Source organism: Paramormyrops kingsleyae, chromosome 23 (assembly GCF_048594095.1).
Source record: "Paramormyrops kingsleyae isolate MSU_618 chromosome 23, PKINGS_0.4, whole genome shotgun sequence".
NCBI lineage: Eukaryota > Metazoa > Chordata > Actinopteri > Osteoglossiformes > Mormyridae > Paramormyrops > Paramormyrops kingsleyae.
Genome location: NC_132819.1, coordinates 11,846,122 through 11,918,210, shown reverse-complemented (window position 1 = coordinate 11,918,210; position 72,089 = coordinate 11,846,122). Strand labels below are relative to the sequence as shown.

At 43.3% G+C, this 72,089-nt stretch overlaps 2 protein-coding genes across 3 annotated transcripts; one reads left to right on the top strand and one right to left on the bottom strand.

The window, feature by feature from the left end:
• Window positions 1-48: 48 nt before the first annotated feature.
• Window positions 49-14,106, top strand: gnrhr1 (gonadotropin releasing hormone receptor 1). 2 transcript variants are annotated; one of them, XM_023790491.1, is made up of 4 exons: window positions 49-515; window positions 7,824-8,352; window positions 10,347-10,548; window positions 13,040-14,106. In XM_023790491.1, the coding sequence occupies exons 2-4, from the start codon at window positions 7,825-7,827 to the stop codon at window positions 13,444-13,446; spliced, it is 1,137 nt and encodes a 378-aa protein (XP_023646259.1). In that variant the 5' UTR covers window positions 49-515; window position 7,824; the 3' UTR covers window positions 13,447-14,106. The 2 variants fall into 2 exon arrangements, with proteins under 2 accessions (XP_023646259.1, XP_023646258.1); XM_023790490.2 differs by lacking the exon at window positions 49-515 and adding an exon at window positions 4,060-4,245.
• Window positions 14,107-38,653: 24,547 nt separating this feature from the next.
• LOC111832797 (immunoglobulin superfamily DCC subclass member 3-like) lies at window positions 38,654-64,983 on the bottom strand. The gene is made up of 14 exons (XM_072705961.1): window positions 64,940-64,983; window positions 61,374-61,679; window positions 59,485-59,629; window positions 58,670-58,800; window positions 57,279-57,416; window positions 56,454-56,612; window positions 51,039-51,204; window positions 50,048-50,298; window positions 49,623-49,787; window positions 49,185-49,373; window positions 46,667-46,780; window positions 45,163-45,292; window positions 43,967-44,102; window positions 38,654-43,112 (listed from the first exon to the last, which is right to left on the bottom strand). The coding sequence occupies exons 1-14, from the start codon at window positions 64,980-64,982 to the stop codon at window positions 42,999-43,001; spliced, it is 2,187 nt and encodes a 728-aa protein (XP_072562062.1). The 5' UTR covers window position 64,983; the 3' UTR covers window positions 38,654-42,998.
• Window positions 64,984-72,089: the final 7,106 nt, after the last annotated feature.

Here is a 72,089-nt window from a genome sequence, read left to right as displayed (position 1 = left end):
TACGAAGAGAGAAGTTGCGCAGCTTCAGCACTGGCGCACGGACAGCTCCTATAGACGCTGCGGCTAGACTGTCCGCGCCTTGCGGCTTTAAGGGAAACGCGCTATTCGCGATTCTGTGGCTGGCAGCCTGGGCGACTCCGCTCAGCGTGGAGTCAGTGCTGACTGCGGCATATCAGCGTCACAAGCCCACTCATCTACCGGAGCTTTTGCTGCACTAAAACGCAGGCAAACTGACACCCACTGGGGTAGTTTAACCCTCGAGAAACAAATGTCAGTGAATAATTTGGCAGAAAAGGGGGAGAATAGTGTAAAAAAAATCTGATGCGGAGCTCGCGGAGACTTGTTCGCTAGTGGTTATTGTTATTGGGTAACCCTCGTGTGATCAGCAAACGATTGTTTTTTTAATTTGGGAAGGAAATTACATACGCAGGAATGGACAACTGTTGACAAAATTAATAGCAAACATCAAATCCCTGGAGCTAACGGATTTCTTCAGGAGTTGAGGAATATAAGAGGTAAGAGTTAATTTGTCTTTAATATACTTAAGAAGTGTTTACTGGCATAAACTGTAACTTCTGACGTAAAGTGTCGCCCGTGTTTTTTCCGTCAATGCGGGGATTTCTCAAGTTGCATGTACTGGAATCTAACCCAGATTCAATACACTGCCAAATGCATTCGGTTGCATATTGACATTTAAACTAGATGCAACAACTATATATTATAAACACGTGATCCTTCTTAAGTAGTTACGACCTAAGTAGTATAATTGCTTTTAGATTGTAAAGGCGAATCTGGATTTTCTTTATCGGTGTTTTCGAAACATGTTTGTTATTCAACACACACCTAACAAATGGCATCCGTGGATGGATGAATGGTTGGATGAATGTGATTATAGGTGAATATTAACCGGCAAAACCATCAACAAAGCAAAAGTTAAACTTGAAGGACCTAATGTAAGCTAATGGATTGATCTGGTCACTTCAGGGTAGGAAGTCACCTATAATTGGGGTGAAGGCACACGATGTAATAACACAGTGGGTGTAAATATGGAAAGATGCAGTTGCTGTGTAACAAGCAACGACCAACGTATCGACAAAATGTATAGTAATCAGGATTTATTAATATAATATTGCGCACTCATGCTCAGTTAATTCATTGAGCGTTGTGCAAGCTTTTTTTTTCTAAATGAACCCAATTGCTACCTTCCACTTCAGGTGGGTTGGGCCTTAACTTCCACGACGTTTTTAGTTACCTTACTGTGTGAGAGTAGGGTAGCCTCTTTGAACTTCCAATAACAATTTTAACTTGAAACAATGAAAACCAAATCAAAGACGATGGGAATTTTAAGCAAATCTGGCTATATAAAATAGATAACAAGACATGGATAATTAGTTTACAGCCGCCGCCCTGACCTTTAGAGAGCTCTGTTGTTTTACAGATAATGTTCATTTAGCCTGACAACGGCATAGTTCAATTACAAGCTTTTAATCAGTTATCCTAGTCAGAGTCGCAGCAGTGCTGATGGGGTGCTACACATGCAAGTTGCAGGCCTCTGCCAAAAACCCATAAACATTTGGCATTCAAATAATAGAGGTTGTACTGTATGATACAACCATCATCCAGTTATTTATTGGCTAAAAGAAAACACAACAAACAAACAAATGTCTGATATTTGTTTGCAGGCTAATTTAACAGGTATGCATGTATGTGCTCGTGTGTTTGCGTCTGTGTGGGTGCTCATGTCTGTGTGTGTTTGTGAGTGTGTGGGTGCTCATGTCTGTGTGTGTTTGTGTCTGTGTGGGTGCTCATGTCTGTGTGTGTTTGTGTCTGTGTGGGTGCTCATGTCTGTGTGTGTTTGTGTCTGTGTGGGTGCTCATGTCTGTGTGTGTTTGTGAGTGTGTGGGTGCTCATGTCTGTGAGTGTTTGTGTCTGTGTGGGTGCTCATGTCTGTGTGTGTTTGTGAGTGTGTGGGTTCATGTGTCTGTATGTGAATCTTTGAGTTTCTCTCTGTACCTGTTCTGTAGCACTGCATTTATATGACGAATCGTGAATAAACTGCTGACATGCCCTTGTCAGTAATATAGTATGATTAAAATCGGTGCAAACGAAACATTATAAGTGCGTTTCTGGTTGCTAGCGCACAGAAATAACCAACCTGTAGAGTGAACAAGCCCAAACCGCCGCAGAGGTGTTTATAAAAGGACAACAGGGCTTATTTTCTCGGGAAGATACGGGGTTTTGTACAAACACAGGCCATAGCTGCTAAAACAGTGAGTCTGTCATAAAATTGGAGCAACGGTGATCAAGTTTTGCACCTTCTTCACCGGCGCAGAATGCTGCTGTTGTGATTGAATTTTGACATTTGAATTACATTCCCAGAAAACTGCTGGCAGTCTGGCAAAGTCTGATATGTAATAAGACAACGCCAGTTACAAAAGAAAGGCTCTCAGTGCCACCTGTATATTTTTACACTGTGAAGAAGAAAACGTTGTCCATTAATTTAACGTAATATGACATTCACAATAGTGTATAATGTAATTGCCACTCGCTGCACGTAAAGAATGAAGTTCACTGGGGAGCAAGCGGAGAGCCATATGCGTCAGTACTCAGCACAACGCCTCCACGGTTCTGACCCTTTCCATAACTGGTAAAATGTGCTTACACGGAACGTCAGACTTTCGCCTTCGTTAGTGAGGGGTGCTTTACCTGGGGTCCATGGACCCCCAAGGGGTCCCTCAGTGGGTCTTAGGGGGTCCGTGGCCATTCGTCTTCCAAGAAAAAGAGTGAGAGAAATATTTTTGTTCAGATTGTTTATCTATGTTTTGTGCATGTCATGCACCGTCTGAGCGTAGGAGACAAAGTTCAATAAAATATATTCATTGCATATACAATTGAGTTTATGTGCTTATGTGCACATTTTCAGAAGGAGGTTCTTAGCATTCACCAGATTCAAAAAGGGGTCACTGACACAATAAAAGGTTAAGAACCACCGTGCTAGATGAAGCGCTACAGAAACATTGAAGTATCTGCATGCAACGGCATAGGAGAGAGTTTGATATGGGGGGGGCGGGGGGGGGCACAACTTAATTTCAAAGCTGGGGTCTTGTTTCCTACACCCTCGACTGCATATTATGATGCATATAGTAATCATTCCATCCACTTTTCTTGCTTGGGTCTCTGGGAGGAAGATCTAAAGTTCATCCCATTCAGCACCTATGTCATTAACTGCCAGGTGCAGGAGGTTGGATCCAGGTGCAAATCGATGGGGTTTAGTGAACAAGGCACTCCACAGATATAAGGGGTAACAGTAACGACACAGACACTGCCTCCAACAACAACAGCACTTACAACGACAAATGCTCAACTGAGAAGCCAGGACTTAAACCCTTAAATATAAGGTGCCACACATGAGGACACTCAGGGCAGGATACAGTGGGTAATCCTAATAGTACCCCACTCCCAAGGTATGGCAGATACCCTAAAACAATGTGGACTTGTAGGTGATTCCTTTGAGGCAGCACGGACCGGCCTGGTGTCTGCCTGAGGTCCCTGGAGACCTGACCTGCGGAGGCCACAGAATGGAACAAAGAGCCGACTGGTAACGAGGCTGGAGCAGACCAGAGACAGGACTGGGCTGGTGACTGGAGGCAGAACTCTTCAACACGACAGGAGAGGCAGTGCAAACCAGTGAGAACCCGACTGGCATCAGCCTGGGGTCCCTGTATTACCAGCCTGCAGAGGCCCCTGGACTCCTAGACACAACAGGAGACAAGACCTCAGGACTCGAAAACATAACAGAGGACAGGACCGGACAGGTCAAGACACAGGGCTGTGATCAGGACGTCTGAATATGGCTGGGATCTACTTGGGGTCCCCAAATTACCAGCCTGTTGAGGGAGACCTGAAATACAGCAGCTCCTGGCAACGCAGAAGTGTGGAGGGCACAGGCCCATGGAGAGGGACGAGCTGCAGGACTGGGCATAGGAGAGCTTGGGACACAGGCAATGAAGGACCAGGCTCCTGGGCTCAGGACCAGTGGGAACAAGACTCCCACACTCGGGGACCAGGGGGAACAGGGCTCCAAGACTTGTGAAGCAGCAGGAACAGGGCTCTCCTGAGTCAGGCTTTGGACTCAGGAAGAGGGCTCTGGGACTTTGGAACAGATCACGCTGCATCCCTTGGCTTGGAGTCGAGCATAATGCCACAGACGGTCAGGCACAGGTGAAGGGAGATAGGGATGCAAGTGTGAGTACATGGGGTTTAATAAACAAGGTATAGTATGCACACACGAGTGGTAACAGCGAGGCCATGGACACCTAGGAGGGCAAATGCTCAACTGAGAAGCCAGGGCCTAAGCCTTACATAATTAGGGCAGGATAACTAGTAACATCCTGGGCAAACATTATCGGTAGGCCTGACAGCCTGACTGTGGTACACCCTGGATTGCAATGCAGTGCATCGCAGTCCACATACACATAGTAATAACAGGGGCGCCGATTAGCCTAAGTGCCGGAGTAAACCTGCATGACATGAGGCGACATCCGCACACACAGAAGGGAGGTGGGACTCACACCCCAAAGCTGGGAACATGAGGTAAAAATGCCCCCCTCAGACCATCCACAAGCCTGAACAATAATCACCCTTATAATAATAATGCCTTATGGTACCTGCTCCCTCATCTGCTCTGCTGTGTAATGTGTGTTTGTATCTATCGTAAGTTGTTCCCATTTTAGAGGTTCATGTACTTATTCCTTGACGTATTTTCACACAAATGATTCTCAGTGCCTGTAAACAGCTCATCTGCTTCGCACCTCAATAGTCTGCTGTAACACGTCACTTTGTACTTTTCACAGTAACCAACACTCCAGAGTAAATGTGCCTTTATCGGCTTTTCCAGCAGTGAACTTGAATTAATACATGAAAACAAAATATATAAAATTATTGCATAGACTGCTAATATTTATCACTTGTAAAATGGCTTGTGTTTTAAGACACAAGCAAATACCATCTGCACAAGATCTTTTCTTGTGTCTTTTAATCTGGAGCTTTCTCGTAATCATCACTGGAGAAAGATCTTTATGGGATGGTGAAGATTTAGTCCATTTATGCCCATTTTTTCGAGACAAAAGACAGGCAGACAAAGGCAATTGTCCTACTGAAGATTAGCATTTTGCTAAAACCAGCAGCCTAAGTGGCCGTTGTAAACAACACGAATACTGTACGTTGCAGTTTGATTAAAAGAATTCACTAGTGCCCATATATTTTTTGTCCCAGTATAATTGTAAAATATTTGGCAGCGAGCAGAGGTGGACATTTCAGGTCCGGAAAGTAAAAATCCAGACCAGGATTTTGTTTCAACCAACCTGCTGAGTATAAAGATTCACAGCCATATAGTACTCAGCTGGTTGGTTGAAACAAAATCCTGGTTTGGATTTTTACTTTCTGGACCTGAAATGTCCACCTCTGGCAGCGAGATGTGAGTAATCATTTTCAGATTTAAATAAATCTGGACATTTTTTTTTTACGGCATCACATTTCCTATTAGTTAGAGGAGTCTTAGATAATACCCACCCTATTATCCCTGTTGTTTTTCCCGGTGGCTTCATTACACACGTACTGTTCAGAAGAACTGCAGCCTGAGATCCTCTCATTGAAGTTTCACTGCTTCCGCACTGGTGCATTCAGCTGCTGAAATTATTTATGAGACTTCAGACCAGAGGATTACAAATGATACCACAGTTTGTATTGGCTTGGAATTTGTAAATATAAAAGCAGAAGTGTATTCTTGAACTAATAGCTAAATTATATTATAGCAGGTATTGTTATAGCATTTCACTACTGAATAAGCCAGACCACAGGCACGCCTTAGACACCAATGCGCCCCTAAACCAACCGAACAACAGTCTGACGGCCAAACGGCAGGCGGGTTCCCCCTTCAACAGCCTCCCTAGGTGCCCCCAGCCAGCAGGTACAGGGGTTCAGGCTCAGGTACAGCCCCCCTAAATCATACTTTGCCAAATAGGGAGCTCCTCAAGAACAACAAGAAGGAAGTATTTACAGTGGAAATATACCCTCCTCCCAGACCAGGATGCCGCATTACTTTTTCTAATTAGCCATTAGTGTCGACATCAACTTCAGCTAAGCTGCTTATACAGGTTTGGTACATAAATCATAAATCTGGGATGCCAAAAGACAGCTGCCATAAGGATGGTTCACAGGGGACTTTTATTCGGAATAATGCATTTCTGTTTGCTAATTTCATTAGCCCATTGAACCTATGTAGATAAGCACAGATGCTGATTGAGGTGGCCTCATTTAGGAAGGTACTGTTAAATTAGCACGGGCAAATGGATGCTTTCCTGCAGCATGTCAAAGTGACTGATGCATCTTCGGAAGCATCCAGAAGCAGCGGGCTTTGGCTTTCCGAGTGGGCACAAGGTAGGGACCAATGAGCTTTGGTACTGCCAGCCCTGCCCACGCCTTCTGGGAGAGCGCTGTCTCATCCCTGCCCCTGCCTGGCGCACTATAAGGGGCTGGCTGGACGGCATTTCACATCCACGTTATGGAAAATTGCCTGGAGAGGCAAGGCCATGCAAAAAGTGACAGTGACAGTGACAGCTACAGCTACAGCAGCAACAGATTTTGAAAGTTACAATGAGCTGTGGCATTTTCAGTGATTATTTGGTAATGTGTCACATTAACTGCACCTTCATAATGTATGCATAATACATGCATAGAACATTTAATGTACCTTTATAATGCATCGTAGAACATTCATAAGCAGCATGTAAGTATACCTTAACATGTCTTAAGGCGTCGCATTCATAATACATTCAATGATCAGACATGACAACTGTAAATATAAATAAATTAATATACATCACAGATAAACATTAAAATCATATAATCATATAATGCTTGTTATCAATATATATTAAAGCTGTTAAGGTATGTTAGGATGTTAAGGTATACTTACATGCTGCTTATGAATGTTCTATGAATGCATTATAATGCATTATGAAGGTGTGAAAGTTCTATGAATACACACCCGCTAGGACCAACAGAGGGACATTCAACAGAGTCTTTATTGCACAATGCTGTGGCACTAGAAACTTGGGGCGGGCAGAATCGTGGTCGTACAGGCAGGGTCGAAAACCAGGAGATCGGGAAGGCCAGGGTCAGGATCCGGATTTGTTATCGGGGTCGCAGGCAAATGGGTCGAGAGCCAGGATATCCGTCCGGTGACACAGACACTGCACACGGGGGGTTCACGAAGAGGAAGAGCGAGGGGAGGAAGGGCAGGAGGGATGTCGAGACGGGTTGTAGGAAGAGTCGGGCAGGGCAAGCAGGGTGTAACGGAGCTAAACGAAAGACAGGGAAAGTTATGCTCAGTTTGTATCTAATCATCTACAATACCTGCACCGGGCTGCGGTGCTTTCGGGTTTATATCCAACGTGGAGTCCCGGTATTGTTTGGGGCTGCCGCCTCCCATTGCCGGTTCACCGGGGGGGGTGTGACACTGTTTTTCTGCTATAATTTCAAAAATATTTATGTAAAAAACATTTTTTGAATTCTTGGTATGCTACTGTTTTCCCAGTAATATGTCTAAACAGTGAAATGAGATGACACTGAATGTCCTTTTGTCACCACTAATTTAAAAATAATTAGAAAGATAAATTGTGATTTTGAAAAACTTGGCATGCTACTGTTGATAAACACTAATAATCCATTAAATCACTGAAGTGGCACTAAATGCACTTTTATTGTCACGCCAGAGGAAATGCAGCGATTATAAAACAAAGGCTGTTTTATTTCCTCCACAGAATGTCTGGGAATCTGTCTCTGTTTTTGGCGACACCCCCAGAGCTGCAGGAAAACACATCCTCCAACTCCTCCTCCGCCCCGTGGTCCCCGGACTGGGCGGCCCCCACTTTCACCAGGGCGGCCCAGTTCCGAGTGGTGGCCACTCTGGTGCTCTTCCTGTTTGCGGCCGTCAGCAACCTATCGGTGCTGGGCAGCGTGGCGTGGGGGCGGGGCCGGAGACTGGCCTCCCATCTGCGGCCCCTCATCATGAGCCTGGCGGTGGCCGACCTCATGATGACCTTCGTTGTGATGCCGCTGGACGCCGTGTGGAACGTGACCGTGCAATGGTACGGCGGAGACGCTCTCTGCAAGCTGCTCTGCTTCCTCAAGCTCTTCGCCATGCACTCGTCGGCCTTCATCCTGGTGGTCATCAGCCTCGACCGGCGCCATGCCATCCTCCACCCCCTCGACTCCTTCAACGCCAGCCGCAGGAACAGGAAGATGTTACTCTTGGCCTGGTCCCTCAGCCTGCTTTTGGCCTCCCCACAGGTGGGTGGAACATTGAGAGTGCGGTGGCTGCTGATTGGCTTATTTTATGTTCTGAAAAGGTAAACAACTGGATTGGCACTAACAGGACCCAATCAGGTGGTAGAGAAATCAGTGGGAGAGGTTATCCTACTGAATGACAGGTGTTAAATCCATCTTGAGAAGGTCAACTCCTGCCTGCTGTGACCTTCGAAAAGCAAATCTCGTCCCCTATTCTCTAGCCCAGCATCTCCTGCACCTTGACATTTTGTGAGTGCTTGCTTTTTTCTCAGCAGACATACGTAGACTGCCTTCATGCTGTCAGGCTGTGTCAGAGCCGGGACCTCTCTCTACGCGGCTACGCCTGCTCGCACACACACAGGCTCTGGCTGTCAGTGCAGGAGACCTCAGGGTCCTCTGGGGCAATGCAGCATATGCAGGAAACAGGAGTCTAGCTCATTAAAACAAGCTATGTCTGCAGTGGAGGCCCACAGAGCATGGAGGAAGATGGGGATTGCCCATCCATGGCTTTGTTTAAGATGAAACATTAACAAACACCAAGACATTTGTTTCACTGCCAAATGCAAATAGTAACTCCTAGTTTTGTTTGGATATATATATATATAAGTTAATAATATTCATCACTTCCCCAGGAAGCCTGGTGTGAACATTCAAGGTGACTTCCAAAGCAGCAGAGTCAGCCAACTAATAATACAGACACTGAAAAAAATGGATGGTACATGGATCAGAGATTGATTATCAATCACAGAGTGATAACTGTTCTGGGGGGAGGGGGGCATGCGTTTGGTTAAATTTATAGCTGTGCGTCTGGGTATCACTTTTCCTTTTTCCTTAGTTTAATTATGTTTAAATTGCAATCCATTGGCAATCTGGCATTAAACTAAAAAGCGACAGGGGCCATTAAATGGAGACTTTCCACACGCCACATGACTTTTAAAACGTACAGATCCCCCTGGTTTGCACCATGAGACAAATGGCCTTCTCTTTTATTCCCTATTATTGATTTGTCAGGGGTAGACAGTATGTGTTTCAGTCATAGACAAAGGAACCTTTCGCATTTATATGGTGATAAAAATCCACCCTCCATATCAGTGGGATATTATTTTAATTTATTACCATTTATGTCATTGTGTCTTTCTGAAGAAAATCAAAATTTATATTGTGAGAAAGTAGCATCTCTGTGGCTGTATTTCTACACATGGACACACCTACCCACAGAAAGGTTTAGTTGTGCTATTCTCTACATTTTAGAATAATTATAGGCACATAAAAATTATTTTAAAAATACAAAAAACAAAAACCTACTTAAATTTATTTGTTGGGGGCAGGGTCAGCTCTGTGGGTTGAGACTCAGAAGGTTGCCGGTTTAAATTCCTGGGTCAGCAGAGTGATTCCACCATTGGGCCCTTAACCCCAATTACTTCAGGGACTGGTTGACCCTACGGTCTCCTCTACGCCAGTTTCATGAGGTGGCCTCCTGGGATGCTTTTCCAACTGTCCTGAAGGAGGTTCCACATAAATGCTGAGCACTCATTGGCTGCTTTTCCTTCACTCTCTGGTCAAACTCCTCCAAAACCACCTCTTATGGGTTTAGCTCAAGTGGCCAGGTCATGTGATGCGACTGTAGCACTCTCCTTTTGCAGGTATCTTGGCGAATCCAAACTTTTGACTGGTAGAGATCCTGATGAAGATGGTCTCCCATCCAGGGTGTCCCCTGCCTTGTGTTCTGTTCTGCCTGAGCCAGGCTTCAGGCCTAGCGTGAACCAGAACCAGGCTAACGACGCCCAGACAATAGATAATACAAATCGATCATATCAGTACTAATCGAAACGTGTATTTACGTTACGAAGAAAGCGTGAATTTGTGTCATTCTATGACAGCTTAGATCTTTCACAGACCAGCACCAGTCTTCATACTGTATTTGTGATTTCTCACCTGAGCACTGTGGGTGATTTTGAGCCAATTGCATGCCACCTTTTATCTTGTCAACACCACAGCTCTTCATCTTCCGGGCCATCAAGGCTGATGGTGTGGACTTCACCCAGTGCGTGACCCACGGGAGTTTCCGGCACCGCTGGCAGGAGACGGTCTACAATATGTTCCACTTTATCACGCTCTATGTTGTCCCCCTGCTGGTCATGAGCGGATGCTACACCCGCATCCTCATTGAGATCAACCAACAGATGCTCAAAAGCAGAGGTACCTATTTCTCTTAGTTAATTGAGAAATAGTCCCATTGCATTTACGAGGTGATGATAGTGTGTAATGAATTATCCCTCAGCTGATTTAAAAGTGACCTCAAAAGTAAAGGAACCACCAATCTAAAGTATCTTATGAGACTGCTGGGCTACTGTCAGATGCCCTGCACAGATTCAATGTGTTCACATTGTACACGTGGTGTGAAACCAAACTCATAGTCCATTTCTGTACCTTAAAAGGTACATTTACATACAGCTATAGGCTACAATTAGCTGACCCTTGAGGGTACAGCCCTAGTGACAAGCAAAGGTACAAGTTGGTACTCTTTTTTCTGACAGTGTGGTACGGACTTCAGTTTACCTATACCATGACAAGAAATACATCTTGCACCATAACAGAGTTGCCAGAACCTTTCACCATTTGCCGAAGAGACACGGATCTGCAAACACCTTTACACAAAGAACGAAGAGTCGTTAATTTCCAAATTAAAAAACCAACTGCTACGTGGAAACACCATCTACCAACTGACTAGTGATCTTAATAGCTAAAGGATCTTAGTGGCTGTGTTGTTGGTGTGGAGAACCAGGGCTTCATCCTTCTCTCAGGCAGCCCCTAGCAGAATTGCTGAGGTATTCTGGAAAGTATATGCAGTGGTACCTTGGAACACAAGCTCAATTTGTTCTCAAAGGCTGGTCAAGTTGCCATTTGGTTGAGGTCCAAGTCGCATTTCCCCATAAGAAATAATGTAAATGAATTTAATCCATTCTAGGCTCCCCAAGTGATTGCTTATTTAAACTTATCTACCTACCTGACTAATGATTAAAAAAAGCATTGACAATCAATATAAAATAACAAATGAAAAATCACACATACAAAAGCAATAAATATGAAACAAATGACAATTTATCAGCACTTTACCTGTATTGAGGAGGGCTGATGGCATACTGGACATGGCAGGTGGAGAGGAGAGGGATGGTGGCACAAGTCCCAGTCCATACAAATTTTAGCAGGTCTGTTTTGTTTTGTGCTGCTCTGACACTTTGGTCGAGCTGTGGCTAGACTTTTCTCAACTGACCCATCAAGGTCTAAATTGGTAGAGTTGAATGCATCTCGACCTATACAAGTTTTAGCAGGAATGGTCGAGTTCCAAGATTTCAGGCAAGGTACAAGTCGAAAAAGATTCGACAGACCCGCTCGACGTCCGAGTTGGTCAAGCTGAGAGCTGTTCGAGTTCCAAGGTTCTAGTGTATAGGAAAATATACTGTATAAACTAATTAATTAGGAACGAGAGCATATACAGCATCATTCTGCTATGAGAACAGATTAGTTATCAACATTGTTAAATGTGATGAGAGTTGTAAGTAAAACTTAAGTAAAGCAACTGAGGAGGCATCAGTGTGTGAAGCTGCATGTAAAGGTCACTATCTCCTAAAGATAAAGATGCAAATGTTCTTCATGTAAAGGTCACTATCTCCTAAAGATAAAGATGTGAATGTTCTTCATGTAAAGGTCACTATCTCCTAAAGATAAAGATGTAAATGTTCTTCATGTAAAGGTCATTATCTCCTAAAGATAAAGATGTAAAGGTTCTTCATGTAGAGGTCATTATCTCCTAAAGATAAAGATGTAAAGGTTCTTCATGTAAAGGTCACTATCTCCTAAAGATAAAGATGTAAAGGTTCTTCATGTAAAGGTCACTATCTCCTAAAGATAAAGATGTAAAGGTTCTTCATGTAAAGGTCACTATCTCCTAAAGATGAAGATGTGAATGTTCTTCATGTAAAGGTCACTATCTCCTAAAGATAAAGATGTGAATGTTCTTCATGTAAAGGTCACTATCTCCTAAAGATAAAGATGTAAAGGTTCTTCATGTAAAGGTCACTATCTCCTAAAGATAAAGATGTGAATGTTCTTCATGTAAAGGTCACAATCTCCTAAAGATAAAGATGTGAATGTTCTTCATTTAAAGGTCACTATCTCCTAAAGATAAATATGTGAATGTTCTTCATGTAAAGGTCATTATCTCCTAAAGATAAAGATGTAAAGGTTCTTCATGTAGAGGTCATTATCTCCTAAAGATAAAGATGTAAAGGTTCTTCATGTAAAGGTCACTATCTCCTAAAGATAAAGATGTAAAGGTTCTTCATGTAAAGGTCACTATCTCCTAAAGATAAAGATGTAAAGGTTCTTCATGTAAAGGTCACTATCTCCTAAAGATGAAGATGTGAATGTTCTTCATGTAAAGGTCACTATCTCCTAAAGATAAAGATGTGAATGTTCTTCATGTAAAGGTCACTATCTCCTAAAGATAAAGATGTAAAGGTTCTTCATGTAAAGGTCACTATCTCCTAAAGATAAAGATGTGAATGTTCTTCATGTAAAGGTCACAATCTCCTAAAGATAAAGATGTGAATGTTCTTCATTTAAAGGTCACTATCTCCTAAAGATAAATATGTGAATGTTCTTCATGTAAAGGTCACTATCTCCTTAGGCACAGAGCCATGCTTGAGACGTAGCGGCACAGACATGATCCCCAAGGCACGGATGAAGACTCTTAAAATGACCATCGTCATTGTGGTGTCCTTTGTGGTCTGCTGGACTCCCTACTACCTGTTGGGCATCTGGTACTGGTTCCAGCCAGAGATGCTGCGAGTGACGCCTGAGTATATCCACCACATCCTATTTGTGTTTGGAAACTTCAACACCTGCTGCGACCCCATCATCTATGGTCTGTACACCCCTTCTTTCCGTGCCGACCTGGCTGCCTGCTGGTGTCGTCGGTCCCGGAACTCCTCCCCAAGATCACTGGAGCACCTTTCAGCCCGAAGGGGGGCTGCCAGCGGCGAGGCCGAGTCTGATATCCCCAGCGGTGACCAGCACAGTAGCATTCAGCAGTAGAGATCAACAAGCGACCTGCGAGAGTCCTTCACTGTCATGTCATGCCCTCCCTGTGGATGCAGATTCTGAGTGTCTATTCATAGAAACTTCCATGACTCAGTATCATAGGATTATGATTCACTTCTCGTGCCATAAAAAACGATGATATACATATTTCTTGGATGGAAACTCATAGTTTCAATATCACTCGTAATTCTGGAATGGAATTTTACCTCACTTCTGTGATTAAGCATTCTGAAACTGTGGTTCACTGACTACTTGTTACGTGCTGGTGAATATAATATTGCCTTCACTGGAAGCTCAATACATATCTCTTAAGCTTTGTCATTTGTGCTTCACGCCTTCTTCCATTATCATCAATATAGAGTAATAAACCTTAAGCAGTTATTCAAAAGTTTGTTATTTGCTCAAAGTGACCCTACGAACAGAAGTGCACTTGTAAATGAATGAGCATTAGGTTTGGTAAATTATAACACAAAATAAATGAATAAATCATGAGGCATGATAAAGACTAAAAAAACATAAAATATTCAGAGAATACAGTGTTCATCTTGCTTTTCATTTTGCAAAGAGAGCAGTGTATCCCTTGTCATACTTGTGACAACTCATATCATTAGCGATGTAACCAGTTTTGTAAAAATAAACTATTAATATGAACAATTTATTGTGCAAACATATGTGCCTAATATCTATTATTTTAATATTGTTTGTTGTGTTATAATTTAACTGCTTGATTCTTAAAAAGGAGATATATACAAATAAAACAGTGAACTGGCAAAACTTTTTAAAACTAAAAAATGAGTAGATATGACTGTTTAGCAGTTATTTATTATTGTTATTTTTCCACATTCACTAGCAATTTGTTAGACAGCAGGAAATTATACCTATGATGGTCCAAGTATTATACCTATGATGGTCCAAGTATTTAACCTTTCATATTATTTGTGAAATTTACCTGTGATATACATTACCAGTCAACATTTTTTTTGCACATTTGTATGTTACTCACTTAACATTTACTAAAAATACAATCGATATTTTTTGGTAACAAATAAATGTACATTATGTTCGCCAATGAGAATACCATCATTAGCAAGAAAATGTCATGTCTTTGATTCATAAAAGTAGCCTCCTCTAGCAGTTGTAACAGCAGAGAAAATTCAAGGCATTCTTTTATACAAGGGACATTAAATACTGCTCTGTTTTATGGGATGAAACAGTTAAAGGACAGTCTAGAATTCAACTCTGCCATCACCACACAACCAGGTAACAAGATGTCAGACATGCAGTGTTACATACTCTTTCTATGCTGCAAAGGAAACTTCTTTTATTTGACTTAAATTTTCATTTATAGTTTTTCACTCAACTTTCCAATACTTATCAAGAACAAAAGTTCTGCAGTTTATGAATCAGTGGAAAAGTAAATACCTGTGTTGTGTAAACACGTTGACTGGTACTTTATAACTTAAAGCAAAGACAATCCTCAATCCAATACCTGCAGATTATTTGCTACCTGCACTTTAAAACAGGTCATTGCTTTTATTTTGCTTTCTCACCTCCTAAATTTATTTCAGGCCATGTCACAGCGCTGTGTCTTTGTTTTCCCTAATGAATTATTTATTTCCATCTGCTTCACTGGTCATTTGAACTAGCTCTGCCATATAACAGGTTCAATTTATTGGATTTTATTTGATTGACAAAAGATTTCCAGTCAAAAAGTGATGCTTTAGTTCAGCTAATGCTAACATTTGCCTATACAGTATGTAGTCTTTTGGCAATAAGATGTATCGAAGGTGGACATTTTAAAGACAGATAACTTCTATGTGGAAGTGTTGTCATGCTTTAAATTTCTTGCCTTATTTGAGGGTTTGTAGCTTATTTGAGGGTTTGTAGCTTATTTGAGGGTTTGTAGCTTATTTGAGGGTTTGCCTTCTGTTATTGTACGACAGCACCTTGTGTAACAGATGCAGGCAGTAAAATCAAAAAGCCTCCTCTGATTTGCTACTTGTCCTGTTACCCTAATTTACTGATTGACTGGAAAAACTCAATGACAGACAGAACACTGCTGTCTACAGTATTTACAGTTTTGGTGAAGTTGTCTTTGTGTCTTTTTGTGCCTGTTGGCTGCCATATATGTGAAACAAACATTCAAAACTTCCAGTGTGGACCTCTGTGAAATTAACTAGGGGTTCAGAATAAAAAAATTATAATACTATAAAAATTATAATTATAATAAAGTATATTTGTGTCCGCTATCATGTTTGTACATGAAATATTGATTTAGACAATAAAAATATTGTTAATATAATTAAATTTGTCACTGTGATTTCAGTTTAAATCACACATTTTCAAGAACCGCTTATATAATTGAGATTAAGTGTTGTATAAAAAATTGCCAGTAATTAATTCACCTGCCAGGTGAAGGTAAAAGGTGGAGGTTGGATACTGGAAATTCCAGGTTTTCCTCGTCTTGGTCAGTCTATGTTGCTCTGCTAGGGGTCCCACCAGCCATGCTTACAGGCCAGTAGGAGAAGACTTGTGGGCCAGCGCTCTGTAGTTAGCATGAGAGGATAACGGGAAGAAAAGGAGGAAGGACTTGATTATTACTACTTATTGCTATATCCCTTAATCCAGTTTCTGCTATCTGCACACCCTGATCCCCATGAGCGTTATACCTACAGGACTGGTTCGTCTATATTCCACTGTTAGTAATTTGACAAAGACTTTGAAACTGAAATAAATCCCTCAATAAAATGCCGGACCAATGCAAATGTATTGGTCTAGAGATAGTGAAGAGGTGGTGATGACATTCAATAAGTGGAGAAGTTGGAAATAATTAATGTCAGCTACTCAACACTGATACAGGTAACTAGTGTGACACTGATCATTCCACAGATTGTGCTCATTTTGTCATTGTTACAGCTTCTTTGTTTTTAGGAGATGACTACTGCTCAGGAGAAGGACAGCGGATGCTGTGCAGCGTGTCAGAGCTGTGCTGTCAATGAGTCTGATGCCGCTCTCAGCTCAGAAGGCTGAAGAGGCTCAGGCTTCATAATGACGTTTAGCTACGTGTTATTCTTTATGGGTACACAGCTCATATTTAAATATATTACATTGTTATTTGCCTGTGTTTTGCGACTGCTTTAGGGATCGCTTGTGAGGTTTCAACGTGTTTGAATGTTATGTCTTAATTTTCTTCATTCATTCATTCATTATGTTAATAGTATGGGCAAATGAAACTGATTTATTTTCATGAGCAGACTGACTTTGAAAAAAAATCATGATGTTAACCAGTACAATGTACAGGAATCTATCAGTGAAATGAGATGGATCAGCCTCAAGGGCAGAGGTTTGGTTTCAACATTAGTAGGGAACCAAATCAGTCCCCAACCCCCCCAAACACATACACTTCAAAATGCCCGTTCATTGAATATTCAAAGACCTTAATTAAGCATTAAAAGTCAACAATAGATTTGCCAAAAAATGTGTTTACTAAAAAATTAGGTTTTCGAAATTAACATATTATAAAAATATATAACAAAAATATCAAAGTCAAAGACAAGAATTAAAGAGAATAGACTAATAATACAATAATTATTTGGGAAATAAAAGGAAAATCATACTGGCTTTCACATAAAACCACAATACATTAGTTAGGCCTATTTAATTTGTTGCCATCCATCTTCTGTAATCACTTGTCTTATTCAGGGTTGTGGGGGGTCCAGAGTCTATGGGCATAAGGCGGGGGCCCACCCAGGATGGGGCGCCAACCCATCACAGGGCACACATACCCCATTCAATCATGCATGCAGACCTATGGGCAATTTGGCAACTCCAATTAACTTCAGCACATTTTTGATCTGTGGGGGGGGGAATGGCATGCATAGAGGAAACCTCAACACGACACCCGGAGAACATGCAAACTGCACACACATGGAGCCACGGTGGAGACTGAAACCCTGATCCCAGAGGCGAGAGGCAACAGTGCTAACCACTGCGCCACTGCGCCAGCCAACTTTCTGCCAGTGTAGTGAATGCTGAATGAAAAAATTAATGAAGCTTGTGTGTTACTGTGTGCATAGCTATCATAAAACAATTAACCACTGAAACCAAGCCACGCATAAAAATTGTACCAAACAGTGATTTGAAATTGCCATGATGTGTGGATATAATAAACAAATCAAATGGTATCCGTAATCACTCATTGCGCTCTCATCTCCAGTAACTGCACGCTTCCAGTTGCTACTGGAAATCACAAACCTCGCGCGAATGTTTGCATAGAGTAGGTCTGTTTTTAGTTTACTTCTCTCACCTCCTTCGTGAACTTAAAAGAGGATGACAATGAGCTGGTGAGAAAGATGAGGAAGGAAATAAGACATTATTGGGAGGCACGCTTGATTTTGCACAAGAAATGGCAGCAGAAGGAGACATTTTTCCTTTCATTCTACTCTCAGGATCTTAATGTGAAAAAGTTTTGAGGTTGCCATAAATTTTGGCAGGGACAGTTTGGTACTCCCTTATATTGGCTGGGACAGTTTGGTACTCCCTTATATTGGCAGGGACAGTTTGGTACTCCCTTATATTGGCAGGGACAGTTTGGTACTCCCTTATATTGGCTGGGACAGTTTGGTACTCCCTTATATTGGCAGGGACAGTTTGGTACTCCCTTATATTGGCAATGACAGTTTGGTACTCCCTTATATTGGCAGGGACAGTTTGGTACTCCCTTATATTGGCTGGGACAGTTTGGTACTCCCTTATATTGGCTGGGACAGTTTGGTACTCCCTTATATTGGCTGGGACAGTTTGGTACTCCCTTATATTGGCAGGGACAGTTTGGTACTCCCTTACATTGGCAGGGACAGTTTGGTACTTCCTTATATTGGCTGGGACAGTTTGGTACTCCCTTATATTGGCTGGGACAGTTTGGTACTCCCTTATATTGGCTGGGACAGTTTGGTACTCCCTTATATTGGCTGGGACAGTTTAGTGCTCCCTCATTTTTGGTAGGGAACTGTCATTACTGTCCATACCGAAATCTACACTCTTGATCAATGCTGAGGTGGTGTAGCACTTTTCAATCAGACCGACCATCCTGTTGTCAGGTCAGGCTGATATCCTGCAGTCCCAGCTATTATCTAATGGATCACGCTGGATATCTTACCCTAATCCAATGTGCTCCTTCTCTTTCTGAATTTTTCCTCCCAAACCAGCTATTGGAGCAAATGAGATATCAGTGAGTCACAGGAACAACTGATATTTTGAATTTTTCATGACTGATGGAGGTCAGGAGAACAAACAACTGAAATCCACTACAAATCCCATTTGAAGATGCTCTAAAATATAGCTCACTGTGTCATAAATGTTTATGAAAACTGGGTGATACAAAGTGAAGAGGCAAGTTCAGATCAATGCTGCAATAATAAAAGCACTATGCAAAATCACAACTCAGACATGTTTTAGTATTTGCACTGTTAGTACCGCTATATTCTAACATAGCTCAGAAACTTCAGATGTCTGTATTACTTGAGCTGTTTGGGGCCACTTTGTAGTTCTGCACCAGAAGTCATTGGTGAGGTTCAAGAGGAAGTGGATCTACAGGTAGATGTATCGCTTTGATCACTGAGCTGCAGAATGCATCCCATTATGCTAATGAGGTAGAGTTTTTCACTAAAGGTCTTACAGTCCATTCAAATCAAACATACTAAACTGCGTATAAAGTTTTAGCAAATGGTGTTGTATAATTCAACATTCATTAAAATGCATGTTGTATGTTTTTAATTTAGGAAACATGTAGAAGAAATATAAAGCACTTACCAGACTTTCACCTAAAAAATAGTAACGTAAAATATATTCCATGGATGCTAAACACATTGTTTGGCCTTTTAGGGACCCCAGTCAAAGGCTGGCAGGATGTTCCTCACTTCAGGAGGCACCATTAACCCTGCATGTGGCTCAGTAACTAGAGTGTTATGCTACCAGTGCACCGTAGGTTCAGATATCAAGGAGCCCTTCTGTCAGCTGTAAGTCAGCTTTAATAAAAGTGTCAGATAAATGCATATGGGAAATGAGATGATGCCTAATCAGCAATCACCCAGCTCCTCGTGGTAATACAACAACAACTCCCATTAATGACCGCACAGTTATCATAAAAGAAGTATCTAAGCAAAGGTGAACTTATAGACTGAGAATTCAAAATAACTACAAAAAAGTGGGATCTAATTTCACCTTCTTATAGAGAACAGTCTTCTTTGTATATGTTTTTTTCCCCGTCGAGACACTATTTGCCTAGTCAGTGCTTGCAGTGCTGATCTACAGGCCACCTACCAGTGCCTTAATCTGGTTGCCAAGCAACAGTGTTCGCTCACTGAAGTTAAAATCTAAATGGCTGGATGTTGGTAATGGTGAAGTTCAATTGAACTACTTTAATAATACTTTACAATAGTTTACATATGTAATGCAGTTTGTAATATAATACTGAATAATACTTTCTTTTCATAAAACAAAGTTAATGCTAGATTCTTGCACCCAACTGAGCAGCTCTGAATGTTGTAAAAGTGATGAATGCTGATGATTCGTTAGCTGTTCTGCATTTAAACAAATTGCTTATATCTTATGTGAGGTGGGAACGAAAAATGACAGAATGTCATTATTCCTCAAGGCTTCTGTCACGAGTGAGTCATAGCTAAGACTCAAAATATATATGCCTTTTAGGAGCTATGGCAGTGAAACACAAAATGTACAGAAATTACCAATATGTTTGTAATATAGTTAACCTGTTTCATTATGCAGTGTTACATTTTCATTACTGTGCATATTGATGATAATCATTTAAAAATACATTGGTGATGATCTTTTTTTTTTTTTTTTTTGTAGTACTAACCAAAATTCTAATTGTTGAGTACACTTGAAAATGAGTCACCTTTACTTGGAAGAAATGTGCATGGCTTTTCTGTCATATAAAGATGGGCAAAAAGCTCTGGAAGGCGCATTACCCTCTATCCACAGTCTCCAGTGTACATGTTTACCTGGAAATGTGTATAGAACTGGTCTCCCAATTCCAGCTTCTGGGAGCCTATATTAGACAATTTACAGCACAGTGAGAGGGGAATTCCTTGACAGCGGACTGCGGCTGAAATGAGAGCAGGTGATTGGTTACAACCACAGTCTGCTCTGTTAGTGTACTAATGTATCCTACTCGAATATGTGAGACAAATATGTCACTTTTAGTATATGTATTATGTATCTATCATCTGAAATATGTTTAAAATTGCCTAAATTCAGCTGGCTGCATTGTTTGTAAAATAGGAAAATGGCAAACCATTTAAAATGTGTATAGTTTTTAGATAGCAAGTTGACCATACCAAATCGACAGTAAGTTTCCAAAATTGTAAACCTGTCTCATTACACAGCTGTACATTTACTGTAATAATCATTTAAAAATACAAGGCTGGGAATCTTGTAGTTTTGTTTCTGGTACTAACCAACATTCTGTCAGTCATGGCAGAAGCCTTGACAGGAGAACAGTCCTTTACACTCTCTCATTTTTAAGTCCTTAACCACTGAACGTGTGCTGCTAAAATAACAAACCAGAAAAATAAAAATCATCGGACATTTGGTAACGCAGATGTATTTTGCCACCAATTAATTCCATGTCCTCTTCTTCTTGCAGGTGTTTTGAGAAGGCGGTTTGTGAAGAGCAGAGTTCATTTCCCTCCAGGTCAGGAGTCACATCCAGCTCAGTGCTGTCAGAGATGTGATGGAGCGTTCAGAGGTTACATGGGAGAGCTGCCCCATGCTGGCCAAACCAGAGCATGTTTTTTCATGAGAAATGAACAATGTGATCTTCAGTGCAAGTCAGGCTGAAACCTGCTTGTGAATTTGGGAGCTGTAAGGGTCACACAGAGGTCAGATTCATATCAACCTCATACTGGTCCATTATTATCAGAACCTGTAATGTCTGCTAGTTACAGACTAGCTTGCAGTATCAGTCAAAGTAAGGCATTCATGCACTGTCCATGCATGCATACTACTTATAAGAAGTATTCTCGCTGGTGCTTACCAGTTAGAGTGCCCCCTTTGTGTGGTTTTGCACCTCTGTCTTAAGGGACTAAAAGAGCAAAAGTGAGTAACTATCATTATTAACACACTACAGCACTGAAATGCGTCCTCTGCATTTAACCCATATGAGACATAGCAGTGGACAGCAAATTCAATACCCAGGGTAGGACGTTGCTGATCAGGGTTTCAAACCAGCAACCTTTCAATCACAACTGTGCTTCCCTAACCATTAGGCTACCACTGCCATGAAGTTTACTTAGTAATGATGGTTGCCAGATTACAGCCCCACTGCAGGTGTTTTCTGGTAAATCTTACATGTTACCATGGATGAATGGTGAAACATGAGTCTAGTGTTTGCAGAATCTTTACCTATCGCCAGCGGCCTTAGTAATTTTTTTAAGAGCTAAAAATGAACTTCAGAGAAGCACAAAAAGAAGATGCATGTGTCCAGGGGACATTATCTGAGGCAAATTGTATGGTTGCATGTGTTTAGAAATTGTGTTTCAGCCTCCTTTGGAGTATATACAAGGGTTAAAATTTGTGGAAAAAAATACTCTTTGTTTCTGCTGAGTTTTCAAAGAGCAAATGACTTACAAGAGCCTTGAAAGTATTGATTCTCTATTTTCTCCCTTAGAGCCATCTTAGATGCCTCTGAAAGACACCATCGGATTGGGCTTCCAGCCAAACCTTGTTAACAGATAGACTTCTGCATGTGGTATCGATTCAAAATTAATTAATCCAGAATCCATTTTTAAAAACATCTGCGAATTCCAGGATGTTTTGCTCTTTTAACTTTTTTTGCCATTGCAGCCAAGGTTAAAAACAGTTGCCTGAAGACACTTTATCTGAGAGCAAAGCTGGAGAAGTCTGACTTTCTGTTGAGCTCATATAGAAATTTAGTTTTTTACAGTAAAAATCTGGTGTCTCCTCCATTTTCAGTGGTGGTGTTCACCACTCAAACCACGTATTTGCATGGGGTCCCCAAGGTTTGGGGGACAAAGACGCACTGAGATACACACCCCCATACTGAGACACCACACCCCCATACTGAGACACCACACCCACAGACTGAGACACCACACCCCCATACTGAGACACCACACCCACAGACTGAGACACCACACCCCCATACTGAGACACCACACCCCCACACTGAGACACCACACCCACACAGACTGAGACACCACACCCCCATACTGAGACACCACACCCACACAGACTGAGACACCACACCCCCATACTGAGACACCACACCCCCATATTGAGACACCACACCCACAGACTGAGACACCACACCCACACAGACTGAGACACCACACCCACACAGACTGAGACACCACACCCCCATACTGAGACACCACACCCCCATACTGAGACACCACACCCAAAGACTGAGACACCACACCCCCATACTGAGACACCACACCCCCATACTGAGACACCACACCCACAGATTGAGACACCACACCCACAGACTGAGACACCACACCCACACAGACTGAGACACCACACCCCCATACTGAGACACCACACCCCCATACTGAGACACCACACCCACAGATTGAGACACCACACCCACAGACTGAGACACCACACCCACACAGACTGAGACACCACACTCACACATACTGAGACACCACACCCACAGATTGAGACACCACACCCCCATACTGAGACACCACACCCACACAGACTGAGACACCACACCCCCATACTGAGACACCACACCCACAGACTGAGACACCACAGACTGAGACACCACACCCACACAGACTGAGACACCACAGCCCCACAGACTGAGACACCACACCCACAGACTGAGACACCACACCCCCATACTGAGACACCACACCCACAGACTGAGACACCACAGACTGAGACACCACACCCACACAGACTGAGACACCACAGCCCCACAGACTGAGACACCACACCCACAGACTGAGACACCACACCCCCATACTGACACCACATCCTTTTCTGGCTGAGGACCATGGTCTTGGATTTGGAGGTGCTGATTCTCATCCCATCCCCTTCACTGTCCCAGTGAGAGCCGAAGGTCACAGTCTGATGAAGTCAACAGAACCACATCATCTGCAAAAAGCAGAGACCTAATCCTGAGGTCACCAAACCCTCAACGCCCTGGCTGTGCCTAGAAATTCTGTCCATAAAAACTATGAACAGAATTGGTGACAAAGGGCAGCCCTGACGGAGTCCAACCCTCACCGGAAACAAGTCCGACTTATTGCCGCCCATGATGACCAGACTCTGGCACCGGTCATACGGGGACCGAACAGCCCTTAAAAGGAAGCCCGGCACCCCATACTCCCGGAGCACCCCCCACAGGACTCCCCGAGGGAGACGGTCGATTGCCTTCTCCAAGTCCACAAAGCACATGTAGACTGGTTGGGCAAACTCCCATGAACCCTCCAGAACCCTGCGGAGAGTATAGAGCTGGTCCACTGTTCCACGGCCGGGGCGAAAACCACACTGCTCCTCCTGAATCCGAGGTTCAATAATCCAACGGACCCTCCTCTCCAGCACCCCCGAATAGACCTTACTAGGGAGGCTGAGGAGCGTGATTCCCGTATAGTTGGAGCACACCCTCCGGTCTCCCTTCTTAGAGGGGGACCACCACCCCGGTCTGCCAGTCTGATGTCCACGCGATGCTGCAGATGTGTGTCAACCATGACAGCCCCACAGCATCCAGAGCCTTAAGGAACTCCGGGGTAGATCTCATCCACCCCCAGGGCCCGGCCACTGAGGAGCTTTTTAACCACCTCAGCGACCTCCGCCTCAGAGATAGGGGAGTCCACCCCCAAGTCCCCAGAAAACTTAAAACAACAGTTCAATAATCATTAATCTGTGTGTATTCAAGAATTATAGTAAAAGCAAGAAATGTGATTACAATTCAATGTTTTCAAGATTAACATTCAACTATCCAGGAGTTTCCCGAAACTTTCTTCATGCTACGTTGTTCGTAATGTATATCTTTTAACTCACCCCAGAACATTCAATTCAGCGCTATGGCCGGATTCAAGCTCTTTTACACTGTGCATATTCATTTTAACTTCTCTGCCAGCATCTACCTGTCATATCCCCAGCATTTTATACACATATTACACCTGATTTTCATGCAGATGAAGGTAAACTTACAGAATCAGCAGTATAGCTATTTCAAATTATCCTCAAACCATCCTGCTTGTATGGAATATCAAATATGTTTTTCTATTCAAATCAAGGAAATTCATTAAAGAGTAAAATTAAATGTGACTGAACGATTGTTTTTCTCCTCAGGGGAAGGATTTTAGTTGTCCAACTTAGCTGAATCATATCCATCTAAATGTGGTTACACATCACATTCAAACACCTTGTTCCTATATATTTTTAAATAAACCACACTTGGTTTAATTTGCATAAACCCCTTGAATCAGATTAGCCAGAATGCCAGGGGGAGAAGATAATTAATTGATTTTTACCTTGATATTCATGAGAAATTGCCATCCAGGCAACACTATAAATATTTATATATAACTACTGAGATCTGCTGTGAATTGCTATCCCAAAGAACCTTTGACCGAAGGTGTCGTTCTTCATGAAATACAGAAGTTATGCATTAAAATGCCTGTAGCCAGTGTGATTAATATTATGCAGGTCATCCATCAATCATGATACATTATCATGGGAATATAACAGTTCAGCATGGTGCCAACGGAGATGCGGCTGAGATACTAGGTGCATGTGGAATCCAACCTCAGATCTGTCGACGTGTTGTCATGTTAAAACCAAGGTCTTTATTAATTCTCCTCTCTCTCCCTCGAAAGGATTTCATTTCCCATTATAAAAAAGTTAGATAGGCACCAGGCATTACATTTCCCCCAGGGCAGTTGAAGGCCCTGTTAGGAGCTTCTGTTGGGTCTATATTATCACTGGGCTACAAGTTAATTTACATATTTCTGAGCCCTCAAGGGACTCACGAATAATCACTTAATATAATGCCAAGAAATCTCTGTTATGTCGAATGAGTAGAATTTATACCAGGTTTTTTCCAGGCTTCCTGTCACTGCACGGGTCACTACGGGGTTCTTACAGCTTTCAGGGTGGTGTTGACTTGTCGCATTCATAGAAATTTTGGCACCCCCTTCCCCATCAAAAACCATTTCCATGTCCCACACAGTAAACGATTAAACGATTAAATCAAGATGCAAAGCCGCCTAGCATTTTAGTCCTTGTCGCACATATAGGCTACTAATGCTGTACTCAGAGCTGACCCCTCGTCTCTGTGTGGGAGCACATCATCATACTCAACTCCATGCATTTGTGATCATATGAATTTGGCACATTCTTCTCGTACTGGATCAGGACTTTGCAGAATCTCATTCCCTAACCCTGAGGAGTGGGGCCACTAGGCTACACCCACATATAAACCATATCGTAGTTCATATATGTCCATATACTCAGACGTTATATTATGTCATCAAAGTTTGGAAACCTGTCGATTTCACTCCATGCACATTGAACTGCAGCTTTTCGTGTCAGACTCAGGTATTTCAACAACGGCGGCGAGGCATGGTGCAGGCAGGAGAAGAAGTGGACGATCCACTGGCGGCTCCAGGAGGACAACAGAAGTTTATTAACTGAAACAGAAAACACTGGGAAACACTACAAAACAAAATGGAGCACAAGGGGTCAAAACTAAAAAGGGGTATGAAGTAAACTAACAAAACCAAAAAGACCTACGAGGGGGAAACTGGTGACAGAGAACAGGCAGAGACGCAAAAATGGCAAATAGAAGACTCAGGGAACTGCGATCAACAGGACCATCAGCAAAACACCATAAACAACAATGACTCCACAGCAGAACTGAGCAGGATCCAGACTTATATACAGAGGCCAACAAGAATAACGCAGGACAGGTGGGAACAATTAACAAGGGCTGGCAAAACGGACAACAGGTGAAACAACTAATTAAGTCAAGGAACTCAGAAACTAACAGGGAAACTAAGAAACAGAATCTAACACTAGGGGAACAAAGACAGGTAAAACACAACCATAGGCACAAAGCAGAAAACCAAAACCAAATTCAAGTCACAAAACACAGGAAGTAGAAAAACTGATACAAATGAAACACTAGGGAACAAAACTCTACAAAATACAAAAACAGAGGAAGCAGGATTTGAACACACAACAAAGGGGTTGGCGACCACATCTTCAACTCATTGAGCTATGGGGCAGACCTGGGAGCAAGGGAAACACACTAAGGACTTTGATAACGAGGAGGAACAGGATGGCCAGCGACATCTGCTGGCCAAACGAGGAAGAGACATGAAAGACTGGGACAGATGGGTGCAGACTCTGACACTTCTAGGCTCTGGACGAAGGTTTGAAGTCCCAAAGAACAAAGCTGTATAAACATAGCTGTGACTCAGCAGCCGTTACTGAGATGAACCAGTGGATGACATCTATCTATCTATCTATCTATCTATCTATCTATCTATCTATCTATCTATCTATCATCTATCTATCTATCTATCTATGTCTGTCCGTCCATCCATCCATCCATCCTTCCATCCATCCTTGTAAAACCTTTATTTTTAAGTGGTCTATAACCTTCTGCTCTTATTATGTTTGTCAGTTGTCTGTCGCTTATAAAATGTGTGTTAAGTTCATCTACTGCAAACCAGATTTACCCACCGGTACTAATGAAGTGATCTAAACCTGAACCTATGAAGTGCAGGATATTTACAGTACATAGTTAAATGTGGAAACCTTATGATAGCGTGGATGCACCCTCAGTGTGGATGCTAACACACATTGTTTTTTATATTAAATAGCAAAATATCACTGGATAGATATTGCACAGATCAAATTTTCACTTAAACTGAATGCCTAAGAGGGTCACGCAGGTGTCACATGGGGGATTACAGACATTAAGGCAGACTACAGCAGTGCCAGGCCTGTGTTTCTGACTGTGAACCTCCAAGTTAATTGGGCATTGCTAAAAAGTTACAGTAAAAAGCTAAAATTAATGAGCTGGTGGAAGTTTAAACCATGTAGCACTTTAAATTCTTTTTAACAGAAACCCTCTGCCTGAAGACAACATAACCCACCAGCGTTCATTGAAGCAGAAAACTGTTAATGGTCTTTTAACTAATGTTAATTAGATATAGAATAGAATATAGAAAAAAAAATCCAGAATAATGTAATTAAGAAAGCAGAAGAAGCTTTCTCTCTTTGGATAACGATGTTTATTTTTGCATCAGAGGAATACTCAAAAATAGGAACAAACCCGCTGTAATAATACAAATAATAAAAATAATAAAATAAGTTAACTAACAAGCTTGTATCACTAGTCCGTAGCATTAAAAATAAAGGCAGTAGCAGCACAGAATATTTGTACATTGGTCTCAAAGCAAACAATTTCCTTTATTGACTACAAAGGACATATGACATCTTGGCACAGATGCGTGTCTCTGTAAAAACACTTTTGCGAAACCAAGCCCAGGTTGTCTATGCGAAGAAAAAATAACTTTTGTTACAATATCCCAGCATCCCAAGTAATGGGGAGAGAATATACACCAAAGGTAGCGAGAGCCCAGAACAAGCTGTAAATCAGTCCACATGCCACCGGAAAGCAAACGTCTCGTGCCTGTCAGGCCTTGCGGGGGTCACCGCATCACACATACATGAGGGGTGGGAGTGTACTGGGGAATTCAGCCGCTCAGCCCCCAGTACTGTCTCACAAACAACTGAATTTCTTAGTAGAGAGAAATTATGCATCAAGCCATACAAACTCATATATTATTCAATACATATTTTACTGTAATTTTTAACAGTGCAATCCTGGTTACACAACAGAAGTGAATTCAAGTACATTTTTAAAATGGGAACGCTAAGTCCCACAGGGATATGCTAAACTGATGGATTCAGGTGATGAAGCAATGATTTCATTAAGATTCCCACTAAGGATGCTGTGAAAATGTCTCGATCTGTTACTTGACTGCTCTCATAATGCACCTGGCTGCTCTATCACTTTTTAGAAGTCATTTTAATACCTTTTGAAAGTGTACCTATCCTGTATCTATACTGATTCTCCACGCCTATACCACAGTGAGCAAGCCAGCTGATCTTAGAAATGTAAAATAGGCTCTTCTGGCGTAATTCCACCAGGAAATATGAAAAACGCATCTGCAGCAATAAGACAGATTTTTTCCATCTTTAGAAAGCAATGGGGGCTGGGGGGCAGTTTAGCATTAAGGGCCAGTCTGTCTCTCTCTCAGCATGGCTCTACAGACACTGCCACAGCTCTCCTTATTGTGTCAGTCACAACTCATTACCCAGAGTAAACATAAACGACAATCAATATTAAACAGATGCTGTAGATGAAGGTGTACATAGACACTCGTAGAAAGCTGCTGAAAATGGAGATGGATTCACATGAGAACTATAAATTACTGTCTGTCTGTTCCGAGAATCCTTTCACATCCAATAGTTTGTATCCAACATCCAAATAAAGCTTCATATGAAAGGAACTGTTACATAATCTTCTGAATGCAAGAAGTGAAAAAAGATCTACAGCATAAATAGATCACTTCTCGATTGTATTTTATTTTTCCTCTGATTATCCACTTGCATTGATGTTCTTATCCTTGGTTCCTCACTATAATTGTATAAGACTCTCTAACATCATTTTTTATAGTTTTCTGGTAGAGCTGATACATTGTTTACTTTCTGGAAAGGAAGTGGACACTTCTTATCCTGATCTTAATGTTTCCTTCTTCCCATTCTTCCTAGAATTCCCTCCCAACAAGCACCCATGCATCTGATGACCAAAGCCACCAGTACCTGACCTACTGGGAAGCAGGCCAGACAATTAGCTCTCCTTCTACTAAACAGGCTCAGACGTTGCATGGTATGTCAGTATTGAGATGATGGTTTATCATATCTGGCCTTCTGGCCTTCCCTGCTGTTTTCGTGCCACCTTAATCTGGCACTGGCATCAGCTCAGAGATTTACCATGTCATCTCTCACTGCACTTGCATTGTCATCGCAGAACTGCAAGGTTTAAGTGAGTAGTCATCACTCACTACTGAATATTGTTCCCATGGATTTCAGTTAAAACATGATGGGATGATGGGAATCAGGGGCTAAGTCAAGTTTATCTGGGGCTTGACTTTTTGTTTTTTTGAAAGAATACTGACATCAGGGCTTAAAATACTCGGGTTAGGCTTAAAATACTCGAGGCTATAGCCCCGAGTGATCGGACCTAGCGATGCCCATGACAAGAACATAAGTTCTACTCCAAGGTGTGTTGCATATAAAAGTGGGGGGGTGGATTCATGTTGCCTGACTTGGACTCCACTGGAGGGATCATCTTCTCCCGTGAATTGATTTATTTTCCTATGTTAAGCGAAAAAGGTCAGCTCTGTCGGAAAGTGCACTTTGTAAAAATTAAACTGAACTGTGTCGTGCAAGCTGCTTTCTCCTGTGACTCATAAGAATAAAGTTATCTGTATTTTATGAATCAAATGATGATATCAAAGCTCAGTATGCTTTTTTCTTTGTGAAATGACCTCTGGCTTTTGGTCAGGGGGCTCAGTGTGTGTTTACTTATTACTGATCTATGGGAAAATAAGGTTTTACAATGACATTTATTGCAAGGATGGAATGTTGAAACATGACCTTGATGACTCTACTTACTTTCATCATTTTGGAGAGAGAACTTTCAAGGAGTGCAGGTGTTAACTAGGTGCCTACTGGGGAGATCGCCATAGGGAACGCGCCAGGCTCACAGTGGCATACCGGCAGTGTCCCGTTTGCTCAAACTGAACTACGTGATGTTGGGGACTATGGGCATGTTGCCCTTGGCAACCCTGATATTAGAACTCACTGGATTCCTGCACATCTGCCGATAATGAGATTCATAAATGACCGTTACAGCTGGTGCCAGATACTTTGCAAAAAGGCAGCTATTTTGCGTCAAATAGTTTTTTATTAAGGAAACTCAAAAAATCTACTCTGCTGCTATTATATTATTTATATTGAGATAGAAAAGATAATTATGATATGATAATTTATAAATACATAGTCCTGCATTATTGCACTTAAGAGGAGGTGTGCAGAGCTTCTACTTTGTGTTTCTGCGGGTGTGTGTGCTTCTTTAGAATCATTTAAATGGCTTTAACTAACCCGTGAAAATACCTTTCTTTAGAGAAATGTCATATTCAGAAGAGTAACGAGATCCATAAAACTTGCCAGGGACCTGACAGCAAATATCTTTGTGACAACATACGCAATAATGGATTTTACAGCACAAGATTGTTATGTCATTTTTAAGGTGAGTTCTTCTCCAGGCATCTGAGAATTATAAACTCAAAAGGTTATTGTATCATACAAACAAATATGGACTTCCCTACATGCTAGGGCCCTACCTGATGGTCATGCGGATTTAGTGAATGATTTTGCGGAATAAGAATCAACGTCAATTCTGCATCTAATACATCTAATCAAAGCTTGTCAATGCTTACATGATTGAGGCACATGTGCTTGCAGATGGGCAAGACTATTGTACATAACATTCAGACAAATGGAGAAATAGCTTATGAGCGATCATAACGGCTGATAGTAATATAAACTTAGCTAAATTAACTACAAGGCACTGGGAAGAGAGAAACTCAGCCTTCAGCACTCTCCACGGCTTTCCTTCCCTATAACAGCTGCCTGTTATTCACAGTACGTTTAAATACATTTAACCTGGACATTATAAAACTTAATTTCATTTAACTCCAGGAACTGGGATACAATTACTTATAGCATGATCCAATAATGCATAATTCATTTTCCTGCATAATTCATCATTCAGCCCATAATTAATCTTTTTCAGTGATGTAGGAGATATATCGACCCATTAACTGTGTGGTGCTATGAAAACAATTCATTGAGTGCCTTGGTTTCGATTAAAAAAGTCCAGTGTCTTTCTTTTTTGTTAATTTCTTGGACCAGGTCATGGTCCTATTCTAGACCTCCCCTGTAATTAACATCAATGTTCTAGAACAATCATTTTACATTTCATTTTTTTGGGTAGTGGTCATTTAATATTACTGCTTTTACTGCAGTCTGTATTCCCTGTTAGAAGTTCATTCATTTTAATCTTAGAGTTAATCTTAGAGTTAAGAGACAGGGATAAAGGATCACACAGTTCAGCAGGGGGAACATTAAATACATTTTCAGCACTTTGGGGGGATGGGACCTGCTGCATGGACTGACAAAGCAGGACTGCGGTGAGACATGATTTAGGTGACCCACACATTTATCAAAAACTTCGTTGGATAGTTACCGAAGAAAAGCACATCATAACCCCTTTAAATGGGTCACAATGTAATGCTTTGTTTGGGTATCAGCTGGACTTACATTACTAACATACTTTAGTGACTTTTTCAAGCAGCTGAGTCTTTACAGAATAATGATTTGATGGTTTTATCTGCAGCACTTCTGCACTCACACTGTGTTCAAAGCCGCCTTAGATCCTTCCCCAGGATTTCAGCTTATGACATTTTTGTAATAATTTCTTGTTTTTAACAAGCAAGCTGGCTGTTCTCCAAACAAACTCCCTATTCATTTCAGAGACAGATCTGACAAAGCCTACTTTTGATTATTAGATTTTTCTTGTCTGTAATGAAACCTTAAATCGGCACTTACAGTCACCCCCCCCCCCCCCCCCCCCATCCTGTCCCTTCCCTGAAATCATGGGATTTTAATTGTTTACATTCTGTGTGGTGCAACTTCTTCCACAACTTCTTCATCTTGCGATGACAAGGTTGCTAAATATTTCATGGTTCATCACTGGAGGGCATCCAGAATGCATAGTGTCATCTCGAAGTGACGCAGGCAACTCAGCAACTGCAAAGACTGATCATCACCTTCATGTCTGAACGCTTCCCGGTACACTGTAAGCCTCACCAGGAAAATTATCAGCAATATTAATGGGTGAAATATAAATATGTATAAACATCTTTGGGTAAAAGCATCTCCTGCTACGAAACATCTAACTTCTGCCTGGCTTAATGGACATTTCTTATTGCAATATCCTGCAATAATATCTACAGTAATTGGTAACATATCACTTTATTGCCTAATGTGTAGAACAGCAGAACTAATGCCTGTAAAATTGTGCTTTATGGATTTCCATGGCCGGGGGTAATTTCTCACTCCATATCCAAAGGCATCACCGTATCTCTCTACAACATGGAGCCATTCAGCAGGTAAAAGCAAGTAGGCCATTATTGGCAATATAAGAGGAACATGAGTGGCAATAGTCACAGAGCATTTGGGGAGTCGGGCGATGCATTTGTGGAGCTGGCCTTGCACGCTTGATAGGACTGTCGCATGACTAGCCATGTTTGAGGAACTCATTCAGAAGTGACAGAAGATGTGGGATGCTGTTGCATTCCTCCTGTCCCCGGGTTCTAGCCATTAATGTCTGATATATGGCGAATGCTCCTTTTCTGGCCTCCAGATGATTCTTTGATTGATTATTTTCGCTGCCAGTCTTCTCTTTGTTTATCCTACAAAGCCTTATATAGGGAAAACCGTATCTGTGGTGTATTTAGAATACTAAATATATTTTTTTGTACATAATAATAATAATAATAAGAAATTATTAAGTTATTAAATCACAAACTATTGTATTGAACCCAAATCTTTAATATAATAGGCTTTATGGCAGCCTGTTCATATGTTCCGGTTGTCCCTAAGTCAGATTTCCTTTACACAGGGGCTGCTTCTACAAAAGAATGTACATCAAGAGATGGGGCAATTAAACTAATTTTTTTTTTTTTTCTGAAGTGCCCTATTAACCCTTTAAGCTATCCTGGGGGAGCACAGAGCATACGGCTGGGGAGCACCCTGACTGCATGCCTCCCCAACCTTGTATGTGTGAGGTCACTCTGCCCCCCCCATTTTTTGCATTACTGACCTTCACAATAGCAATAGAAAGGGGACAAAATGCAAAAAAAAAAACACAGAACAGAGTCAGCATTACAGTAGCATTGTTTTAAGAGGGAGATTAGATGCGAGAAGTCAAATATAAAATAGCACTCAGTCACATAGACTGTATTTCTGGTGTTACAGCAGCATGTGTAGAACTTGATTCATTTGGTTTATTGTTTTTTTCCATGTTCAAATGTTAATAGAGAGACCTCTGGAAAACGGAAGGAAAAGCAGATCTGTTTCTGTTTGTTGAGCTCTTGCTCTGCTTTGCTGTTTTTTTCCTGAAGATACATGTTCAGTCCTCAGATTAGCAGCTTAACATAAAACCGTTTGCCAGTTTCAAGTTCCTCATGCTAGAATCTGCTCCTTGACTTGAGTTTCGGGTGTTTCTAACTCTGCGGGCAACCGTCTCCATAGTTATGTGCAAATTGCCAGGGCAATTCCTTTAGGAATTATGACCAGGGCTTGGATTTGAAGGGGTGGAACCTTTGAACTAGCAGCATGCTTACCCAGGCAGCTACGCTCACACAACCAGCCTTACTGAGATATCCTGATGCTGCTTTATCATCAGGCAGCGAAATGCCGAAGAACCAATCAACATACTTCACATGCACTTAGCAGGACCCTGGAGGTGATAAGACCCTAACCTGTTTGCACTTTTCCAAGCCTGACATCTGAGAGCTCAATGGAGCTTGATTCACAGTCCCTAGGCAACAAAAAGGCTTTTCTCTGTCTTTAATTTTTTTCTTTTGATGCTACGTAGCAGGGCTTGTGCAGGCTGAAGTCATTTTAATGATGAAACATACCCTTGCTTGTCTGCTCTGTCCATCAAAGTCAATGCCTTTTGGGACTGGCAGGTAATATAGGATAAGCCTTCTGAGAACAAGTCAACATGCAGCGTCTGTGACATATTGCGGGCCAGGTGTCCTGTAGACTGCATCCTCTGTTTGTTTTTTGACATAAATACCTCCTTCGATGGATCCCAAAGTCTCCACAGGTTTACACTGAATCCCCCCCAGCACCATGGTAATTATAACTTCTCAGAATATGCGGGCTGCCATGCTGAGAATCTACCCAGAATGCACTGGGGGGAGGCTTGGCCTCTCAGATGTGTGAAATAAAAATCACCCAGTTTAGTGATTGGCTTGTTTTTTTTTGTTTTTTTTAATAACTCCTAAGCTTCTGATATGCATGTTATTTTTTGAGTCATCTTTACAAACTCATCAATCAATTCTCAGATTCAGGCAAGTCCCATCCACTTTCATATGATGACCCAGGGTAGGGGGCTAATCTGTTTTCTGCTCTGAATGTTCCAGAATCTTGAGCCAAGCCGGAACGGATTGATAAACTACGACCTCAATTACAACATCAATGAAAACTGATAAAAACTGTAATTACAGCTAATCACCTTATTTCCATTTGGTCTGAAGGGAGGACAGCAGACGAGTGGCTGTGTATCGCTGCGGGTCGGTACTGGCTCCGCCGTCGCCTCCATTTCTAACAGCACCGCGGATGTCAGAAGCCGCCGCAGGACTGCTGTGCCTAATTTGGAATCCGGGACTTTATGGTGCTGCATTTCCATGGCAACGCCCTCATAGCCAAATGTGTGGTATCACTCTCTCTGGCCAGGTAAACAAAAAAACAGGCAGACATTCAAGGGCTTGGAGGCCTGACTACGCTGCGTTCAGCTGGGGCCATCAGCCTTTGGATTAATGTGGGCTGCAGAGCTCGTTACATCTATCAGCCTTAATGGCAATCAGGTGGGAGCAGATGGGGGCGCGTGAGCATGGGAGGGTGCTGCTCATCGAGACGGGACGTCACTCCTGGAGAGCAGCCCTGTCAATCCTGCCGCACTTAAGCTCGGCTACTGGCCATGTTCCTGCATGTCATTCAGACAATTGAGAGCCAATTATGAAGACTATACAGGCTAATAAGCAATAACCCAAATAATTAACGTTATACTTGTTACATATCATACATTTTAACATTTAAGGTAATGTGGGTTTTTGAAAAGTGACGAAGCATTTGTGAACTGGGCCTGGAGGTGTGATGTCTGAGAAGGAGTAGGACCCAATGGCGGATAGGGGGGGGCAGAGCAGACAAAGCCTACGCAGTCCAGGGTATGGTTAATGGGTGGGTTACCCTGGGGGGGGGGGGGTTGGGTGGGAGGACTGTTAGAGCTTTAGAGGCAGATGCTGTTTTGAAGCAAAAGATTATGAGATGATGTAGAGAATGTGGTATAATGAGTTCAATCTTATTACCTTGTGTTCATCATATATACTGTATATATATATATATATATACACACTGCTCAAAAAAATTAAAGGACTACTTTTTAATCACAGTATCAAGTCAGTTAAGCTTCTGGAATATTGATCAGTGGCCTGTACAATGAATTTAAGGTACCACAGTTTAAATGGACTTCATATTCATTCACTTACATTTTGCCCAGACTACCTTAAATCCGACAAGTTACCCCAATAAGCCAGTAACCCCGCTTTGTAGTACAGGCCCCTGGTCGGTTAAGAAGCAGAGTTGCATTCTTAGTGTTGCATTTGGCTACAGTCAGTGTCACTACTGGTAACATGAAGCGATACCTGGACCCTACAGAGGTTGCACAGGTAGTCCAGCTCCTCCATAATGGCAAATCAATATGTGCCAATTGCCAGAAGGTTTGCTGTGTTTCCCAGCACAGTCTCAAGGGCATGGAGGAGATTCCAGGAGACAGGCAGTCACTCTAGGAGAGCTGGACGGAACCATAGAAGGTCCTTAACCCATCAGCAGGATTGGTATCTGCTTCTTTGTGCAAGGAGGAACAGGATGAGCACTGCCAGAGCCCTACAAAATGACCTCCAGGAGCCACCTGGTGTGACTGTCTCTGACCAAACAATCAGAAACAGACTTCATGAGGGTGGCCTGAGGGCCTGATGTTCTCTAGTGGGCCCTGTGCTCACTGCCTGGCACTGTGGAGCTCGATTGGCATTTGCCATAGAATACCAGAATTGGCAGGTCCGTCACTGGCACCCTGTGCTTTTCACAGATGAGAGCAGGTTCACCCTGAGCACATGTGACAGACATGAAAGGGTCTGGAGAAGCCGTGGAGAATGTTACGCTGCCTGTAACATTATTCAGCATGACCGGTTTGGTCAGTGATGGTCTGGGGAGGCATGTCCATGGAGGGACACACAGACCTCTACAGGCTAGACAACAGCACCTTGACTGCCATTGGGTATCGAGATGAAATCCATGGACCCACTGTCAGACCCTACGCTGGTGCAGTGGGTCCTGGGTTCCTCCTGGTGCAGGACAAATCCCGGCCTCATGTGGCAAAAGTATGCAGGCAGTTCCTGGAGCATGAAGGAATTGACAACATTGACACCATGTGAGGCTTGCAAGCTGCACCTCGGCCATGGAAGCCCATAACATGAAGCTCCTGTCATTTTTGTGCTGCGGTTAATGTCAGAGGAAGTTTGGAGCAGTTATTGAGTCAACAGAGCTTTGGTGACGTTTACTCACTGTGTGCCTCAGCACTCGATGACCCCGCTCTGTTACTTTACGTGCTCTGCCACTTCATGGCGGTGTTTCTGTTGTTCCCAAACACTTCCACTGTACAATAATACCACTTACAGTGGATCATGGAACATCTAGCAGAGAAGAAATTTCATAAACTGACTTATTACAAATGTGGCATCCTATCACAGTAAGACGCTTGAATTCACTGAGCTCTTCAGAACGACCTATTCTTTCACAAATGTTTGTAAACCTGACTGCATGGATAGGTGCTTGATTTTATACACATGTGGCAAAGGGTCTAAATGAAACACCTCAATTTAATATGTCCCAATATTTTTGTCCATATACTGTAGTGTGGGTGTGTGTGTGTATATGCCCCCTGATTTATCAGCTGTAATGTGAGTCATAATTCAAAGTAAGTACCATTACAAATGTGAGTATGGTGACAGAGGAAACTGGCTGTAATAAATCTGAGTGGTGTTTCACGATTATCACGTGATTATTGTGTTTATTATTGTATTTATTATTCTGTTTATCATCTGCCATCGCTCACGGGAACTGCCTCATTACGTTCAATGGATTAAATGTTTTGCCACAAGACATTCAGGTAATTGTCCCATTCTGCCTGTACACATTTCCTTAACTCCCAGGCTGAGACTGCAGATGTTTGACTGTGGGGACCCAAGACAGACAGCGGATGAGAATTATAATGGTTCATTAGTTGGTTCCTCTGTATGAGTCAGTCGAAAGGGGTGGTGCCGTTTAGGGATTCTGCTGGGTGGAGTCATCTGATTGTCAATGAGGCACCTGCATATTCATGACAAACACTTTTGTACAATCTGACATCTTCAGGAAGACTAGGACATGATGTGCTGATGGTCCTGATCATCTAATCCAAACAGATCTGGGTCAGGGCAGGGACAGAAGCAGCGAAGGTGGGGCTTATATGGCCAAAGGCGTTTCCTGGGCCCAGAATAGATTCATGTATGATATAAAATTACTTTGGTTTGACATTACGGGAGAGAAGACGGTGCTCATTTAATACCCCTACACTTACAGCTGGGACCTCAGCATTGGGCTGCGTCTTCTTACCAGGCCTTTGGTGTGTGTTGATAGTCATTTATTAATAATGGTTAACCATCATGTTCATATGTTTAATTTTTCAATAATTTGTTCATAGCAGAAAAACGTGCACGTCTTAAATTTTACAGGTTGGCATTGCAGACCATAAAGTGAGACTTAATGAAAGATGCTTAAATGTAACGTTTGGCGTAAAGTCTTTGTCTACAGTCATTTTAATAGCTTGCAATTTTAAATTTAATCTATGCAGAGCCAGTGCACCTTGGGTCCTGGCACAGGTACAAGCAGTGTTTTGGCCACATATCTGCTTTGCACCTTCTGGCTGTGGGCCATGAAACACAAACATCATCTACAGTTCAGTCTCTAACTGTCCCCATCTGAAAAATGGAAAAATTCAGGACTGTTTTAAAATGTTTTTTGCAGGTTTTTATGCAGTATTCTGCAGGGAACAGACACACTTCTGATTCTGACTAAATCAAAATGGCTTTTGTTTTTCCTTTGCTGCTCAGTAAATATTTTTTTAGCGGTGTTTACCTCGACAGGTTGTAGAGAAACACACGAGAGATTTTCCAATTAATGCTTTTTGTTTTATTTGGTTTCAGACGCTGTGGAAAACTGAATAAATGAAAGACACAGAAAAAAAATGTCTAGGCATGTTTTTAGCCAGGGTCATTGTAATAACCACCAGAAAGCTGCCATTTCTCAAAGTACATAACAGTAAATCCCACAAAATCACAGTCAGGACCATGAAATGGTACTTACCTAATGGTTAATTAACAGACATGTTTTTCCAATTAACAGTGAGCATTATCTGCTTATATTATCTGCTGGACCAAACCAAACCACAGAAACATGCATAAGCTACTCTTCTGGCAGATATACATCACTCTACAAGGACCTGGACGGCTGTCATGTTTGGTTAATCAGGGTACAGCTTTAGCAGCAATAAGCAAACAAGACAGCAAACTGCAGATGGCTCAGAATGGGCTTTTTTGCATTGGTGAATCACTGCTACCACAGAAACATTAACATATGCACTGATCAGGACAGAACATATTCCAGCTGCAATATATTCCTGTTTGATTTTGTAAGGTAATGTATAGCTAATGGCAACCAAAGTAAAAAGTAACTTCATAATTATGTGGGAAGCAGTGGTTATAGGGATGTGTTGAAAAACATAAATTATCATCTTTTGACATGTAAAATGCAAAATCATTTGTCAGCAATGTGAGCGTCTTTTGATCAGGCAATATCAAGGACAGCTGTGGGTCTTTGGTTATTTGGCCATGGAGGATTCTTATTCGGTATGATAATTTATGCCTTTTTCCTTCTCTTTTGGTCAGATTTGCAGGAATATCTGAAAACAGTTTAAAGCTTTAGGTTTCTGAGAAGACATACCAAATTTGAAACACACTAATGGTATGCGTCAAATCAAAACGATCAAATTCTTAAAGCATTGGACTTCCTCATTGGTGCTAGCATTCAACTATAATTCTCTACTTATTCCTCATTTTTTTAAAAACAGGTGAGTCTCAAGGGCAATTGTTTAGCAATTCTTGAACCGCATTCGACTATATTTTTGCTTTTGTACAGTACACTTTCACTGGCATTCCATCCAGGGTGTTATGCTGTTCTGTGCCACACGCTGTCTGGAACAGGGATCAGGCTCTGCTCTTACCCCGACCACCATCAGTACCTGGAAGACGGACAGACAGATTTCTCTCTGCTAATATTTCTTATTCAAATATGCCGATTCGAGCATGTTCATGTTTGCCATATTTTTGCCCAAAACTACACCCTTTTTTCATTTTTCTTCAAGTTCTAACAGACATCTTCACATCATCCACTTACTTCTAGAGAGAAGATAAAAAAAATACAAAACAGGGTATGGAAAAAGGGCTTGGAAAATAAAAAAAACAAAATAATTAATAATAATAACAATAACATTTAAAAAATGAACAATAGCACAACTTGGTTTTGGTTACATTTCCCATACACAACAGGAAGACGACTGTTAAAAAAGAAAAAACAAATCTGTAAGTTCCATAAAAAGAACAGCCATATTATATTTCAGTGAGAAATCTACACAACTCAGGCTACATAGAAAAAAAATCACCTCCTATATCATACAAGCTTTTCTTTTGGTATCATTCTTATCTCACTCATTTCTGAGCATAAAAAGACAAGGTGAGCGAAATTCTCTCAGCTGCAGTACATTGAGTAAAACCTTTAACATTCATCAGGGTTTCGGTTAAACCTGGAGGACAGGAGGGTCGAAAGGAGAATGGGAGGTTGGCACAACTGTCTGCTTCTACTGAATGCATGGGCAAAGCTTCACCTTGGCATACCGCCCACAGAAAGGGCACAGCACAAAACGGCATTATGCAGCCACTGGAATTCGTAAACAGGCAAAAGACCAGGGGACCGATTCCCTGTATCCTGCATTCTGCCAGAGTAACAGCACACCTGTTACAACCTCCCACCAACAATCTATTCCATCCCTGCTGTACTCAAGGTTCAAACACAACTGTTAGCAATTCAGAACATGTCATGTATTTGCACATAATTGCACATAAGGACATATTCCCCTGCTTTGGTCATGAATTAGTGTCACGCAAGATAAAGACTATGAATGTTAAAATCTGTAAAAAAGTTTTTGGTCACATTTTTATCATTCATAAAAGCTATTTGGCAAATTTGAACACTAAAGTTAGAAAGAGACACTTTTTCTGTATCAACATAGAAAATCTTGAAAATATATCCCATTTTCATTTAATTCTTTCAAAAGTTAAAGTTCTACAAATATAAAAGGCCCATAGTTCACAGTTTCAAGGAGTTTTAAAGAACAGAAACATAAAACGCCAATGTTTCTGTCATCGTTGGTCAAAGGGCGTTTAACAGTATTTTTAAACTTTGGTTCAATGGAAGAATTTGCCCTTTTGCTAGTTGTTTTTCCATTAGTTTGTAACCCTTAAAACTGGACCATTAAAATGCAAAAATGGAAAAGCATGCAATTCATAATGCAGTTTATCTTTTTTTAAAAAAAAAAAAAAGAAAATCATGAAGGAAATGAAGAACCTTTAAATTTTTTTTACATCTTTGGATATCACTGAGCTTGTTTTTCATAGGAATTTTTTTTGGATGAGCTGACGAGATGGGCCTTTGTACCCAGTGCCTGCAAGATGTTTCCTGGGAAATATGTGCTCCACCTACAAGCTCCACCCACTCAGCCCACAGCCAATCACCTGTCTGGTTTAGGGTGGAGACCATGTCCAGCTGCGACTTTCTCCAAGGCTTCAATTTTTTACTTCCCACGCAAAGGATCAGAAAACTCATTCTATAGAGGATCTTTGCGGTGAAGTAGTGGTTTCTTATGGCTCATTCTTTCCATGAGACACTTTATTTTGCAATTAAAGCACTTTGGGGGTTGAGGTAAACTGATGCTAATATGTAGCCTATGACACAACAGTTGGGGTACTTTTTAGCTGCAGGTAGCTGCATAAACAAATCAGCCGTCCATTTTATATTCATACTTGAATTTGGTTTGTTCTTTGTTGTTTTGAGATGGTGCTGCATGGACGTTTCTCTGGTCTGCTCCCATTACCAAAGCAGACCCCTTAAGGCCAAATCCATGGCCGAGCTCTCGATGTCTGATGGACGGAGAAGATTCCAGGGAGCATTAAAAAAACACTTTACAACATGGCAACCCGGCACACCTGCGATACTGGAGCGATCACGAGAGTATGCAAAGAATCTTATGGGACCAAGAGAGATGAGCAGGTGGGTGGTGGGGATACGGTGTGACCATGAAGCAGGTGGCTCCATCCAGACCGGACTCCTGCATGCTGGTGGCAGGGTCAGGCGAAGCAGTAGTAAAAGGACCAGGAGGGTCAATGGCTTGGGGAGAGGTAGGCCTGCTTGAGCAGCAGCATCACAGGCAAACACTTCAATGGCTTCAAAGCTCTCGTCAGGTTGAGGTAGCTATCTTTGGATGTATAGATCTTTTTGAGTTGGGTGGGGGGCAGGTCCTGGCTGCACCAAGGGAAGGGTTTACATCCACTATTCCTCCAGAAAAGCTTTCCTTGAGGTTGAAATGGTGAAAAACATCCATGGGTTTCCCATCCCTGTCAGTCCGTGTGGTACCGTGCTTTATGCTGCAAAACCTGCACACAGGATGTTGCGAGGGGGTGTGGTCACCTAAACCCTCTAAGATGTAGCACCACTACCGCAGGAGTCAGTCCAGACCACTGAGTCCGCCATTTTTGGTACAGCAGTCTACACTTGTGGCGTCACAGCCTGTAAGACCGTCCTCGGTGATGGTGCAAGTTCTCATCCAGGGACTAGGCCTGGACCTGAATAAAGCCTGCACAATTTACAAGGCTTCTGTCCTGCATTTGAAGGAATCTCACTGAACATAAGATTGTAATATTACCACAAGGAGCCATTGAAATAAATATTTTGGTTATAGGGAGGCTCATGTAGTAATATACAATGGAAATGCGGTATAAAACACAGTACCGTGCTTAGCTTGCCTCATCAGAAACACTATTTCTGTTCACTATCCATGTATCCATGCTGGCATCCATGGAAACAGGAGGTGACGGCAGCCTTGCTTTGGTTCCAGGGAGGGGGGGGGGACATGGTGCCGTGTGCACACAGATGACCTCAGTAACACACATACATTCCAGACTGAGGGTCACGGCCACCTGCTGCCAGCTTCTGTCTGCGGTCTGTGTCAGTGCCTGACTTTTAGCAGCTTATTGAGATAACTTCAAGGCAAAAGTTGCCCCCCCCCCTACTGGTGAGGGCACTAAGGCTGGGTAGGTGAGAATGGGGGGAGCCAGCAATGGTGACCTGGGTTGGTGGGGTGAGGGGTGAGGGACTGGGGGGGGGGGGGTGAATGGGTCCAGTTAACTGATGCCCGTCCCTAGCAGGTCGGTTGGGTGCTGCTCGATGAGGACCTGGCACTGAGCAGGCTGGGTCACGCCCTGGCGCTCGTCACAGTGCGCGGAGGAGCCGCGGCTCTGTGGAAGAGAAAGGAGGCAGATTCATTCCAAAGATCTGTCACAGTCAGTTTTCATACAGCTGGGGCCTAATAGTTTCACAAGTCGCTGAAACTGCAGTACCTGGATTTCTAAAAAAAAAAAGACGTAATGAGCATAACTTACATACACTTACTACTCTTAGCCTGGCAGACATCACAGACAATGCAATATCATATCAAAACTGACTACTTACTAATGTAAAGCAAACATGGGCACTCAGCAGCCCAAAGTATTATCACAAAAAGGCGTTTAGCCCACGTCCACGCTGCTATGTCCTCAAATAAACATGATCTCCAGCCACACTGGCGTTTTCGAACCGAAAGTATTTCCACCCACCCTGAAACTAGCAAAAACGTATATGGTCTAGCTAATATCCTACACAGGGCATTTGTGGATTTACACAGTGATCAGTAAATTAGCTAATATCTTTGCAAATATGCAGCAGTCATCTGTGTCACACGCTATTTAGCTAGATACAGCAACAGGGAAAGCGGCTTTGAAAGCAGCTCCTCCGTATCCGGCGTACTGGAATACTGTTTACTTCAGTGTAGGACGACCAGGTGACCAATCAGGCAATGAGAGGTCGCAAGTGGGATCCAATCAGGGATGGGCCATGTGAGGAGTCGGCACCAATTATGACACTTGTAAAGTCTGCGTTTTCAAAAGTCTCCGTTTTCACTCATCCATTCTGAAACTCTAAAATGGAATTTCCCGAAGTACGTGACTGTGAAAACTCCAGGGTAGTGCGGATGAATGGCAAAAACGGGGACTAATGTCTGCATTTTGAAACAAAAACATAGCAGTGTGCACGTAGCCTCAAGCTCTCTTCCCACCTGAGGCTCTAACTCCATGGTGCCAGCTGGGCGTGGCCCCGCCTCTTTGGGACCCCCGTTGCTGTGCCGGTGGTGGCCTGCGTCATCGCCCCGGGGAACAGACCAGCTGTCCTGGGTCCCTTTCCTGCAGAAACGACTGGGCGGAGGGAACAAGATGAACTCACTGACACCGGACTCTGCAACGTTGGCAAGTGTTTGGTGAAACCCCAGAGGCAGAGAGAACAGAACTCTGGTCTAACGCCAGCATGTGAGGATTAGTGACGCATAAGTGATCCCAAGCAGGCTGCCAGGCAGCAGGAAAATGCCTCCACCTCCTGCATCAAGATTAAAATTCTAACACAGTTAAACACAAGGAGGCATCTGCTACACTTGGGATAGGATTACCCCAGAGTGAAAGACTACAGCTACTCTATGTGGAGAACCGGTTAGGTCTTAGATGCTCGTGTCGTCATTTTTACCAGTGGGACCTTCAGAGCATACTACGTAGATTACACAGCCGTGTAATGCATTTCCTGTTGGTTACTATGCAGCTTATTGTGTACGTATTTATGTAGCTCAGTATATAAATGTTTCATGTTTCAAGTTTTATCATCACATATTCAGAGGAACACATTGAGATTCTTCTGCCAGGATAGGGGACAGTAGGGGACGCTTGTGCACAGGGATAAGGGACACGGAGTCCAATACAAAACAAGAGTCCGGGATGAACAGTAGTGTAATACAAAACACTGAACAGTAGTATTCAGCAGCTCTGCAATATGGCTTCTTCTGGCATATACAAACCACCAAAATTAAGATTAGGAGCGAATGTCCTTAAGTTTTATGCCACCAGCTAACCTAAGTGACAAAAAGACACGCATCAAATAGATACAGTCCATAAATTGTAAGAAAATCAGAAAGTGTCTAGCTTTGTCGCAATCTCACAGGCTGCAGCTTTTGAAATAGTGCCTTTGTGTCATGTGGCCCGTCTCAGTGGGGATACTGTACGCTCCAACTACTCATTTGCTTAAAATGTGTCTGAGTCACCCCCAGCGGGCCACATGGACCCTCGCGTCACAGCCACAGATTTTTGGGTTCCAGTGAATGCCAGACTGGTCATGTGATACGAGGTAAGCAGCCAGCTGGCCAGTGGATCAAAGTATCCCCGCGGGCTGGATAAGATGGACCCCCCAGGGTGGAGCGAGTGCTGCCCTTACCTGCGGCGGTACCCCAGCATGAGGAATAGCACGCAGAAGATGATGCAGGCCATGCCGATGTGGATGCCCACCACGATGCCCGCCACCGAGCCCTCGCCCTCCTGCCGGCAGTCACAGGGTCCTTCTCCTCCTGTGCGACCCCGAGGACGGAAAAAGACCTGTTATGGCCCCAGGACGCTGACTCAGAGCAGCGCTGCGGAGGTAATGTGCCGCTAGAGCTACAAACCGGCCTCTGAGGCTTTACATTACATTTAATAAGCCGGCAAGGTTATCCAAAGCACTGTAAAGCTGAGAAATCAGCGGCAAACAGCCCCTGAAGAAGCTGGAATTAAAGCCTGTTCTGAAGGGCCCAATGGTAAAAATCCAAGGGGTCTGAACCAGCAACCTTTGGATCACAGATGCAGAATCATAACCTGCAGAACATAAAAGGTCATAATAATGCTCTTTAGACATAATACTGTAGGTCAGTTGAGAAAAAAAAAATCACGGGTGTTGCAACCAATTAAACTGTAATCACAACTTCACTGTTACACAGCATGTTAAAAGAAAAAAAAGGAGGATATCAGTATCTACACAGAAAATGTCCAAAAATGATCAGACTTGATCTTCTGTAAACATTAAATAATTTCTGAGAGTGATGTTGCCCGGAGACTCCCTCTGGTGGTCATGCAGAGACATGGCAGAGGCTGTATGAAGTCCAATTCTATGTCCTAAACCATTTTGTACACGAAGGCCGCCATGGACGTTTCTGAATTGTGAGTGGGGTTCTGAAAAGCGGAACCTTCTCGCAAACCAGGAGGTTTCACAGTGTCTCTGTGAAAGATAAGCTTTATTTCCTGTGTTTGACACATTGACATGCCGGGTGTCACGTCACTGAGGAGCTGCCTGTCCCTCCCCGGACATGTCAAGATCGATAATGACCTGCATAAAGGAACCAGTGACAAGCGTAAAAAACGACTGAACCCCCTGACATCAAAAAGCACACAGCTGCCTCGCGCAGATACTGTGAATTCTGGGACATAAACACACATCAGCGCGGAGGGAGACATAACACCGCGACAGCACTGCACACACAAAGATACCTCCCCCAGGCTCACACACCGATCGTGAAGGGTGAGCAAATTCGCACCATTCTCCCAGCATGCATCCTGCCATCCGCCCTCCAGTGACATCAGCACTGCTCTGTGACATTTACCGCGGCACTGCGCCCCGCTGCGTGGACCCGAGAGGTCGGTCCACTGTGTCACACTCCTTCTTTCTCACTGCGCCCTGCTGGGTCTGTTTAGCCTTTTTTCACCCAGCAGACTCTGGATTAGGCGTAACACTCTAATAAATACAGAACTTTTGGTCTCGGACTGCACGCTCCACCTCCTACAGCTGACAAAAGCTTCTTGAAAGCAGTCTGGGAGTGACAGGATCAGGGTGCTACATTTAAATGGCATGTCTGGGTTCGCTTGGGGGGGGGGGGGGTTACTCCACAATGTACTCCTGAAGTTACTCTCACCGTTGGCCTTGGCGCTCGTCCCATCCTCCGTCAGGGAGACCAGGCGCTTGGAGCAGTTCCCTTCGCCATTGCCATTGAACGCCACCAGCTTGACCTCATAGATGGCTCCAGGGTCTACAAAGAAAGCCCCCCCCCCCAATCAGAGATCTGTATGTGACCATTCAGAACCTACCCCCACCTGGCATTCTGTGCCTGAACAACTTGGATGGTTGGATGGATCAAAGCCAGCAATACTAGATACTATTGTAGTGGTGACCGATGTGGGACAGGCTGTAGCTATTGTAGTGCTGACTGAGGTGGGACAGGCTGTAGCTATTGTAGTGCTGACTGAGGTGGGACAGGCTGTAATAATAATAATAATAATAATAATAATAATAAATTTAATTTATAATGCACTTTACATTTTACATAGAAGATCTCAAAGTGCATACAGACAGTGAGAGAATGTCACAATTAAAAACAACAATAAAAGAGGAATAAAACAGTTAGTTAAGCAGTCATTAAAAACATTGGTTAAAAAGAAACGTTTTTAGGTTTTTTTTAAAACATGTAACAGTCTGTGGAGCCCTCAGATGTAGAGGAAGGGCATTCCACAGCCGTGGGGCAGCACTGGAAAAGGCCCTATCTCCAGTGTTACGGGAGCGAGTCCTGGGAGGGAGGAGAAGGTGTGTATTGGTGGAGTGGAGCGTGCACGGGTGACAGTGGGGAGTGAGGAGTTCTTTTAAATATGCTGGCGCATCACCATGCAGACATTGGAAGGTAAGCAGGGAAATTTTGTAGGTTATCCGTGCAGTAACGGGAAGCCAGTGAAGGGAGCGGAGCACGGGAGTGATGTGCTCATGTTTCCTTACTCTCATCAGGACCCTGGCGGCGCAGTTCTGAACATACTGAAGTTTTTGTATGTTTTTGCCAGGAATCCCGATGAGAAGCGCGTTACAATAATCCAGTCTGGAGGAGATAAAGGCATGCACTAGTTTTTCTGCATCAGAAAGGGATAGTGTAGGCCGGAGTTTAGCAATATTTCTAAGATGGAAAAAGGAGATTTTGCAAATGTGCTTGATATGGTTTTCAAAAGTAAGTTGAGGGTCAAAAATAACACCAAGATTGGTGACTGTTTTAGAGAGAGAGATGTTCTGACCGGAGAAAGAGATAGTGACGATTTTTTGCTGTTGAATTTGGTGTGGAGTGCCAATTTGAATCACTTCAGTTTTTGAGCTGTTAAGATGAAGGAAATTTTGCTCCATCCATGCCTTTATCTTATCCAGACAGGCGGTGAGGGACGGTGGAGTGAAGGGCGTAGATATCGAAGGGGCTGATGAAGTGAAAGGGGCCTCAGACGCATTGCTACCCAGCTTCAAGTAGAGCTGAGTGTCATCGGCGTAGCAGTGGAATGAGACCCCACAACTGGTAATGATTCTGTAGCCAAAAGCATAAATCCTGAGGGGGACAGAAGGGTCAGGACACCCCCTTCATGAGGACTGAATATTATTGAAAACCTAAATATGTCATTTAAAATAATTTAATAATATATACTGCAAATTATAAATGCAAAACAATGCATTTTTTCAGTTTGGAAAGATTTCGTCCCCCCGTTCCCTCACAGTGTTTGGCCCCCTGCCGATCCCACTACCACCCAATATCAGTGTGTGTGGCACAGTGGTGGCTGACCACCAGTAAGTGGCTACTTTGCAAATGTTCACTTAAAACCGTGGATGTTTCTTTACTTTTACCACTCAGTAGAACAACACACATTTACATTTGTAACCAGTCTGCATCTTGTTTGTTCTGGTACCTCATGGGTGAATCTTCAGCTTTATTAGCTAATTAATGGGTGTTGCTTCTCTCCTACTGTAAATAACCTGCATGCTGTGTTTTGTCAGACAGGCAAAATGGCAAAAAGGAAAACAGACATATGATCATTTTTCAGTGCATCAAAATGCACAAAAAAAATCCCCAGTGATATGATAGGCAATTTGATAAAGTCTTCATAAGAACAGAATGAATGTATTTAATTAATAATGTATTTGAAACCTTTGAACACAATAACCTTAAGCTGTTTACCGATCAATTATGTGGTATATATAATACTTATAAGGGTTTCCTTTACATACATTTATTACAAGTAGCATGTTTTGTGTCCCCCTCAAGAACTGTTCTTGAGTACATTTTCTATTTTCTAAAAGTTCTGTATTTTCTATGTATTGCCCCCCCCCCCCAACAGTGAAATGAAATTTTGGCCTATGGGCATAGCTATTGTAGTACTGATCAAGGTGGGACAAGGTGTAGCATTTGCAGTATTGACTGAGGAGGGACAGGGTGTAGCTATTTTAGTACTGATAGAGTTGGGATAAAGGTTAGCTTTTGTAGTAATGACTGAGGTAGGACAGGGTGTAGTTATTGTAGTAATGACTGAGGTAGGACAGGGTGTAGTTATTGCAGTACTGATAGAGTTGGGATAAAGGTTAGCTGTTGTAGTAATGACTGAGGTAGGACAGGGTGTAGTAATTGCAGTACTGACCGAGGTGGGACAGGGTGTGGGTGTTGACATGGCAGGGCAGCAGGTGTGGTGCCTGGAAGTCTGGCTGTGGGACCTTGCGGTAGGAGAGCTTGAAGCCCTCCACCTTGCCCGGCTTGCTGGGCAGCTCCCAGAAGATCTGCACAGTCGTGGTATTGAGCACTTTGGTAAAGAAGGTGGGGGCGCTGGGCACTGAGGCAGTTTGGAAGCAGAAGGTTTGAAGCACATGGAGAAGGATGCAAGGGGAGAAGAAAGACAGACAAAAAAGGGAGAGTTTACATAAGAATACAAATGACCGGAACACAAATCACAATTTAAACCCTCAATGCAAATGAGCGCAGGGATTTTGCTGGGGGCAGAATGACTGCATCCACCCACTAAACACAATCATGAATTATCTCAAGCAAAGCAGACTCTCGCTGACACCAGCCTTCTACTTACCGCCCCCTAGCGTCGTAGCAATGACAGTGCTGGACTTCTGGCTCGCTCCCAGTGGCGAGTAGGCTTTGAGGTAGATGGAGTAAGTGGTTGCAGACTCCAGGTTGTTGAAGTCATGGTGGAAGGTGGTCTTGCTTACGGCCTCCTGCAGCTCCTTAGTATCCGGCTCTGCGGTACGGCAGCGGCAGAGAGATACGACTGTCAGCTAACAGTGAGGCGGCAGGGGTGCAACCGTCTAATGAAAAGGCCGACAGTTTTATCACCATGGAGACTTAAGCTGTTCCAATAAACTCCGCATTTATCTCATACACTACACCCTGTCATTATTCACAGTAGTTATTTCGTTTCCGGACACATCTCCTGCGCCCCATCACAGATTGCATACGTAATGAATTCGGGACAGCACGCCGGAGCGCTGGGACTCTCACCGCCGATCTTGCGGATGTGCAGCACATATCCGATGATGCCGTCTGTGATCTCAGGCGGAGGCTGTGCCCAGCGGAGCTGCAGAGCCGTGGTGGACAACACGACGGCCGCCAGGTCCTGCGGGGAGTCAGGCAGCTCCTTGGCCAGCGAGACGGCCAGGCGGGCGCTGGCCTGGTTGGTGCCCGCGCTGTTCTCCGCGATGCACTGGTATATGGCCTCGTCTTCAGATGTGATACGCGTTACGGCAAGGGTGCTGGTGTACGGAATTACAAGCAGACGCATCATAAGAATTGTATTAAACTGAAATTAAATGATTTAATATTACTGTACCTCTCCATTCAAAGCTGAAGCATATAATATTGTTGATACAGTATTTTGTATTCTATGCAATTACAGATCTTTTACTGACACCGGGTTAAAAATTGTACAGTGAACAACACTGACATCGTGTGGCCAAGTAGACAAACTGCACTATTATGATTGAAACTTGTCAGTTCCTTACACGTTTCCGAAATGATATAAGCAGTAAAAGGCAACCAGATTAAGTTGGCTGCTCATTTACAAACACAGAAATCCTCACTAAAAATTTTATTTTACAAGAGTATTATTTTACAAGTGCACTATTATTGCGCTCGTTCACAAAACCCCTAGTAAACTAAAAGTTATTGGGAAATATTGGCGCTACTGAGTGAATCATAAAAAAAAGACTAAACTGACCCGCACTCTTGTCTCACACCCCCAAAGATCGCAATCTGCAGGTTCATGTTCGCCATGAGTCTTGAGGGTTTCTTGCTGCAGTTTGATGACCTGATGTATCTAAATACTACGATCGTGCCCTATGCTGCTGACAGTACGTTCCACCCACCCTTGCAGCACTGTACTGAATGAGTGATTCTAAGACAGTATTTTTCTTATGTGATTAACAGAATTTGGCTTTTAGTCAAATATGAAGAAGAAATCAGCTTAGATTCAAAGCTGATAGTCATTTTGTACCTGTTATTGTTAGTGATCTTGACATTGTCTCCAGGTGTCAGGATCTTTCCATTCTTCAGCCAGATCAGGTGAGGGTCTGGGACGCCCTGAGCCACACAGGTGAACACTGCACTGCCCCCTGCTGGCTTGGAGACAGACTGCGGCCATTGCAGGAACTCGGGGGGAGCTGAAAGTCAGAAATGGTATTTCGATGTGACATGATAGAAATAACCAGTATAGATGCCTGATAATTAACTAAAAAGTGCACACTGCAGGTCATACGCTACAAACCAGATGGCACTACTCAGTTTTCAAATTAATTTCCAGCCTCAGCACTTGCACCAGTGTTTGGGAGTCCCTGGCACTTCTAGTAAAAACGAGAGAAACCCCAGAGGGATGAACACAGAAAGCAGAGGCAGAAAGTTAATCCATCCATTTTATTGCGAACCGAGCAGATTAGACAGCGGCTCATGTCCAGTAATGTGTAGGAGGAATCTGCTTAGAGACCAGTGTGTCAGGCTAGTCAACATAATGAAACATCTCCCCAGCACGGTTCAGGATTTAACAGGAGAAAGAAACTATCCTTCACAGGATAGTTTCTTTTTTTAGTCAAAAAAGAAGGGCAAAAACCTAGCAAATGCATAGCTAAACATATGGACAATCAGGTGCATTGGCAGGTCTCTCAATCCATCAGAGAGATCGATCCTATCAGGCCAGGCCACATTCAGGCCGCTGTCCAATCAGTGCACCCACAGAGCACAGACATGGGGGGTGTCAGAGCCCAGCCCAGCAGCCGTGAACATGGGTGAACCTGGATACACCCCCCTGCTTATAGGCTACTGAAAGGGTTATGGGAAGAGGTCCGGGGGAGGGGCGGTTTGGGGTTTCTAGGGGTCAGGGTCAAAGGTTACCAAGAGGCCCCTTTCAATAGGGAACCATTAATCAGTCATGCAATAACAGCTCTCATCAGCTGGGTTCCAGTTCCAGTTATTAAGGGAAAAATTGATTTTTGAGGCAAACATGATCCAGAAAGTGGTTAAATTTTACTAAACACTGCTACCTTTTGGTCTTGGGTTTGGAAATATAGCGGATTGTGGACTTCAAGGCACTGGCAATGTAGTATGCTATTGGCATACAGGAACCAATGCTGCTATTTTAATGCTAATTGTAGCATTTCTGAACATATAGGCTTGCAAATGAGAAGCAGATGTCTTAGACAAAAAAGTAGAAAGGGGCTTTTCAACTGCACATTTCCTGCACATTTCCTGCGCATTTTAAACCTGCACATTTGTTTGTGTAATATCAGACAACAGATTCTGTTTTTTACCTAAACAAAACTGAGCTTCTTTAACTACTGATCTCAGTTAAAAATAACTGCTGTTCACATATCATTATGCATCACAGTCTACAGCCTGTTGTGGACCGTAAGTCCTTAACCTTGCTATACAGATTAGCTTCCCTGCTTTGCAAGCTGCACTAAAAATAATCAACATTCTCTGTAGAAATTCCTGGAGTTAAATATATGCCTTAGTATGATCCATCCATCCATCCATCCATCGTATCATACTCAAGTATATGGGATGTCATATTTAGTAGTATTCTAGTATTCATTTTCATTTAATGGTATTGAATGAAATATCTTTATCATAAATAATAACACTGTATATTCTGTTATTGCATGTGACCCTTTCCGTCTGTCTCTACCCTCCCCTCAGTTGCCCCCCCCCCCATGGTGGAGTCTCCCATTTCAGTGCCGTGACAGAGAATCCTTGTTTACATTCAGAGATACCTCAGTCACTCTTTGAACCTGAAGGCCATGTGGTTCATTTGGATGCTGAGGTCTTATCTTGCTGGTCATATTGTCTGTTACAGTGCATTACTTTCCTGTTGTCCTTATTTGGAAGCCTGCAATTACTATTAATGCAGAACCACCATCAATATTATTGCCTAGTATCCCTCAGTACTGCTGTAACACGTTCCTTCAGAGGGCCTTATCTTCAAAGTGACACTATGACAGCCTAATCAATGAGCTTGGTGCAATAGTTAGTCACCAGAAGATCAGTGTCACTGGCTATAGCTGTAAATCTGTAGATAGCAGCTCCGCCCTGAGCTGGGGCAGGAGGGCTGAGGGAGAGACAGGCAGCAAGCTCACATGTGTAAAGCGCACAGCTGGTCGGTCACAGATAGGGGGCGCCATATTTACAAGGGAGGCAGCTAATACACAGGGATACAGCTGCGGAGAAGCCACTTTTAGTTAAATGAGTAGAAGTGCTGCCAGGTTATGTTCCCAGTGAATGAATAGTGACGAGATAGTTATGGAGCAAAAGTTATACAAAACACTGCAGAACACCATATATATTATGGCTATATATGCACAGACTCATACACAGAGTCACACACCACGTATGTCGCAATTTCTGATAATTAACTATTTTGGAAAGGAGAGTCTGTGGCCAGTGGAGCTGGACTAATGCCTTCGAATAGTGTTTTTTTTTCCATTGTAATGCTCGTCTTAAGGGCTCTGGACAGTCTGTCACAAAGGGCAGCCTGTTCTCCAGCAGCGATAGGTGGCCAGCAGTGCTTTTCAGCAGCTGCCGGCGCTGTTTGGGTCGCAGATCAAAGGGTAACTAAGGCAGTATCTGGTCACTGCAAGCAAGTCAGGAGAGGCTTCCTGTTCTTGCCAATCCGTACCCTCCATTCCTTAACAGTTCAGCTGCAATTAAAAGTATATAATATGCATGTCTATTGCCTATTTTGTAGACCAGGAACCCCACTGAGATAATTAATGTGGTGATCCTAAATTCTGATATATTATGCAATCAATATGTAGTTATCCAGAGGTACATAATATGTTTTTTGGCATACTTAATGTAGTAAACACAATTTTATTTTCTTTATTTACTTCCTCTGATAATATAAATGTTATAATAATTATTTAAAACTGATTTGGCTGCTTTTTTAAAGAGTGTCTGCTGTGACACACAATGACCCCTCTTCCTTTGTGTCCGTCCCTTATTGGTCCTCAGCTTCCCCCCCCAGTGTGACCACCAGCTGTGAAAAAAAGCCGTCCCCGTGGGCCAGGATGTCAAAGGGGAGTGGGGGATGTCCACCCTCATCTGTCAAGGTCCATCAATCTTCTCAGCAGACCTAACCGGACTGAGGACTGCGGGTACCTTCCCTGGACCCAGCTGGCCCCGCCTACCTCTCTTGTCCCGCTGAGGGAAGGTCAGGGGTTAGAGGTGAACGGTGCCCCTTTGCATGACACGCCGCCCCGCCGCCTCTCGCTCCTGTGCTCCAAGTCATTTTGCCTCCCATTGTCCGCCTTGCATCTGGTCCGGACGCCACACACGCAAGCTGGCCAGCACCATGCCTTTTAAACCCCCCCAACACCACCACACAGGTTCAAGACCAAGGCAGCAGGCTGGGCCAGGCCCGGGGGGGGGGAGGGCAGGGTGAGAAGTATGTGAAACGGCCGACCTTGCTCCCTCCCTACCCCCCCCCCAGATCTAACAAAACCTGACCCAGACCGATACTCATTTGGTCATTTGGATACAGAAAAAAGTGCAGAAACTAGCAGGTTTTCCCAGCTTTGTCCCAGGGACCATCTGGAAGCCGACATGACCAACCAAACATACCGCACTCCACACAGAGAGAAGGAGCTCAAATGGACATGCTGACACATCCTATGGACACTGTGCATCACCACTGACCAGGCTGCACTTCCAGCGATGATGATGTCATTGCGATTCGAGACTCATAAGCAGGGATGAATGCAGTCACACTCAGTATGTTTACATGCGCAGCTAAGTCGAGCTACAGTCCGACTACGCCGTTTAACGGGAATACTGTCCTTGTTCCAGTATACATGCATGGGAGGGGAACCGATTTATTGACCGAAGTATGTCTGACTCCTCTACAGTAGGTGGCTCCTTTCAGCTTGTTAGTATTGGGCTTTGTCCAGCTGATCTATTACTGACTGGATAGTATGTGTGTCTGGAGTGATGCTGGAATCAGTGCCAATGATGGGGCAGGAGCCTGAAGGTAAACAGCAACGTGGAGAGGAGCTTCAGTGTCACAGCCTGGAAGGGGGGTGGGGGTGTAACCAGATGGCACTATGGGTAATCAGTGACAATTGGAAAGGGCACAAAAGGCCCCAAGGCAGGCAAGACACGTTCCAGAAAACGGCAGAAACCAGACTCTTTGTTGGCCTCCAGAAATCAATCAATAAATGAATGAATATGTTTAGCAGCACCTCAGCGGAACAGCCCATCCTACCCAAAGGCTATCGATTGGTGAGGTCAGGTCAGCTGACAGAGGAGTGGACAGACATGCTGACGTAGCTGGCTTTTACTTGCATTTTATGAAGCTGCAATTTCTGCTGTAAAGTATTAAAACACCTTGCAATTACTCTGTCAAGAAGTTTTTGAGCTTTCACAATAATATTACTAAAACTTTTGATACGCACACACACGCACACACACATATACAAAGTGAAATGAAGATTACTATTACAATTAAATATTAATACGTAAAACAGACCCCCCATTTAGAAGTGTTTAGATGAGCCAGTGGCCGCATTCACAGTCTCACAGTCTAATATAAAGCGGATACATTAACAGATTAACAGACGGCTTGAGGTGATAGATGGACTTTCTGGAGTCCTAGCAGTGCTACTGCAGTTTATGAGGTCTATTAGCTGGGCCCAGCTGGATCCCCTATCAGTATATGGGTAATTATGCAGTGGGAGGTGGAGGCGGAGCCTCAGGTCTGAGGTGCTGTAAGGTCCTATATGATGAGGGGGATTGGTGACATGTTCAATTACTACACAGCTTATAACACAGTCTGCTGGCTCAGGCTCCGCCCCCATCCCCCCAACCTCACCCCCGTACTCATTACAACCCTCTGGCCACATACATGCATACACAAACACAGCCACGGGCACTGCGCATCTGTCCATTTCACGCTCTGTTAGGTGCTCTGTCTTGCTGATAGCAAACCGCCCTCATCATGAAACTGATAGAAAAGGGAGGAGCTTAGCTGTGAATGGCAGTGGGTATTACCAGTATGAACCAATCAGAAGCAGACAAATCTGACCTCACCTCTGCAACACCTTTTAGGTGACAGGCAGGGTGCGAATAAAATGGCTGCGTGAGCAGCAGGTAGGACAGTGAACCAATCTAAAAGCTCAAGTCACACATCAAGTGCTGCTTTTGTACATTTAGACAAGACGAGTAACCTGAATTTCTTCATTTAAATGCTATGCTAAAACTTAGATGTTTAGATACAGGGAGAGAGATACATATATAAACACCATTTAAGCATGCAAACCGTAAAATGACAATACACTCTTCATACAAGTCAACGGAGAGCAATAAGGAATGTTCTAGAAAGCAGCCAGTCCCCATAGCTCTCCTTTGCCTTGCCGAGCACGCTCACCTTGCACCACGAGCCGGCCCAGGGCTGTACGCCTCATCCTGGTCCCGGGCCGGTTGGCAGCACACACATAGACACCCGAGTGCTGCAGCGACACGTCGGAGATCATGAGGTTGCCCGTGCCCAGCACCTGGATGCCCTCCACGCCAATGGAGCGTCCGTCTGTGGACCAGCAGTAGGTAGCATTGTAAGAGGTAAAGACCAGAGTGTGCCCTAATGCCCAGGTTCAGCAGACACATTCAGTGGCATTCATTCAACGGAAAAGGGAAAAAATGTGCCAGAAATGCCAAAATAGCACCCAAGTATAATAACTGCTATAGATATTACTCATACTGCACTAGGAGGCTATTCCCAGTATTGTACTTACGGGGCAGTTTTCATAAACTTAAACTGCTTTGCAGACGATTCAAAAACAATATACAATTGCACAAAATACAGCATTAAGTATCGTCTGTGACTAATTACTGGGAAATAAGAGGGAGCTATTCAGTGCCAAGTAATATATGCAGGGCATATACATGATATTGTTTGTATTGACATAGATCATGATTGGTCAGATTATGTAGATCTGTGTGTGGGTCTAGATTAGAGTCAATTGGTCTGAAAAGTACTGTAAGCCCTGTGGGTCCAAAATGGTCTTTAGTATATTAGATTTTCTGTAGTTGTGTGTGTGGATGCAAACTAGCCATTTGCTTTAGATGTATTGCCTATTTTTATAGACAGTATTTCTGTGCTAATGCAGACTGGTCTTTATCTTGAGATGGTCTGCAGTTTGGTGTGTGGGTCCTGATTGTTCTTCAGCTTGGGATTTGGTGCCGGATATCGTACCCAGTCGACTCCAGGACACAATGGGCCGTGGATTCCCGGTAGCGATGCATTCCAGGATGGCCGTCTGGTGCACGGTGAGCGTCAGGTTCTGGGGCCCGGAGAGGATCACGGGCTCCTTATAGATCCGCGAGGCTGTGGCTGCAGAGAGGGAGGCGCTCATGAGGCTCACAGGAACTCCATCAGCTTATGATAAAAAACTTCTTTGTACAAACTGCACTGTGCAGCTATAATACTCTACACTAATACTAACTATACTAGCAACCTCTATCCACATCCTGGAGTATAAAACTTAGTTGACTGACAGCTTGAATCAGTGGCAGAACAACTGTACACTGAGCCCTGGAGCAAAAATGGATCACGGCCCCCCTTTTTCCAAATTTACACCTAGGGCCTGCCTACTCCAGCTGTAGCAGATGTAGATGATGAAATTTAAGTAGCCTCCAAATATCATACCCATCATGCACTGCAGTAGTTAGCAAATTCCACAAACATGCTTTTTTTCCTTAAATACACTCCTCAACAACATAGCTTGACTACAAAACATTACAAACTATTACATTTCAAAATTGTTTTAAGTATTGTACCAAATATTTTTGTATTATGACTCCCACCATGATGAGATAAAAGTATCATGTCACTTTTATATTATAATATGAATGAGCATTAGCACCTTTATCCTCCCAAATGTTCTGCATGTGTGTGAGATTTATAGTCAGGGGGGCCACTGAGGTAGCCAGGGGGGGCCTGAGCCCTAGGGCAGTTGCCAGTCTAGTCTGTCCCTGGTTGGAATGAATATTATACTTTCAATAATTTCCATAACACTGATCCAAGAAGGCCCGCTCTGAAGATTCACCATGACCCTGCTTAGGGCAAGGGTTATAGAAAATGTGTGCACAGGTAGATTGTTCAATCTTGTACAACGATGCATATATAACATGAAAAATCTGGACCTTTTGGGCTCCTTATTCTCCATTTTCTCATACAGGAAGTTCCCAGGTTATGAACAAGATCTGTCCCCGAAATCTGTCTTTAAGTTGAATTTGTAGAACATTAAGTCAGAACATTAATAAGAAAAGTACACACCGTACTGTACTGTACCTCAAGCTAACAAACCTCTGAAGCAGCGCAATGTTTGCACGTATATATTAAACTCAAATTTCTAATATAATAGGCTTTATGGCAGTCCGTTCGTATGTAGAAATTGTCCGTAAGTCGGATGTTCTTAACGTGGGGACTGCCTGTATGCGTAATTCTGTTAAAAAGCCATTTTAGTTGGAGTTAGTACAGGTCTGTGCCTCTTGGAGCACTGAAGTGTTGTTATGTATATCACACATATTATTAATTATCTAGAAACACTAATCCTATATGTAGTCTGGGTTAAGACAACTCACTGGTGACATTGAGTTGGGCTTCGTGACTGTAGCGCGTGTTGGCGATGTTGGATGCCACACAGCGGTACAGCCCAGCATCCCCCTGCCGCACACCCGTGATCTGGAGGATACCCGCAGGAAGCAGAGTGTACCTGGACAGGAAGTGAGGTCATAGGTCAGGCTAAGCAGCAGTCTTTTCAATACAGTAAATCTTATTGCCATTAGATGCATTGTCTCTCTGTTCTTTGGTTTTGTCTCTGTCTTAACACAAGGATGTGAGATTCTAAATATTTTGTTTGTAACTGTATATGTGTAAATATGTATGTGTGTGTGTGAGGAGGGTCAGATATTCATTACATTTTGCGGACCAATTTTATATAAAAAAAAAATAATTTTTTTTGAAAATCTTTTACTGCAATCAAAAAACTAAAAATGCCAAAAGACTTTTGTTTTGTTTGGGTACTTATGGTTAGGGTAGGGCTCGGTAGGGGTTACGGTTGTCATAGTTGGGATTTGGGTTTCCCCCATAGTAATGAATGGAGAGTCCCCACAAAGACATAATTAAAAACCTGTGTGTGTATTTGTGAGTGAGCGAGTGAACCTGTCCAAAATGATTCCAGAATGAGTCTGTTCTGTGTATGTGTGCATGGCTGTATATTATGTACAGTATGTGTGGTGCTCTGTATCTCTCAGGATATCTTGGACCAGGGTTTTCTTGCTGTCTTTGTCTGTGTGTGTGTGTGTGTGTGTGTGTGTGCATGTGTGTGATCACAGTACCTTGTGTCCTGATGCTGTGTGTGTGTGTGTGTGTGTGTGCATGTGTGTGATCGCAGTACCTTGTGTCCTGAGTGCTCAGCGCTGTGCGGTTCCTCTCCCAGGTGATGGTGGCCTCTGGGACCCCGTTTACCTGGCACTGGAATCGGGCCACTCCCCCCATTTCCACTGACATTGACTCAGGATGGGTGTGAAACTTGGGCAAGGCTGGTAGAGATTTAAGAGACATGGGGGGTGGGGTGGGGGGTGACATTTTAAGTGTAAAGCAGTGTCAATTTCTTATAATCATTAGAAATCACACATATCACATAACTGAACAAAGACTGGCATTCATTGTCCTACATTTAGTTTCACAATGTGAGGGGTGAGATGTGACCAAACAGACCCTCCTGTCATTACTGCGGATCTCCTCAGCATCTGACAGACCCTTTGGCTCTTTGGTTCCGCACTTTCAGACTCAGGGTTTTACTCCTAAGAATAACTTTCACAGGGCTAAGAAATTTTTAAAGGTTAAAAAAGTTCCCCAACAGGGTCCCCCAATTCCAGTCCTGGACTAGAACCATTTGCAGATCTCCCCGCTCAAACACACCTAAATTACACACCTAATTACAATGTTTAATGGGTGTGTTTGGATAGGGAGATCTGTAAACTGTGTTGTAAACTTTCAGCTCATATGCCAGTTATGTGTCCATCCATCTATGGTTCAGCTGCAGCTGTAAATGGCTCTTCATTGGACAGGTGGGCGGGCATATTTGCATACCCAGACTACTTATCACAGGATCATCCCATAAGACATGTACACAGAGTAAAAATGTATACAATTCAATTTGCTTCAGAATTTTGTTCCATAATGTTTTCAAAAAAACGAAGCTGAAATGTTATTCAGACAAACACATTGAGGGACCCTAATAACTTTTTCCCTCTCATAATCAATAATGGGGGAGGGGGCACTTTAAATGAAAGAGCATTGCCATGGTAACCTCTGGCCTGGAGGGAGCACGGCTTTTGGATGGTCATAATTCTGCTGGATTAATCATGCCCCCCCCAGCTGCTTTATAGGTTTGAAGAGAGATGGTGCTGTTCTTTGAGTTAAGCCCCCATCCCCCCCAGAAGGGCTTTCAGGGGGGAAGCTGGGAGTTTACGGAAAAGCAACACAGACGATTGGGACAAAAGCCCTCAATGACCAGAAACAGAGATACTCCTTAGACTGGTATAACAGCCAACTCACCCCACATAAAAATGAGCATGAATGATTGTATCAAAAAACAATATGCATCATGATTCAGATGTTCTGCTCAAGCATGTGGGAAAGCCGTATGCTTTCATTTTCAATGCAATAATTTTTACAACAGAGATAATTTTTTAAATAATACTTTTTTCACAAAAACATGCTGAACATTGATTGTTTTATGCAATCTTTTTCGCTCATTTTACGAAGGGCTCCATTGATTCCTGAGCTGACTGCATAAGCGCTTATTATCCAGATTCATGCCATGTTAATTTAGTTAGTTTATTTAACAAATGTAAGATGATATTTTACAGAATTTGAATTAACCCCAATGGCTTTTGCTGTGCACACATTTAAACGTAGCACATGCGGGCCTCATCCCCCACCAGGGTGACCCCCTCCCCACTGTGACCCTTAACAGGGCAAGCAGAATGGGCTTGGATGGCTGGAAGGGTGGGTGGGCATACGGGCCTTGTAAAGGATGTAAATCAGCAGCCTGCATCACTGCCATAAAGATAATCGAGTTGTACAGCAGTGCTTCCCAAGCCGGTCCTCCAGAACCCCGAGGAGGACTGGGAGCTGGAAGCAGTCCTACCAGGAGCTGGGAGGGAGCAAAAACGTGGACAGTCTGGGGGTCCCCGAAGACCAGGTAGGGGAAAACTGTTGTAAAGACCTGAAAACCTGGAGTCCCCCCCCACCCCCGCAAAAAAGCTCCACACTCACATGCGATCTGGACCCGGGCTTTGCGGCTGACCAGCATGCCGAAGCGGTTCTGAGCAGCACAGTCATATTCGCCGGCATCCGCCTCGCTGCTCTCGCCACGTTTCTGGAAGTTTCTGATGAGCAATGTCCCGTTGGTAAGCACGCTCACCCGCTGCCCCGTGGGCACCGGCGCGCCATTGCGCCGCCAGGTGATAGTGATGGGCCCCTCCCCCTCCACCTGACAGTCTAGCGTAAGGGGGCGGTCCCTCACTGCGATGATGTCACTGGGCTCCACCAGGAAGGCCAGCTCTGAAGCTCTGCTCGTATCTGCCAGGAGAGGAGATACAGGTCAGAGTCACCAGCAATGGCAGATGCTGTAAGAGATGGTTAGCTGAGGAAGGTGATGATGATGATGATGATGATGATGATAAGTGCCAAAAATACTCCAAGTCATACAGTATGAAAAACAAAAATGCATATGGTAAGGATAAAAGTCTTGGCCTCTCCATATTCAGAAATGCTTTAATCATCTCTACAATTATCACACCTTTTGTTCAATATTTTGCTATGTTTTCTATTACTGTTGTTTTTGAATGACTTATACATTTACTTTTCACTTGTTTAGCAGATGCTTTCACCCAAAGCAACACACAGCAGGGTGAGGCAGACCCAGGGGCAGCTGGGGCGGCTATGGGCCTTGCACTGGCCGAATGCACATGGGCTTGCTCATGACTGGCACACAGGAACTCTCCCATCCTAAACGAGAATCATACTCCTAGAGCAGTGTTTCTCAACGTTGTCCTCAGAGATCCCCCAGACAGGCCAGGCTTTGCTTCTTCCGAGCTCCTGGTAGACTAAGGATCTAAGGATCCCTGAAGACCAGTTTAGGAAACATTGTCCTAGAAGAATAAGCTTCCTCAGGCTATTAAAAATCCCACACTGGGCTTCCAGCTTGGCACAACCAACAAAACCTCTGTAGTTCATCCAGATGACTTCCTTGATTGACCCCCTTCCCCCCAAACACTGACATGTCTCACACCCTATACTTGCTAAATCCTATCTGCAACCTTTTTCCACTGGTCCACCTTGTATGTCCAGTTGCAACGAGCTGCTTGACTGGTTCGCGCTGAGTTTTCATGCTATGCTAATTTCACAGACTGGCTTGACATGGGGTCAGATGTGCAATTGTCGTGTTTGTGTTTGATGGAGGTGCAGTGGAGGATGAGACTGAATATGTGGAATGTGTGTGGGGGTGCAGAATCATCAGGGCAGATTTGCAGCTGGTATTCCCCGCATCTGATTGATAGCTTTCTTAGTCTCAGATCTGGGACACCTCTGAACCACACACACACCCACACACACATGCTCAAACAATTGGTTGAGAACCACTGAGCCTTGGCGGCCAGCACAATGAAGGGTTGGGAGAGGGGTCAGGTTAGGCTGACTCCTATTGAGTTTGGTGGGAGAGGGACAATGGCTCAATGACGGCCCCCCCTCCCTAAAGCTCCCCTTAGCCATCACGCTACTCTGAAGCAGCCATCTGCCCCCCTGCGCTCCCCATTCCAGCTTTTCTTTTCAGTCCAGCTTGGAGGTCACTTTCCCATGCTATTAGATCACTCAAACTTTGCCCTTGGTCCCATCTCAAAGCCAGCCCCCCCCTCATTTTGGTCAATCCTGACCTCCTCAATGTCCAACTCCTCTCTCACAGCTGTTGTGGGGAACAGGGTTTGTAGCGACAAGAAAAAAAAACTCAGCTGAGTGATATTTGCTCTTAAACTTGACCATTGAGATAAGTGAGGCTGTGAGGATTTTTCCATGACTGTTCCATTCAGCTTGGTGCACTTCCTAACACCCACAATGCATTGCTGCTTCTCTCGACTGCCTTCTCCCCTCAGTGGTTCCTCAGCCACTTCCTTCTGCTTCTACATCCACAAGCATCCATCCGCCTAAAACCACGAACCTGAACCTGACCCACTTGCTTCAAGATGCAAGATGCAGACCCAAATGAATTTCAATACAGTATCGGTTTGTTTCCTCTCCTTTTCAAGCATAAAATTACAGCTATTACGGTCAAACTGTCAATAAAAGCTTCATGAACTTACATACCAAACCACATGTCAGCCAATTAAAAATGAGGAGCCATTTTGAACTGTCAGAAACACAACTGAACTTCCATTGGTGAATGCGCTAATTCAGAGGTTCCTTCTAACATTAATAATTATTGGTAGCTATGGGTTACTGGAAGTGTAACTGTATGTGTTGACATCTACTGCTCAGGCAGGTATTTCTGCTGGAGAGGAACCTTCTTCTGTGGTGATCTGTGGCACCATTTTCAGCAGGTTGGTTGCCCTCAGAGTTTATAAGCATCTGACAGCATTTCTGCTCTGATATCAAAAGCATTATAACAGCCTGAAACGGACTCGATTACTAGTCCTGCATACATATGAAACATTTATTTCAAAGTTCTCGGCCTTCGCTAGCTCCATTCCGTGTGATTCTGGTCATCTATCTGAGTTCTCCGACAGCTGCAATGGTGCCAGCAGCCCTGCCCGTCATTTGCATGGCTGATACATCCAGATCTGCAGCATCGGCAAAGGCCGGCTTGATTAAACCAGCCCTTTAGAGTCGTGTGCCCCTCCCGTGCTCTCTGCTTGTGCAGACACGTCTCTGCTTAGCCAAACCTGTCTAAGGACCTCTGTTGGCCTGGGTGTGACTGTGACTGAGTGTCCAGATCTGGGGATGAATTTGCATTGACCCCTCCCCTCCATCTGTGCATGAACAGAGGTGATCAGAACAGAAGGACCCAGGACCACCCCCACCCTCACTAGGCTGTGACCCCAACCCTTCAGGGGTCATGAGAGAGTTGGTGGGAAAGATGGGGCGGCGGGCAGCTTGTGTCCGGCCACCAAAGCCCCCGCCCCGGCCCCCGCTCCCATTGTCCCCCTGGGTGCCCGTGAACCCTGCAGCCCATTGTGGCCACGGCACTAAGCCATCCACGAAAGTGAAAGGGGGTCCGGAGAAAACTGGAGAAAGCAAACATGAGCAAATCCCTTCATTGACTGGAGCCTATTCGAGTTCCCCCCCCCCCATCCCTATGGCCTTCTGGGTGTGAAAGGGGAAGCCAGCAAACCTGGACTCGAATATGAAACTGAGAAAAGCTCTCATGACAAGCCAGCAGGCTCAACATATGCAGCACCTGACGGGGTGCACCTGTTTGTGGGGGCCAGACGGACAGTGACATCCGCCACTCTGGGCTCCTACGGTAAATGAACTGGTTAAGGGCCAAGGCGTGATGTCACAGGGAGCTTGGAGGGTCCCAGCATCACCCAGTGCCATAGCTATGGTAAATTACAGCACCCTAAAGGAATTGTGGGTAAGATGGGCATGACATCAGATCTGTCAACTATAAACAGTCGCATTTGCACATTCATATTTAATATTTCACGTCTTATTTTGCAGAAGTATTGGGTTCTGACTCCCGAGCTGGTTGGTCGAATATTTTCACGGGTGACGAGTATTCATTATAATTCAAATTTCAGGGACCAAGGAAACAGGACAAAAGATGCAAAAGCCCGACCGAAACTTACTTTTCTTTCTTTCTCTCTCCTCAAAGACATATCGCTGCCCCATTGTGACCTCCCACCCATTATCTCCATTACAGCGGCAGGAGGCCCAGCATAAACAATGGCTGAATGTGAGTTGTGGGCAGAGGGCGACACACAAGGCCCGGCTTGGGGGGAGCTAGCGAGAAACGAAGGCCCAGGGGCCAGGCTTTTGTTCCGCTAATGGGAGTTAAAGTCCCCCCTTGTCGGCCACTGAGAACCCTTAAAAGCTTAGCACAAACATGTTCTCCCAACCTGGCTAGCGCTTGGTGCGGCCCATTGTTTAAAGGCCGCCTGTCATTAACTCGCACGTGCCAAGTTCAAAGCCACATAAACAACTGCTTCCAATTACGAGGTAAACAAATGGAGGCTGGGGTTTGCTCCTTCCACCACCGCAAAGCCATTTCGGCTCAATTAATTGCTGAGTAGTTTATTACTTCCTTACAATTAACACTGCTGTGCTCAGCCTGTGAAGCCCTGCACCAATCATCACGCCGAAACCGATTTGCTGCCAAGCTGACAAGCATATCTCCCCCTAATATGACCAGCTGCCAGCATTTCAAAGCAAAACAGTAGATAACTTCAAGGATTGTCTCAGCTGCATTTCAGTAATCACCAAGACAAATTAAAAGACAACAAAACAGATTTACTTCTTATATATGGGCAAGAATGTAGAGGTATTGATTATCTGCTTGTTATTAATAACCATGGGTAACATCGGCACTGATTACCTTCCTGTTGCTAGTAACTTGACCGTAGGTCAGTGTCTCTCCAAGGACAGAAAACAGATTTGACCAAAATTAAACAGTGCTTTTTAGAACGACACACTGATTTAATGTGCTAAGACTTCCTGCCATGGCCCTCTGTGTGTGTGTGTGTGTGTGTGTGCCTCCACAATTTGATAAAAACCTATACACAATCTGTGAATGCAATAAAAAAGAAAGTTAAATGCCAAATGTCTTGTCTTGTGTTTGTTCACTTATGGTTAAGGCTGGGGTTGGGTAGGGGTTAAGGTGGTCATAACTGGGATTATGGTTATGCCCAAAGAAATTAATGGAGAGTCCCTGCAAAGATATAGATACCTAATCTGTGTGTGTGTGGTTTCTATGTTCTCAACATGTTGTGTGAGGTTTTTCCAAGCATGCCAGTTTCTTCACATCCATTGTGTGAGTGTGTGTGTGTGTGCGTGTGTGTGTACCCTGTGACCTGCCTAGGCTGCCACTTTCCTTGTGCCTTACACTTCCTGGGAATATAATCCAAGATCACTAATTTTATTACCAGGATGCACCTATTTTTATCAACAACCAAAGACATTCATTTCCATGGGCAGCATTTTTCAATGAGAACATCACCTATATTTATTAAGCTGTGCTGCCCTCAATCAGCAGCTGTGCCTGATTGCAGTCTGATGAAAATGCAAGAGGCTGCTCTTTAATTAAAGGTTTCTCCATTCGTTAGATTACCTGTGGGACACGACCATCCATCGCTTTCATTAGATTACCTGTGGGACACGGTCATCGCTTTCGTTAGAGCACCGGCACTCATGTTTACGACTGGGCAATTACTGTATGCTCACTTTCTCAGGACTGTGTCTAAAAAATATTTTGAATTGTGAAGATGATCACGCAGGCTCTTGTAATACAATTAATACAATATCAATTAATTGACACAACAAACATAATAATTAAGCCCAATAGAAATAACATGGCTGCAAGCACCAACAGGTTCAACACAAAATCTTAAATCAGGCGGCCAAGAATCTGCAGTTTCCTCCCCATACTGCCCATTTATCTAAACCCCACAAATACTACAAAAGGTATCAACAGTGTCTACATGAAATTCATTCGTTTGATATCAAGAAACTGACCTGTCAGAATAACATGAGCACTACATTGGTGTAGGTGTTGCAGGCTGAGCTCTGGGTGTGTGGATCATGTCTATCAGCCCTAAATGTACTTAGAATAGTGATACTATATTGATCCCCATGGCAAAATTCTCTTTGCCCCATCTAGCTTTCCATACAGGTGAGAGCAAGGTTTTGGGGGGAGGGATCAGAGTGATGGGGCAGCCACCTTGTGGTGCCCAGGGAGCTGGGGGTTAAGGGCTTTGCATAACAGTCCATGGACTGTTTAAACTGCTTCTCTGGATGTTCTGATAAAGACCGAAAATTGCTTTGCACGACAGTTGACATAACTCCTTGTATTTACTGGAGGTTAACCTCTATGATGCCACGCATCCAGATGGTTAGAGCATTATGGACTCCGTAAATCGACTGTTCCTTAATCTAACAGGAAGCTATGAATGAATAGTGGCCCAAGATATGAGAAGCTTACTTCTCTGCAGGACATGCTAATCCTATAACTGCCTCTATTGAGCCCCATCTACACGCTGCAAATCCATTTTCCCGCAGCTCCACCTAGGAACAGAAGCTCGAGGAGCAGGGAGAACGAGTGAGCTGAGTACTGGTTTGGAGAAGTGACCACTGAACACATCTGTGGCTGCCTACTGTCTCAAGACATTTAACAGCTGCTACTGTGGTTAATAAGGATGTGATGACAGCCCATTGGTTGACACATCTTTAATGAATGTTACATTTATATAGCACTTTTCGAGACACCAAAAGCTCTTCACATAATCAATGGGGAGCAACTTCAGCCACCACCACTGTATAGCACCTACCTGGATGATGTGAAGGCAGCCTTTCTGTGCCAGCACGCTCACCACCACAGCTATGGTGGTGAAGGGGCAGGAGAGAATTCACCAATTATATACAGGGGATGATTAGGAGGCTGGATTTGAAAGGGCCACAGTGGGCAATTTTACAGCACCGTGCCCCCATCACTGCACTGGGGCACTGGGATCCGCACAGACCACAGGATGGGCGAACCTTTTGGCCACACCAACACCTTTTCCAGCAGCAACCAGCCTTCCTAGTTGGCCTCCCATTCAAGTACTGGTCAGGTCCAACCCTGCTTAACTTCAAGTGGATCACCTAGTTGGAACTGCAATGGTATGACTGCTGAGAGGAATAAACCAACCAACCATCCATTCATTCTTTCATCCATTCATTTATTTATTTCCTGTACCTGCTTGTCCTATTCAGGGTCAAGGGCGGTCCGGAAGTTATGAGCACAAGACAGGATGGAGCACCAATACATCTGAGGATGGGCTCTTAAGCAAAGCCGCTAACCCTAACCCTAACCCTAACCCTAATGGCTCCAGCCAGGTTTGTTTCTTAGCTGTAAGACACCTTGCACACATGGAAATAACATGTGGAAGCTGGGGGGTGGGAAGGGCTTGGGAACGTGGCTCTGGGCAGCTGTGTGGAGATTATAACCCCCCCCCCCCGCAATGAGATCTCAATCAGAAGAGCCCTATGGAAGACAACTGCAGTCATATGGAAATGAAGGTGTGAGTTTATGCCTAGATGGGGGAAGGGGGCCAGACTGCCATCATTGTCCACCCCTCCCACCCCACATCTCTGCTGACCATGAAGCAGGAGAACAGGGTCTGTGTCTGTAAGCCTCTGCCCCCTCGCCCCCGTTCACACATCTCCACTCGTCCTCCACAGTGGGAAACTTGCACCCCCTCCCATTCCACATGCAATGCTAAGCTGGGTCTTGGGGAGGGGGGGGGGGGTGCCATAATAATCGAGTTACTCTTTATTCAACATATAGACAAAAATCTTAAGGCAGAAGAATCTGGTTAAGGGACTAGGGCTCTGATCAAGAGGTCGAAGCTTGATTTCCAGGAGACGACTTTCTGTTATACCTTTGAGTACGGTTCTGAATCTCGACTGCTCCAGCGTACGCAATGAAAGGGATAAGCATAATGCGAAGTAAAATGTCCTCAAATTTACATTACATTAGATTACAAATATGTCGCTCTCAGCCAGACCTGACTACCTGATTTTGGAGAGGCAAAGCTGGGTGAGCTGGCATTTTTATAAAGTCTGTATACATAATCCGGTAACTCAGCGCCCGCTCTTCTGCATTTGCCAATATTTTTTTTAGAAATTCAATAGCATATAGAGGTTAATATGCTGAACTGGGTGCTCAGCCTGGCTAATATTCATAAAGAACAGCATACTGTATGACTGACAGCTGTTCAGTCATGGAAGATCTGATGGCCTTGTCATCACCATCCTGACATGGAGCAACCAGGCTTTCAGTAACGCATGCTGGGGAAACCAAAGATGCAACGGAGGGACCCAGATCCAGTCTGACACAGAACCTGATCCTCATTCTAGTTCAAGAAAGTTGACAGTTTCCTAAATTCCACACTTTATTCCCACCATATAGTTTCAATGAGTCTAATATTCTTAAAAACAATGCAGTTACGTCAATAGTACTGTAATCAATTACAGAGAAACACATAAGAATTACTGCCTAAATGAACATGTACGTGTTCGAAAAAGATTTCTTAAACGATTTTTAAATTTTATTTTTCTGGAAATGACCAGTCAAGCACCTATCAAGATTTTGTCGATATTTAAATTTGCTTTCATGTCCATAATTTTATTGCATGTCTAATGTCATACAAATTAAATTAGGCCTGTTTAAAGTCCTACAGAAAAGACTATATAATATAGAATGTGAGGTTCGCAATGAAAATGCCCCGTTCATCATTACTCTAGGTTCAATGGCCACGTTAATTAGGTCTAATTAGCCTCATTCAACAAGAAGTACAGCAATTAAATTTATACTGTTTTCAACAGTAATTGCATGGCCTGATTATACGGAGTACTGCCCTCATTAACCAATGCTAGAATTGTTTAAAAGGGAAATGAATAGCGGGGACACCCACCAACAAAATATCAACGGATAAATAACAATGAATATGCTAATTTGATTCATTAATATAAAATACCAGATATTCATCCACTCACCAAAGACAAGACTAACATTACATATACAAGCGTTTACAACTGTGTATGATGTGAAAAATAAATCCCAGCGTTACAGAATGTAATGTGGCCCTTAACCTACGGACAAGGATGAGGTAAAGATTTTACTCCTTTCAACTTATCGGGCAACTTTTGGTTGCGGACATTTTGATGTTTGTGAACAAATCCGACTGATTTTCATTTACCTAGATAAGATATTGTGTTTAAAAAAAAGCAAAAAATATTCCTAATCGGTCTGGAGAAAACTATCGGGTAAAATATTTGCCAGCAAGGTAAGTGCGGGTGGAAAATGTATAGAACATAAAATTTAACCAACAAAGTCCAACTCTATCTTACACCACCCTCTATGAGAATTTAAAAAATGCCAATACAAAAATCATACCTAGACACTTAATATATTGTGGTTAATAGACAATTTAATATGAACAATATAACTAGGAATGCAGAAAAAACACCGATTCACCTTCTTTTAAACAGTAGACTGTAAGTCATCCACCGTGACTCTCCAAAAACGTCCATCAAAATATGGAATTTACACCCAAACCAAAGGATCATGCACGTATATAATTTATTTTATATGCGTTGCATTATTATTTGCAGAACAGGTGAAACAGTCATGTAAAATTAAATCTAAATATGCTATAACATGCGGCAATATAGCCACTCAATTTACATATTTTATCTTACTATATCAATGTACTGTATTAATAGTGCTTAAATCATAGATCATTAATTGCATAGCAAGTGTATTTTTTAATTTGTAGTCCAAGCGAAGTTCAAAATCACCATCCATAAACCCCGAAGTCTTTTAAACCACACTTACCTGAACAAATAATTATTGTTAAAAATGATAGCAGCATCCGTGGTTGGTTCATGTTTTAAGAAAATCCGTAATAAACTCCCTCTTCTTAATCTTGAAAAACGTTGGATTTTATGCTGAATAACGTTTGTTTCCTTTATCCTCCCGAATATGAGTAGGCGAAATTCTGAACCAAAAATTTTAACTAATGAAAAAGCGAAAAAAAACTTTATTCTGCAGAATAGAATATTTTACTTAAGAAATCATTTCTGCAGTGATTTAAAAACCCTTTTCCAGCATGTGCCGGAGTAGGCTACCGTTCGTCTGCACAGCTAGCCTACTTTAAGAATAGCCCCTGTTCTTCCCACTATTCTGGACCCCTTAAAATTAGTTATACAGCGTTATTGTCGTCCCCGTTGTCACCCGCGGTCAATGAATGGACGCTGACACAGAGTTCTATCGCAGGCAGGAGCAGGTTGGCCATGATGAACCAATGACCGTCGACCCGGCGCAAGATGGGAGGTGTTTTAAGGAAGATGGACGTTCCGTTCAAGCTGATTCCTTAAAGCCTGTGATCGACTTTTTGACATATCAGTATAGCTGCATTATGGGGTACCAAGTCTTACACTTGGTAGCACTTTACTTAAAGCTGTCATGTATAATGTATTATAGATAACCTTTATAACACATTCTTAATGCATAATAAACATGCATATAATGTGCTGTTTTTAAATAATATTTATAGCAATGTTTATAATGCTTTATCAATGCATTATAATGTGTTATTACTGTGTTCATATATTCTTATAGACATGGCATTCATAGTGTCACGTTTGCCTGTCACATCCAGCTAACCCTCCTGTCTCTTCCCTAATGTGGCCCTGATGAACCAGACTGTTGCTTGTTGCCTCGTTAGTCTTTGTATTTAAGTGCCTGTTTGTCTTGTCAGCCCCTGTCTGGTCAGTGATGTCACTCCTCCTGTCCATCCGTGTCCTTCCCCATACAAGCCTTCTTGTTTTGACCCCTTGTGGTCTTATTTGTTTCCCTGCTCCCGTTCAGTTCAATAAACACCTTTTTGTTGGCCAAACACCTGCCTTCCAGTCTGCAACAGCAAGCAGCAACCTTGTGACGTATAGAAAGTTTTACCAAACACTGACATTGTATCCTAAATTTGACATCTAAATATGCAGTCAGCTCAAGAGATATAAAATGAGCAAAAATCACTGGCAGTTCTGGCATTAAAACAACTGAATCAATTCCATTAAAATTGCAAAAAAAATACAGTGAGGTTTTCAGTGTTGGGTCACTATACTGCACAGTTGCACATCATATCGGGCACTAAATATTAAACTTCACCTGTCCTGTCTTCCTCGGCTCAAACTCCTCAGTGATAGCATCATAGAAAATTTGCCCAGCAACCATATGGTTCA

Excerpts from the sequence above, each read along its gene's own strand:
- gnrhr1 (XM_023790490.2), top strand. Across the intron at positions 8,353-10,346 it reads TGCTTTTGGCCTCCCCACAG|CTCTTCATCTTCCGGGCCAT; the intron begins GTGGGTGGAACA and ends TCAACACCACAG. Across the intron at positions 10,549-13,039 it reads ACAGATGCTCAAAAGCAGAG|GCACAGAGCCATGCTTGAGA; the intron begins GTACCTATTTCT and ends CTATCTCCTTAG.
- LOC111832797 (XM_072705961.1), bottom strand. The coding sequence starts at position 64,982 with ATGGGGCAGCGATATGTCTTTGAGGAGAGAGAAAGAAAGAAAA. Across the intron at positions 49,788-50,047 it reads GCACATCCGCAAGATCGGCG|AGCCGGATACTAAGGAGCTG; the intron begins GTGAGAGTCCCA and ends GCCGTACCGCAG. Across the intron at positions 44,103-45,162 it reads ATGCTGGGGTACCGCCGCAG|TCGTTTCTGCAGGAAAGGGA; the intron begins GTAAGGGCAGCA and ends CCCTCCGCCCAG.